The sequence below is a fragment of the Marmota flaviventris genome, chromosome 3 (genome assembly GCF_047511675.1).
Source record: "Marmota flaviventris isolate mMarFla1 chromosome 3, mMarFla1.hap1, whole genome shotgun sequence".
In the NCBI taxonomy this organism is placed as follows: domain Eukaryota; kingdom Metazoa; phylum Chordata; class Mammalia; order Rodentia; family Sciuridae; genus Marmota; species Marmota flaviventris.
In genome coordinates this window covers 98,393,614-98,465,702 of record NC_092500.1, presented here as the reverse complement: position 1 = coordinate 98,465,702, position 72,089 = coordinate 98,393,614, and the positions used below count along the sequence as shown (strand labels likewise).

The 72,089-nt window shown below is 39.0% G+C and overlaps 1 protein-coding gene and 1 pseudogene across 1 annotated transcript; one reads left to right on the top strand and one right to left on the bottom strand.

Annotated features, from left to right (window-relative positions):
* Positions 1–24,184: 24,184 nt before the first annotated feature.
* On the bottom strand, positions 24,185–35,615 carry Prb3 (proline rich protein BstNI subfamily 3). Its single transcript, XM_071609295.1, has 5 exons — positions 35,552–35,615; positions 34,615–34,650; positions 32,513–33,763; positions 25,465–25,487; positions 24,185–24,376 (listed from the first exon to the last, which is right to left on the bottom strand). The coding sequence occupies exons 1-5, from the start codon at positions 35,613–35,615 to the stop codon at positions 24,185–24,187; spliced, it is 1,566 nt and encodes a 521-aa protein (XP_071465396.1).
* A 17,275-nt stretch (positions 35,616–52,890) lies between these two features.
* On the top strand, positions 52,891–54,470 carry LOC114082676 (vasculin-like protein 1 pseudogene; annotated as a pseudogene).
* The last annotated feature ends 17,619 nt before the right edge of the window (positions 54,471–72,089 follow it).

The following is a 72,089-nucleotide window of genomic DNA, read 5'->3' as shown; positions in this document are numbered from 1 at the left end:
TGAAATACTGATTGTAAGTCAGAGATAAATGAGAAATTGGGCCCTGATATTTATCTCCCTCTCTATAGACAAGAGTCCAGTGTAGTCTTTGGATCTCTGTCTCTGACATAGCTCTGATGTTGGGATTTCTCCTTCCAATGTCCTGCATCTGCTGTATAGCCAAGAAGCCTGCAGCCTGTCTGCTTGGAATACAATAATGTCTGCACAGCAGGCTTCCCTGTGTCAGTCTCCCCCCTTCCTTGCATCTCCTACAACAGGGAACAATCTTTCTTCAAATGCAAAACTTACATCTCCATGCTTCTGCTTGAAAATTGAGAGGGATGTTCCAATTTTACCTAAAAGTCTAAAGCCCTGGCATGAAACAGAGCCATATGTGGTATTACACTTTTCATAAAAACTCTGTAGTCCTGTCCTCATAATCTTCCCTCCCTCCCCTTCCCTCTCTGTAGTGTGGCTTTCTAAACCACAGAAGTTCCTACAATCCCCATTTGCTTTTACCTTCATTTGAGCTCTGAGCTGGGCTCAGGGCCAGCAAGGCCACTGTGAGCAGGACCACCAGCATCTTGGAGGAGGTTGTGCAGTTGCTCCCAAATCTGTGCTGGGGGAAGCCAGGCAACTCACTTTATAAGGAGGAGCAGAACAGTGGTGCCTTTGAGCTCCATGCTGGGTGACCTCATAGCTGACACACAAGGATGTCTTGCATCCTTGCTTTCTCTTTGGGACCTCAGCCCAGCAGGATGGAGTGGACAGGCAGTTGTCAGTATGTCCTTTCTAGGAGGCACAGCATGTGAGTTGAGCAACAGTGTTGAAGCCAAACTGTCCTCACAATCAGCACCAATATTAGAACAGAAGTTCCATAATTACGTGAATTTGTCTGTTTAATGAGACTATGAATCTGTCCTTCTTCTGTGATTGTGTTTGTGGGAAGTTGTACTGCACACATGTTTTTTTTTTGTGTCAACAATGACCTTATTTGCAATGTGATTTGGTTGGTGCATGTGTTTTTAAAACCCAAACTCAGTCAATGAAGATGTATGAGTCCCTATGTGTATTGAATAATGTGAAGGTGTGATGAGTTACTGCTATTTCTCCTCACATCTCTGATCAGTCAGGAGCCACACATGAATACGTGGTAACGAAACTTTGACCCTTAACCTGCTAGAACCCGAAAAATTGCCCAGAAATCATAGGACTAGCTTTTATAAGGGAAGTCTTGATGTTGTACTAACACACATGGGCATTAAAAGTTCTGTTTTCACTAATATGTTTGGGTGGACTTAAAGCAAAGTTGTCAGATGATACCCTGTGAAATTTCCATAGCTGTGAAACACAGATATACATTTCCAAGATGAGCAGTGCTATTCCACAATCTCACACTTGTTCAAAGCATTGCCATATTCCATAGTGTTCTTTATCACTTCCAGTGAAAATGGGTTGGGCATAATTATGCACTTCATTAATGCAGGCTCATAGCACCTTTGAAGTCTCAATTTCATTGCATTCACATTCTGTGTTACAGTCAGATTGTATCTGGTTGTCTGGGATTAGTATTCACAATGAGGAACATTCTTTACAATAATCTGAGTGGTCATCATCCCTACTCTCACAAAAATAGGTGATTTATTGTGTTCTGAACTCAACCTCCCTGCATTTATTTATCATTTTATGTTTCCTCCCTCCTTCATTTTGGGAGAACTCCTTTATTTAATCTTATACATCAACTTTTATTCCATTCTTCACTAGCTGTGTTTCATTTTTTATTCCAGAATTCTGGAGCAGGGTACTGTGTTTCTGACAGGTCTCTGCATGACTTGCTGTACCATCTGCTATTCATTGTGCTCTCTAGTAGTTACCTGCTCACCCTTATCAGGGACAATCTAAAAGCTTCTGTACTACCAGCTGCATCACATCTTTTCAGACCTTCTCCAGGTGTGTGCAAGTGTTCAGTTATGCAGTACTGGTGATAAGTTGAGGGGCATGTTTGGAGGTATGGCAGGGAGAGGTATGGGATTGGAAATGGTAAAGGGGTCTCTTATCAACCGGGTGCAACTGGATCCTTTGTTGTGTATGTGAGTGTCCTTTTTGCCCTTTTTTTCCAGAGCATACTAAAGGAAGGCTTCCTAAATAATGGGGTTGGCTGCAGATATGAGTAACCCTTCAAGGTGACCAGGCTGGTGGATATACATATATATTTGGATATATTCCATATGGGGTGATGGGGTGCATATTACAAGTTGGCAATCCTTTGCAGACCATGTTAAAAAAAGAGACATTGTCCCTCGGCTAATGGGTTTACTGGGCGACACAGCAGAGCTGCTTTGGCCTGGCACATTCTTCTATTTACTGCCATGACAGCCTAATTTCTGCAGACACAATATGAGAAGAGAACCAGGTGTTGAGTGGTCCTCACCAGATGACATACTGGTGATCTTCAGATGGGAAAGGAGCTAGAGAGAGAGGGAGCAAAGGGGAGAGCCAGTCTGAGGTTCCTCCCACTCCATGTGAACAACTATGGATGTTGCAGTCTGCTGGCAGTCATCCTTGTCCTTGGCTTAGTGGGTCCTGTCAGAGAGTAGGTGATTCTTCCAAATATCACTCATTCTGGGTCTCTTCCTGCCCTTTTCCTATATCAGCAATGCATGAAAGCGGCTAGTGTATCCTGAAAGAAAAATATCACTTTTGAACGCACCAGACACAACCACACTGAGGCAATAGAGCACTGATAGAGCATCTGTCAGTTAAGAAGGGTGTGGTTGAAGCCTTGAGCAAGGCCACAGCAGGAAGTTTTGGGAGCCCTAGGTGAGTAGACACCCTCCAGCAAGGGTCTGGTCTGAAATGTGTACTCTGTCTTGATGTAGAATAATCCCAGTTAATCTGGATGCACAGAAGAGGATCATAGGTTGGAAAACACACTGGGAAGCTTAGCAAGATGCTGTCTGAAAACACAAAAAATGAGCTGGAGTTGAATTCACTAGTACAATGGATCTGTTTTCAATGCCCAGTACACAAAAGACAAAATCAAAAATATGAACAAATGAAATATGCCAACACAGAAATCTAGATTTCTACATCTGAATCACACATCTTTCTTTGTGTTGTCTGCCCAAAATAAACATGTGCTGGGTCTAATTAATAACATTAAATTATTTTCACTCAAGTGTGGAGACTCATGTCAGCATTTAAGTTATTTTCTCTTTATTAAAGAAAAAGAAAGGAGTAAAATTAATTAGGATGCACAGGGCATTGGTTCCCACATTTCTAATCTCAGGATTTGGGAATATAAATTAGGAGGAGTGTGAGCTCAAAGTCAGCCTCACCAGTATAGCAATATCCTACATTAAATAATAAATAGATAATTAAATCATAAATCAAAATTATATAAAATAACAAATGAATAATTTTATGAAATACTTAGAATTTCAATATTACATAATCTCTTGTGAAATAAGATTTGTCTTTTCAAATTGTTGAGTCTTATAAATTCATATGATTGGTATTAATATTGGTATTGGTATTGGCCCAAGAAATTGTATAAAATTCTCATGTGCCTGATACATCGTGGTGCAGTATTATCAGCTACAGCTCTATTCTATAAGCCTCAATGTTCTAGAGACTACAAAAAAAAAAAAAAAAAACTAAAAGTTATGTATGAAGGTCTCCAGGTTTCATGTCTTTACAAATCTACCCTACTGCCTATGTACCAGATTCACACAGGTTTGGATGAAGAAAAATGGGAATCTAGAGGGGGACAGATTTAAGCAATGATAAATCTGAGGAGAGAAAAGTTGGGTTCTAGGGAAATGGTGTCTGAATTTACATCCCCACAATGGGAAAATGGGAACAATGATTTTGGAAATGTGTAGACCCTCTCAGCCTGTGCAAATTCCTCACTGATATTCTATATCCCTTCTTTCTTGAAAATTTACAAGCACCTTAGTACATGTATTCTCCAAGACTTTTAAAGCTTGCACTTGTCTTATGAAAAGTAAGTGATGCAGGAAACGCTGCAATAATTACACCTGACTTGTGGATGAAGAGGAAAGGAAGCTTTCTGGAAGTATCCATGAGAGGGGTCCAGGATGTTCTTACACTGTGTCTATGACCCTCACAATCCCCAGAAAGAGACAGTAATCAGAAAATGCATGCTGATTATTTTATTGGTCTATAATTATTACCGAAGGACATTGTCTTTCTATTCTCTCTCTGAAACAAACAAAAGGGGAAGGTTATAGGGAAGATGTGACATGCAGGGGATATTCTTATCCCTGCCTGGCATCAACTGAAGCCCTGCAGGGGAGAGCCCACCTCCTCTGCTTCATTTTCTTACCCTTCCCTTTTTGATTTCTTTTTCCTTCACTCTGGTTAGGCAACTAGCCTGGAACCTGCTCTACATTGTTGCTTATAACCTGAGGAATAAAAGATTATTCTTAGAAGGGGAAGTATGGAGATTGAAACACAACAAGTTTTATGTGTGGATGTATGATTTTTAACAACACATTCTAATATCATGTATAATTATGATGCATCAATAAAAATAATAATTTTATTTCTACATTACTAATTCGGGGGATACTCTTGAAAATAGTCATGATTATATTTACAAAGAGGATGACTGCAACATTGAACCATAATACTAGTATTCAATAAGCATATTACCAGGGCTTAATTAGAGAAATTAGGGTTAGAAACTTCATGGAATACTTCATGTCATTTCAAATTAATAGATAAGGAGGCAGAGGGAATGGATACGGAGGAATTTTAGAAAGCAAGCGATGAAAATTCAAAAATAAGAAGGATTTTCATTTAGAAAGAAGAATAATGAACAACAGGATGGAATGAAGGAAGGGCTATTGTAACTGATGTGATTCTGCAATCTGTATACGGGGTAAAAATGGGAGTTCACAACCCACTTGAATCAAAGTGTGAAATATGATATGTCAAGAACTGTGTAATGTTTTCAACAACCAACAATAAAAATTTAAAAAAAAATAATGCCCTTGTCCACAATACTCCTGAGAAGGGATTATTTCTAAACAAAACCTAACGGATTCTAAGTTTATTGTATATTTTACACTTTTTTGTTCTTCCCTGTATATTTTCCAATTCTTATCACTACCCCATGTACATCAAACTTCCATGTTAATTGTCGTTTTTTTAACCAAAGAAATACTGTCTAATAAATTCATGCATTCTATAGTGTTAGTGAGCAATGATAATACTCTTTTCCAAAGGCTTTTATTTCATGGGACAGTAGGCAAGGAAGAATAACACATAACAAAAAGAAAAAATCAGGAGCAGTCATATTTGAGGAACTGAGGCAGTGTAAAAGAAAATTTTTATGCATTCCAAGTGCTTCTCAATTCTGAACTCAAAATGCACATCAGAAACAGGATACATAAAACTAACTACATACATTGCTCCAATTGAATTAAATGTCTTCAATTAAATGTAAAAACATTTTAATAATGGGTTACAAAACAAACTATAATCATTAAATGTTTAAAACATTGAATTATCTTTCAATTATTATTTCTGTTTCATATATAGAGCTATAGAAATTACTGAGTTCCTCATAAAATAAACATAGATCATACTCTTAAATATTCTGTGAATCTGTTTATTTAAAGACTAATTTTAAAGTAAACTTAAATCAGAAGTTATTATTATCTCACATATGACCTGTTTTTATAATGATAAGAAATTTTGTAGGAGAATGTCATTCTTGAATCTTTACAAAATAAGGCATAGATCTACAAAAAAAGAGAAGGATTTTCATTTAGAAAGAAGAATAAAGAACAATGGGATGGAATGAAGGAAGGACTATGGTAGAATTTGAAAAGCTCTGAATGTATTGTAACATATGGCACTTGATGTGAGCAACATAGAGCAAAATGGAGGCATGTGATTATATGTGTCTCAATGTTTCCAAGAGAACACATAAAAAATTAATAATCCAGACTAATGTTGGGAGATGTGAGGACGTAGGATAAGGCTTTCCTGATTTAGTTACATACCTCGCTATTCTGTTGAATTTTCCAGAACAACATGGATCGATTTGCAAAACTGCATAGAAAAATCAAACTTATATTTGGTAGCACAGACTTGAATTCATGTAGCAGGTATTCTGGACTGAGAGGCCCAATGAGAGATAAAACTGACTAGTCCTGGTGATATGTACAGTAAATGTGAAATTATTTGAGTCTGAGCTAGGAGACAAGGACCAAAAGAAAACACTGCTGGTCTTCACAAAGCAGTTACTTTCAGTTAATATTGGGAGAAAAGATGTTTGGTGCAGTGTGACTCCAATCAGAATTACCTTGGAGAACTTAAAGGGTCATCCTACACTATGCAAGAATATTTATACATATCTAGAAATGGGTTCCATGACCATGTCCTTTGCTGTAAGACTTGAAAAAAACCATCAGTGTACCATGGCTCTGAAATATTAGCAGGCATTAAAACAAAAGAGGGCTGATGAAGTACCAGCACTCCTTTTCCTCTATTATATCTAGTAATATAATTGGTTAGGTTACATTTGTTACATGTTACAACATATCTGTTATCTATTCATTTAACTTTTACTTTTCCAATGATTAAAACATATGGAGATTGGACACAGGCTTGTAAGCCATAGCAAGATCCCTCCTTACAGCTCTTGCCAACAAATTTTGTTAAAGGCTTGTCTGTAAAATGTAAGAATTGTGAGGTACCAATTAAGTGCCAGACATCTTTTTGAATACCACACCCCGCATGGTAAGTCAAAATATTACTAACTAATCCTGTACGTGTCATAGCAGAATTTTTTCATAATTGTCTTTTATCAATTTTTGGAGATGAGTCTAAAATATAGCCACTACCTGTAGATAACTTATGTTGTACTTGAAAAGTATTTATACAATCTATCCATGTATGAAAGGTGCCAATCTCAATTGTAGAACTATATGGACTGTGAGGTATTTGTGGAGGTTTTGCAGACATGACTGATTTGTTATGGGAAAGTCCCATTTTAATCACTGATCTTGTATAAGGTTTTAAGTCTCCATAAATAGTATGATTAGTCAGTCTAGGTCTCCCACCCACTATCTTTTCCTCATATGATACTCTCAGACAGCCAGCATGTTTATCGTGGGACCAACACAAAGGTAATTGGGCCCTGTAGCCAGAATTATTAAATCAGGTCACATGATTGGGAGTAATATGAGTATCTGTAAATCCTCCCATCATGAATGAGTCATTATTAAACAATGGAATAGATTCTCCAGTCCACACAGCTGGATATACCAGGGGTGGATCCGGGACATACATCCAGTAAGTGTCTGCTCCACTCCCTTTTACCTGACAGCCCAGCAGGGCAATCACTGTAGCTACCATCATCAATGGAGGCTTATTCCTTCCTAGGATTCGAATTATTTGCGAAGCGTGTGTTGTCAGCTCCTTCACCCCTTCCCATGAGATCAGGTTTTCAGCTGGGTCATGTTGGTTCCTCTGTAATCTTCTTTGATATCTCTTCCTTTTGAGTGGAGGCTTCTCCAGGTTGATAATCAGTCGCTTGAATCTCAGTTCTATCTCTTCCATGTGTGATTGCATGTTCAGGCAACCAGATAGGATGAAAAGCACCTTCTGGAAAAATACAAGCATGACCTCTGCCCCACATAATCACTGGATCTGGGCCTTTCCATTGACCAGTCTTTAAGAGTTTCCACAAAACTCTGCCTAAAGTGCCTGTTGTTGTGGAAGACATATGTCTCTCAGCTGCAGTCTGAACTTCTGTGTCACAATTTAAAAAATTTAAAACACACAAGGCATGGTTGAGGCTATTTTCGGGAGTCATAAACCTATTCCCCCCTTTGAATTTTTATAATTGCATCTTAATAGATAAATCAGCTTGTTCCACAATGGCTTGACCTTGGGAGTTATAAGGAATTCCTGTTTTATGGTCAATTTGAAACTCTTGGCAACATTGTTGAAAAGAAGAGCTTACATAAGCTGGTGCATTATCTGTTTTAATCTGTATAGAGCATCCTAACAGAGCAAAACTGCTGGGCAATGAGAAGTCACATGTTGAGTATTTTCTTTTGTATGTGCTGTGGCTAAAATAAATCTCCTTGTAATATCTGAATTTGTATCAACTATCACATGTACATAACATTGTTTACCAAATTGAGGAATATGAGTTACATCCATTTGCCATATTTGATTGGTTTAAATCCACAGGGATTTACCCCTGAAGGCAGAGATGGAGTGTGAATAACACACTTAGGGCAGTGACTTACAATTTGACGAGTTTGTTGTCTGATAATATTGAATTTTTTCACATAAGCTAGGAGCATTCTTATGATGCAAGGAATGTGAAGCTTGTGCACAGTCATTTGGAGACAAACAGCTACTAATTTATCATTCTTGTCATTACCTGAAGTTAAAGGTCCTGGAAGATTAGTGTGAGCTCATATGTGCCCTATGAAACATGGGTATTTTTTGCATTTGCACCGCCTTTTGTAGATTATGAAATAGTTTAAATAGCTCTTGTGATGAGGTATACCCAATAACTGAAGTTTCAATATTTTTGGTAACTCCAACTGCATATAAGCTGTCAGAATAAATATTAATAGGCTCATTAATAGCTCTCATTTAAGGCACAAATGAGAGCTTGTAGCTCTGCTCTTTGGGCAGAAGTATATGCGGTTTGTATTACCTCTGTGTGAACATGGCTATAAAAACCTGCTTTACCTGAGCTTGAAACATCAGTGAACACTGATAGAGCTCCATCTATGGGCTGGGCACGTACAATCTTTGGAAAAATAAGCGGTGTTATTGATGCAAATTGAAAAATTTTATCACGAGGGTAATGACTTTCTATCTGACCAGGAAAATCAGCAAAAGCTATTTGCCATAAACTAGAAGCTTGAACAATCCAATTATTTTGATGAACAGAAAAGGGAATAATTATAATATCAGGTTAAGATCCAATTAATTGTAAAACTCTTGTTCTACCTTTAATTACTAATTGCGCAATAGAGTCATGAAAAGGAATGAATGTCTTTTGGGGAGAGTGGGCTAAATGAATCCAATCAATAACTCCCAATCTTTGCCATATGGCTCCCGTTGGGCTATGCACAGTTGGAAATATTAATAAATCTACTAGTTCTTTAGGATTAATTCTAGTAAGCTGTGCATTTTAATTGCATTTTCAACCTTTTTTTAAAGCTGTGCTAGCCTCTATTGTCAGCTGACATGGAGAGGTTGGAGAAGGATCTCCTTGTAATATCTGAAATAAAGGACTTAAATCAGAAGTACTCAGTTTTAAGGATGGCCTCAGCCAATTAATATCTCCTAATAATTTTTGAAAGTCATTAAGGGTATGTAATTCCTCAACTTTTATCTGTAGATTTTGAGGATAGATTGTAAGTCCTTGAATTATCTGACCTAAATATTGAAAGGGAGGCATCTTTTGTATCTTTTGAGGAGCAATGCACAAACCAATTGCTGTAAGTGAAGCCTCTAACTGAGTAAAAATTTCTGAAAGTATTTCTGCATTAGCATGAGCCAATAGTATAGCATCCATACAATGAATAATTTATGTATCAAGAAAGTTATCTCTTATAGGAGCTATCACTTGAACCACAAATTTTTGACATAAAGTAGGACTATTATGAATCCCTTGAGGCAAGACCTTCCAGCAATATCTTTTAACAGGTTCTTTAAAATTAATGGCTGGGACAGTGAAAGCAAATTTTTCACAATCACCACAATGCAACCTTACTGAGTAAAAACAATCTTTTAGATCTATTACCATTAAGGTATAGTTTAGAGCAATTGCTGTGGGGAAGGGAGTCTGGGCCGCAATGATCCCATAGGCTGAATTGCATGTGTTATTGCCCTTAAATCCTGTAGTAACCTCCAATTACCTGACTTTTTCTTAATAACAAAATGGGGGGGGGGGGGGTGTTCCAAGGACTAAGCATTGATTCTATATGACCAGCCTGAAATTGTACCTCAACTAACTTATGAATTATCTTAAGTATTTCCCCTGATATGGGCCACTGAGAAATCCATATAGGCTCTTCTGTGAGCCAGATGATCTTTTCTGCTGTCTTTTGTATCAGTGAGACACTCAGGGCCCGTAGTAAAAATTTTGGTTTGGAGTATTTACTAATCTCTGTCAAGGAGACTGGTTTATAAGCAGATACTCTCCTGGATAAGTTCCCTCATTATCTCCAGGAAGAAGGCCTTGATTAATCTACTCAAATGATCACATAAAATTTGGAGTTACCAATAATAATCCTATTTTGCTTAATATCTCTCTTCCCCATAGTTTTACTGGTAAGGACTCTAACACATAAGGTTTAAAAACTCCACTGTTCCTATCAGGATCCTCACAACGGAGATAATTTGCACTTTGAGGAGACTGTGAGATTTGTCCAATTCCCTCTAGGTTAGTTGGTGCTATATGTAAGGGCGAATTTTAGGCCAGAAACGACTAGACAGAACAGATATGTCAGCTCCTGTGTCCGCCACGCCTTTAAATTTTTTATGATTAATTTTAAGTTCCAGTAGGCGGCACTGCTGCCTCACTAATTGAGACTAGTACTCAGTGCCTGGTGGTTTGGAAACTCAATTTACTTGTGGGTGTGCATCCGAATTACAGGGTAATAAATTAATTGAGCAAATGTATTTTTTGGAGTAAGACAAAGGGCATAATTTGACTTTACAGTAACATTTAATTCTCCTTCAAAATAAGAATCTATTACTCCAGGTATTACCTCGATGGCCCCTTTTAAATTGTTACATCCCAAAATTTACCCTATACTTTCTCTGGGGAGTGGCCTGAAAATCCCAGTAGGGATTTGTTGTGGCCCTATTTCAGGATTTCATTCAATTGTCATTGAGGGTCATAAAGAAACTGTCTGTGAGATTCACTTTGGTAAAAATGTTGGCTCCTCATGGTCGGCGGTGTGACATTAAATTGCAAGACCTTCCTTCTAGTTCCCCTGTTTTTTCAGCCCCCCCCCCCCCCAAAAAAAATGGGGATGGGCCAACCGCAAGTTTTTTGTCTTCTTACCAGGAGGAAGTGACAGCTAGAAGGCACGCTGATCAGTGCCATCTTGGTCCACCTCGTGGTCTTCCACCATGTAATAACTACTACCAACAGCAGAGGGAGCCCTGGGCTTTAAATTATTAGCATTACAGTTTTGCAAGTAATGACTGCTCCTTCCACAATGAAAGCACCTCCAGCGGGGTCTGCATATCAATTCTTGGGGATGCAGAGTTTGTTTTAAAGCTGCAGGGAGTGTAATTATTTGTAAATGGGCTCAGGCAATTTTTCCATTTGAATAGACTTAATGGATCTCTGAGTACCTTTCAAGAGATCTTCCAGGGGCCAAAGACTATGGCCCATGTAATCAAAAAGACAGATCTCTAATGCAGTCTAAACTTTGTGTATATTCTCAAAGTTTCCAGGTAATTCATTAGAAATGCAAATTTCATGTAATTTCCTTCTTAATTTGTCCCAAGTATGTAAATTTGGTGAATTTTGGTCACAAAACCAAGGGCAAAATTCACCTACAACCTTTAAGAATTATAGCAACTGAGTCTTTTTAACTTGCTTTCCCTTCTGATTAATTATTGTCCCTATTATAGTCAAATACATATCTTTATCAGTAGAAGTTAAATTCCCCTTATTAAGATTTTTAATGTCCCCTTGCTCCAAAAGCTGCCTAGTACTTCCACTACCCTAAAAAGGTCACAATTTCCGTATTTCTTAAGCCTGCTCCAAACACAACCTAGTCAATTTACTTATGCCTCAGTCCTGGGTGCCACTACTGCACGTGACCAGCACTGGCTTCATGAAAGAAGGTTCAATTCATAAGTAATGGATAGAGAGTTTAAAATTAAAGAGGCAAGACTCTCATTACCTTTAATACCAGCTCTGGGATGGCTTCTCCTAGCTCCCGCTTCCAGCCACTTAATGCGGTGGCGAGGTTTGCAGAAGAGAGAGAACATGCCAGGGAGTGGACTTTTATTGGGGAACAAACACTTCTGGGGAAAATCCCATCAAATGAAGGTTATGGGGGGCAGCATCCCAAGGTCAGGGGTGACAATTGGGTCTTTGGGGAAGTGGCCAAGTACACCTCTGCTGGGACAAGCCCTCAGACCTGGAAAAGGGTGGGGAAGGCTCTAACACAGCTGTGTCTAAGTGCCTCTCACCCAGCCAGGAGGTAACTCAAATCACATGGGAGGATGGCCTCCCACAGATAGGTAAGCAGAAACTTCATAGGTGATCTCTAGGAAATAAGAAAGTGTGAAATGAAAAGTAAGTCACCAATCTAGTGCTCCCTGGATCCTACTGTGAAAGATGACTTCCATTCCAACTTGGAAACCCTCTTGTGAACTCTCATCCACACTTTGTGATGCTAGTGAAAGGGAGGAAGATGTGAGAGAAAGGCCTGGGGGTGCCTATGACTAATTGCCATCTTTGAGTGAAAATATGAAAACCATTTTGGGCTTCACTAGCATCAGTGAAAACTATCAACAATATTCTTTAAATATTTTGCAAATTTCAATGTCAAAGTTAGTATTTTTTAACCCCTTTGTTTTTTAAACCCTTTGGTCCCATTTACTGCCTTTCCACGTTGGGAAACCAGCAATGAATCTTTGCATCCAGGGGTGCAAATAGTTCTCACAGAACATTGAAACACTGAATGTATATAGTTTAGAGGCAAATGGGAAAGTAATTGGGCCCTGATATTTTTAAGTCACTCAGTAGAGAGAGTCCAGTTTAGTCTGTAGATCTCCATCTCTGACCTAGGCTGATGCATGGATTTCTCCTTCTTTGTCCTGCATCTGCTTCCAGTACAATAATGCCTCCCCAGCAGGCTTCTCTGTGCCAGTCCCCCCACTTTCCTGTGCATCTGTGACAAGATGGAGAGATCTTTCCTCTAATGTGAATTTTCCTTGCCATGTTTCTAGTTGAATTTTTCCTTTAAAGGTGCGAGCACTTCCAATTGTATCAGAAATCTGAAATCCTACCAGGAAATGGGGACATAACTAGAATTACACTTTTCTTAAACATTCTGCAGACCTGTCCTTCTTATAATCTTTCCTCCCTCACCCTCCCTCTCTGCACTGAGATTTCCTAAGCCCAATTGTCACAATCCTCCTCCTTTCTTATATCTACACTTGAGCTCTGAGCTGGGCTCAGGGCAGAAAGGCCACTGTGAGCAGGACCACCAGCATCTTAGAGGAGGCTCTGAAGTTGTTCCCAAGTCTGTGCTGGGGGAAGTGGGGCAGCTCCCTTTATAAGGAGGAGTAGAACAGTGGAGCCCTTGAACTCCATGCTGGGTGACCTCATTGCTTTCTCTTTGGGGCAGACCAGGAGGATGGGGTAGGCAGCAGGTTGTTAGTGTCTCCTTTCTGAAACATACAACATGTGATTTGGGCAACAGTGTTGAAGAAAATTGGTTGCACATTCAGTAGAGATATTAGAACTGAAGGTCTGTCATTATTTGAATTTCACTCTGTATTATGATAGTGTGATTCATCTGCACTGTGTTCTGTTTTGCTAGGACTTTCATTCTATCCAAGTGTCCCTATTTATGTCAACACTAAGTGTATAGCCAAAAATGAATATGATCACTATGTCTGAATATGTTTACAACTCTAACCCCATGTAACATGATGGATATGTCCACAAAAGAAAGGGGAGTACAGGGAAACAATATTGATCATATTATATTATTACATTGATGCATGTATTAGCTAACTAAAAATCTCACTATCATAAATAATTATAATACACTGATACATTGATGAGAAAATAATGCTTTATATTCATGTTCTTTTCAACATTAAATGCCTGTTTTCATCATGTCGCTACATAAGTTATGCATTTGCCCTACAAACCTTTCTCACTTTAGTATGGTTTTACAGTGAGGTGTGATTTTATGTATTGAAGTGGTCTAAACTATTTTTTTTTTTTGCATTTGACAACTTTCTAAAACCAAAGTAAATGAACTCTTTTTATCCTTTTGTATGAGGAGATTCCAGAGAGTCTTGGAATATCCCCCAAATAACTTACTTTCTGTTCTAATTAAGGTGAGATATTAACTTAATTAAGATTTCATTTTTTTCATTTGATTCCATCCCATTTATTGATTCTTGGTTTTACTTGTTGTGCTATAAGAGTCTTATTAAGGAAGTTGGGGCCTAATCCCACATGAAGAAGATTAGGGCCTACTTTTTCTTCTATTAGGTGCAGAGTCTCTGGTTTAATTCCTACATCCTTGATCCATTTTGAGCTAAGTTTTGTGCATGGTGACAGACAGGGATTTAATTTCATTTTGTTGCATACGGATTTCCAGTTTTCTCAGCACCATTTGTTGAAAATGCTATCTTTTCTCTAGTGCATGTTTTTAGCACCTTTGTCTGACATAAGATAATTGTAATTTTGTGGGTTAGTCTCTATGTCTTCGATTTCATACTATTGCTCTACCAGTCTGTTTGGGTGTCAATACCATGCTGTTTTTGTTACTCTTGCTCTGTAGTATAGTTTAAGGTCTGGTATAGCGATGCCACCTGCTTCACTCTTCCTGCTAATGATTGATTTAGCTATTCTGGATCTCTTACTTTTCCAGATGAATTTCATGATTTCCTTTTCTATTTCTAAGAGGAATGCCATTGGGATTTTGATCAGAATGGCATTAAATCTATATAGCGCTTTTGGTAGGATAGTCATTTTTTTTAATATTAATTCTGCCTGACCCAGAGAAAGGTAGATCTCTTCATCTTCTAAGGTCTTCTTTGATTTCTTTCATTATGGTTCTGTAGTTTTCATTGTATATATCTTTCACCTCTTTCATTAAGTTGATTCCCAAGTATCTTTTTTTTTAAGTTATTATGAGTGGGTAGTTTTCCTCATTTCCTTTTTAGAGGCTTTGTCTCTGATATACAGAAATGCCTTTGATTTATGGATGTTGATTTTGAATCCTTCTATTTTGCTGAATTCATTTACTAGTTCTAGAAATTTTCTGTTGGAACATTTAGGATCTTCTAGGTACAGAATTATATTTTCAGCAAATAGTGCTAATTTGTGTTTTTCTTTACCTATCTGTATTATTTAATTTCTTTCATCTGTCCAATTGCTCTGTCCAGTGTTTCAGCAACTATGTTAAACAGAAGTGGTGAAAGAGGGCATCCCTGTCTTGTTGCAGTATTTAGAGGGAATGCTTTCAACTTTTCTCCATTTGCAATGATATTGCCCTTGAATTCAACACACATACCTTTTACAATGTTGAGACATGTTCCTGTTATCCCTAGTTTTTCTAGTGTTTTGAACTTGAAGGGGTGCTGTCTTTTGTTGAAAGCTTTTTCTGCATCTATTGAGATGATGACACGGTTCTTATCTTTAAGTCTATTGATGTGATGATATACATTCATTAATTTCTGTATGTTGAACCAACCTTGCATTTTGGGCATGAATCCCTACTTGATCATGGTGTAAGACAGTTTTTTCATGGTGTGCATGTATGGACAAAGAAGAAAGAATGAGACTGAACATAGAAGAAGAAAAACAAATGTCATGGATATCTCTGAAGCTTCTTCTGCAAATGCACTTACCTCATTGAAAAGGTGGAGCCATCTTCCCTTTCCTGAAAAGGAAAATGATTCTGTATTCACAATCAATGGTAAATTCCCAGTGTCCTTCCAGAAAAAGTAAGTCATTTAATATTTATTTGAAAAATGAGGTTTATTTGATAATACAGAATGGAGCAACCGGGGAACAAAAATGTTATTCAGATGCAAATAGTACCATGGAAATACAGGAAGAGAGTGTTCTAAGTAAGACAGGATTATAAGTTCTGTCTATTATTGCTGAGAAGCAAGTACAAAAAATTATAGAGCATGGTGCAGTGGCACACACTTGTAATCTCAGCATCTCTTGGGAGGATGAGACAGGTGGATCATGAGTTCAAAGCCAGCCTCAGGAACAGGGAGTAGTTAAACAACTCAGCGAGACCCTACCTCTAAATAAAATAATAATAATAATAAAAGGGTCTCGGTATGTGGCTCAGGTTTTGAGTGCCCCTGAGTTCAATCTTCAGTACACCCAGCAAAATAAGACAATTGAAAAATTCCATTGATTGCAGCCAGGTGGAAATCTTTCTTTACTTGGATGAAATCTGTTTTAGTGGACTGATGGGGACAGTGTCTTTGTTTAGGGGTTTGGGGATGCCTGTTGTTTTGATTCATTAGTATGTTGGCTAAACAAGTTATAATGTGGTTCTGCTGAATGAGGAAATGTGAAGTGCTCACATTCTTGCAAATTAGAAGAGATAAAGCCAGGATGCAGCAAACTGAGATAATCTAACCAGCATCTGATCAGGGACGCCAAACTGAATAGGTACTTGTGCACCAAAATACCTTCATGAGAATTAAGAATGCCAGATGAGAAAACATAGTGTCTAGATTTCGTATACTAAAGGAAAAAAAAAGTATTGAGAAACTCTGGAGGAGAAAAGATGGTCATGTAACTCCTTCTTGAACTCCAGGCAGGCAAGTTCTACTGCTTGTGGGGCAAAGAGGGAATTCAGTCCAGGATTTAGGCTTTGAACCCAGTATTAGGCATAGTTTGATGAATCCCACTTCCAGGAGATGCTCACAATCCCTCTCTAATGCCCATTCTTAAAACCTGACTTGCTATACCTGCATTGAACAAGTGGCCAAGGGGCTGCTGCCAGCATTCCTTACTTACCTTGGAAGGAGAGGGGATGTAAGAGTCCACTACTGGAAAACAGGGCAAGAAATATAGGACAGGCTTCTGTCTTGAAGTTGAGTGTCCATCATGGAGAAACTCACCACTGGGCAGACATCAAAACTGCTTTTCTTAGAGCAAATCCTGTGTGAGACATTCTTGAGATCTGTTTGCCATTAGGAAAAAACACTCTTACCAGGTGAGCCGTGTTGAGTTTAGGCCTGCATTATTTCCCACCTTGGAGTGGGGCTGACTCATACTCAAAGCCTGGATAGTGCATATACCCACAGTATTCACACTCAGTTGAGAGTTAATCATGACATGGAAGCCAAGGTACTGCCTGCACTAACACTACTGACAATTTTAGTGTCATTGTGTGAAGTAAGACTTTTGATTCCGGAGGGGAAGACAAACTGCTGGGCACAATACTTGGAACTCAGGACAAGTCTGGTTCAATCTATTAATGGGCACAGTCTAAAAGCACACACAGCCAGACTAGTGCACATGGTTGAGCCTCTCAAATAAACCTGTACAAGGGAGAGACAAATGAGCCCAGTCTAACAGAGTTCCATTGTATCCCAGGTGACCTATGGCTGGTTGCAGTAGTTGTGGCTCAGGAATCACAGACTTATTGGTGATTAAGAAAGGGCTGTCTTTTTCATTCCCAGTGTTTCACTAGTCTCAGTGAGCCTTAAGTTCTGAATGTAACAGCATTAAGGTGTGCATGGCCATAGTTCTGGCAGAGTCCTGTGACCTGTCACCCCTAGATGATCCTTTACAGAGTAGAACAGAAATAAGCAGTGACAGATCACAGGCAGGTGACTGATAATGAAAACTCTTTGCATTCTCCAGCTCCAGAGAGAAGCTTGAAGGGACAAAGTACCATTCTGAGGTGCTCAACCTGTTTGTTTGGAACATACCAGATAAGAATTTGGAGGTAACTTGGACTTGGATTGCCCTCTGCTGCTGAAATAGTGACAACACACCAAAACCAACCCACAGTACACCACTACTTGGGCCATCCTTGAGTGCTAAAAGAGCAGAAGTGACTAGAGACTCAGAGAAAAGAAGAAGCCTTCTTGGATTTATGGCAAGGTAATCGCAAACTCTTTCACGTTGTGAAGACTGGTATAAGTCCCTATCCTTGAATAGGCATAGTATCTTTCATACCAAAAAGCTTCCAAAGCTTTCAGAGAATTAGGGCCTTATTTATAGGTTAAAGTAAATTGACAGACTCTGACCAGAAAATATCCCAGATGGGCAAAGGTGTACATGAAGAAACTAACATATCTGATTTATGGAAAATGAAGAAGCTTCAAGAGAACCTAGAGAAATTATTCAATATTATAGCAGAAAAACTTAATAGAGAGATTGAAGCAATTAAAAAATCCAACTGGAATTCTTGAAGTGAAAAATACAGTAAATGGAATTAAAAACATAATAAGAAGAATCAATACCAGAACTGGTTACACAAAAAGGGAAATTAATTATTTTGTATAGTGGATTTGAAATGGCAAAGTTAGTGGAGAGAGAAGGAAAAATAATAAAGTAGAAGGAAGAAATGTGGTGGAAACTGGATCAGAATTAATAGTAAATATTCTAACTATTGGGGTTTAAGAGGGACTTGAAATACCCAAGTTGTGAAACATATATCAAAAGAGATCATGGCAGAAAACTTCCAAAGATAGAGGAAGATATAAATTCAAGGTACAATGAGGTCAATCAGTAAGACTTGACTCAAACCCACACCAATTAATATTAATAATAATTAATTAATATTAATACCTGTGACCAAGGTCACAATTAAAGAGAGAATTCTCAAACCAGTAAGAAAAATGGGAGAGGCAGCAATTAAGTGTGTCCCAGTTGGCCAGACAACCAACTTCTCCAGAAAACCTTTTCGACAAGAAAAGAAAGACATGAATATTTCATGGTAATGAATGAAAAAAAAAAAACCCTGTGAACCAAGAATCCTGTACCTAGCATAGCTTGTCTTTAGAAATTAAGAAGAAATAAAGACCTTCTAAGAGAATTAAAAGCTGACCTGATGTATCACCAGTAGACTGATCGTATAAGAGCTGTGACATGGAGTTCCTCAAACTGAGATTGAAACCTCAATGACTAAGAAGAGAACATAAGAAGCAATAAGACTCACTGGTTAGAGTAGCTAAAAATAAAAATAGAAAATGCCTTGATATTGAAAACACAGTGAGTAAGCCATTTATGTCTTTACTATGAGATTGAAATAAAAAAGTTAAGAATAATAATTACAACAGTATGTTAACAAAAAATGGGCAGATATTAAATGGGACATCAAAAGTTCAAAATGTGCAAGCCCATGGTTTTATATTAGTATGTATTACATTTCTTTTTTCCCATCTTATATTATAGTAATATCATTTCAAAATACCTTTTTGAAGTCAATACCAACTGTGGTTCGATTCAAGCAAAAGTTTGTAAATGACAAATTCAAGGCTATAAATGAAAAATCCAAAGATACTATTAGATAAGTCACTTAAGTCAAAGAGAAAATTATAAGAGAAAAAGAAAGAAACACAATGAAATGACAAATAAGCTAAAAATTTTACTTTTCTAGTCCTACATGCTGAAAATTACCTCAAATATAAATGGTTAAAGTATTCAATTAAAAGACATGTTTGATCAAATGAGTTAATAAAATTATTCAAGTATGTGTTGCCTGTGAGAATCTCTATGAACACACATAGACTGAGATTAAGAAATTAAACAAACATTTGACAGTTTTAAGTCAAACTTATGTTTAAACTCTTGTAATAGTAGGATTGTAATTTTCAGGAGATCAAGATAATGACCACAAGAAATAAACATACAAGTTAAGAACAGAGAAACCCTGAGTCACCGATTCTCATTGAACATTCAGAAGTCAACACTAGTAGGTCTTAGATAAAGCATCCATCTTCTTACTGTCTTATAAGGAATGATTTTTCAAACCATGAAGTCTTTGCAGACACTCAAACCATATCCAACCTTAGCAAAGGTCATAACAGATGATTTCAAGTATGAATTCCACACTTTTGTCAAGTAGCCCATATATATTTGAGCATTTTTAATTCTGATTAGGTTTAAACATCCCTCTAGTTTCCACTTCATAATTCTTAGAGAAAATGGACTAGGTAAGTAAATAGGTTTCAGGTGGAAGAAGTTCAAACAGACAGCAATAATGGCCACTTTTCAATCCAGGGGCTCTGATTCTCTAAACCTGTAGAAACTGGAATTTCTAGAGAATTGATGAACTTAAAAAATTGAGAGTACCATGGCCATTGAGAGGAGTTTTCAACCTTAAACATATCATAGCCATTCCATGTTTTCTATGGAATCTCTAAGCTGCGTTTGGCTCAATTCACAATAGCCAAATTGTGAAACAGAACTTGATGCCCTTCAAAGAATGAATAAAGAAAATGTGGCATATATACACATAGAATATTGCTCAACCTTAAAGAAGAATGAAATTATGGCATTTGCAGGTAAATGGATGGAGATGGACAATATCATGCTAAGAAAAATAAGCAGGTCCAGCAAATAAAGGCCAAAATGTTTTCTCTGATGAGTTGATGCTAATTCACAATAATGGGGATGGGCTAGAGAAAAATAGAGGTACTTTGGATTAGGTAGATGAGAGTGAATAGGGGGGAAGTGGCATGGGGGTAGGAAGGATTGTAGCACGAATTAGGCATTATAACCCTATGTACATATCTGATTACTTGACCATTGTGATTTTATAAAATGTACATCTAGAAGAATGAGGAGTTATACTCCATTTATGCACAACATATCAAAATGCACTCTACTATCATGTGAAACTACTTAGAACAAATTTTTACAAAGGAATAAAATCATGGCCAGCCATTATGGCACATGCCCTTAACTAAAGTGACTTGGGAGGCCGAAGCAGGTGGATTGCAAATTCAAGGCTAGCATAACTAAATGAGCAAGGTCCTAAGCAATACAGAACTCTATCAAAGTAAACACTAAAAAGGATTGTGATTGTAGGTCAGTAGAAGAGCACTGCTAGTTTCCATCGCCATTATGAAAAGAAAAAAGATATACATATATATTGTTTTTCTCTTCAATATATTGTAAACCATAATGGAACTCAAAAGTCTTAAAAAATTAGATGTGTTCCTTGTTATTCTCTAATACTAAATGAAAAGTATCGTATCAACTTGAATCTATATATGTACAAAGAACTGTAGTCGTAACATAGTAGTAAGGGAGGAGTCAGTTTGGTGGGCCTTGCAATGAATTATTCCCAGTTGGGAAGGCAGCCTGGAGGCTTGTAGTAGGCCAGAAATAAGCGTGTAATTAATGATTGTCATCACTCTGGTGGTCAATAGCCCCCTTTTTTCCAAATGGCTGCGTGGGAGAACAGGACATGGAAGACACATTTGGAATCTGTATATAGGGAGAGAAATTTTCCCTCTGCTAGCTCGCATGTCAGGGTGGCCGCTATGAGTTCAGCTTATTGGTTGGTGGTATGGGGTGGTTTTGCCTCTATGATGGATGAGAGGGAAACAAAAGCATACCCCACCACTTTAACCCCTTCGTGTATAAAGGAGCTACCATCTGAGAACCAGATGAGGTCCAAAGAGGGCACGGGTCCCTCAGAAATAGTGGCAGGGCAGGGTAAAATCATCTCTAATACCTCCAGGTATTTGTGGACGAGATCTTGTGAGGGAGAAGATGGGAGGAGGGAAGCAGGGTTTAATAAAGAGCAGGACTAAAAGGAGATGGAGGGATTTTCAAGGAATGAGACAAGGAGGGATAGAACCCTGGAAGGAGGAACTGACTGTAGCCTCTTGTAAGTGAGGAAATCCTTTAGATGGTGAGGAGATGAGATAGTTAGCAGGGAGCCAAAGATAAGCTTTTATCCTTCTTTCTGGAGGTCATGGGCCACTGCTAGGGATCTCACACATGGAGGACAGCCCCTAACTGTGGGGTCGAGATGTTTGGATAGGTAGGCCACTGTTGGAAATGGGGGCCACATTTGTGACCCAGAACCCCAGATTTTGTCCCTGTGTTTCATGTACATAGAGGGTGATGGGCCGGGAGAGTTCAGGAAGATAAAGGGTGGGTGCCTGGAGGAGGGCCTTTTTAAAGATTGTAAAGGGCTTCCTACCTCTGAGGGAAGGGGTTCAACTTGGGGGCCTTTGGCCAGATTATATAGCAGCCTGGTAAGGAGGGAAAAAGTAGGAATCCAGGTCTGAAGTACCCAGCCAAACCCAAGAAGGAGAGTATGTCATATTTGGTCTTTGGTGTAGATATAGACACAATAAGCTGTTTTTTCTCTACTATAATGGCCTTTTTCCCTTGAGAGATAGAGAACCCTAGATATGTGAACTCTTTACATGCTATTTGGGCCTTTTGTGGAGAGGCCCGATGTCCCTTTATGGCTAAGAAATTAAGTAGGAGAACTGTGTCATCTATTGAGTGCACTTTGGATGGGCTACAGAGAAGATCATCAACATATTGCAAGAGGGTGGATTTGGGGCACTGGGGGTGACAAGATTGGAGGTTGGAAGTCAAGGTTTGTCCAAAGGGGTGTGGACTATTTCAAAATCCCTGAGGAAGGACAGTCCAGGTTGGTTGTCCTGAATGTCTGGTGGTGGGATCTGTCCAGGTAAAGGCAAAAAGATCTTGTAATTCAAGGGCAAGGGGAATGCAGAAGAAAGCATCCTTTAACTCTATGACTGAGAAGCTGGTGGCAGTGCTGGGGATCTGAGACAGCAGGGTGTATGGGTTGAGAACCAAAGGATGTATGGGCCTAATGGAGGTGTTATGAGTCTTAAGTCCTGAACTAAGCGATAGGACCCATTGGGGTTTCTACTGCTAGTATGGGAGTATTGTAAGGGGAATGAGCTGGACAGAGTACACCTTCCTAGGAAGGTCCTGAAGAATAGGTTGTAGGACCAGAAGAGCTTTTGTGGACAGGGGGTATTGAGCCTGATTGGGGAAGGTGTTAGAATCTTTGAGATGAATGCTAACTGGTGAGCAGGAAACCATGGAGGGGGTGTGGGTATCCTATACAATTGAGTCAACCAGGTTCATAGGGAAGGGGTCCTTTTACATGTCTGTCTCACAAGTGGAGCAGAATGGCCAGTTTTCTGCCAAAAGGGCTAGAAAAGATGAACAGGCCCATTCTGGGGCCTGACTGATGCCAGGAGCCTGGATGTTGATTGTTGTATTAAATGTAGAGAGAATATCTCAGCCGCGCAAAGAAACTGGATATTGGGGCATAACTAGGAATATCTGAGAGAATGGGAAGTTGTCTATGGAACAGAGTAATAGGGGAGTCTTTTTTGGATAGATGGTCTTTCCTCCTACCCCGACAATAGGAGAGGTGGACGGCACTGTTTGCCCAAAGAATTCTGTCAGGACTGAGAAGGTAGCCCCGGTGTCAAGGAGAAAGTCAACCTTGTGCCCATCCACCTGAATCCACACCCTGGGTTCTTGTTTATTAATTGTTATGGCTGGGGACTAGGACCCAAGGCTCCATCAATCTTCCATTGCTATGCCCAGAAGGTCAGAGGATTCCCTGGTATAGGCTTCCTACAGAATCTAGGACATTCAGAACCCCAATGACTTGTTGTTGACATTTAGGGCATGGGTTACGCAGAGTGTGTGGTGCGGGGCATGCCTTGGCCCAATGTCCCTCCTTGCCACACTTGAAGCAGGCGCCTGCGGGGGGGGGGAGTTGTGATGATGGGCGGTGACCTGAGGAAGCCCCAGCAACACCTGGGTGAGCATTTGATATTTACTGTGTTTGTCCCTGTGCTTGTGGTGCTCGATTTCCTCATCCCGGTTGTGAACAACCTTAAAGGCTACCATCAATATCTCAGTCTGGAGGGTGGCTTTTAAGCCTTTTTCATTTGGCCTGGATGTCGATGTAGCTCTGCTAGAGGAAATATGTCATAAGGACAGGATGGCCATCTGGGGTTTCGGGATCTAGGTTAGTATCCTGCTGAAGGGCTTTCGTAAGCTGATCCAGAAATTTTGATGGGGTCTCCTCTCGCTTTTGAAGAATCTCTTTTAATTTTTGGAAATTGACAGCCTTAAGTGCCACTTTCTTCAGCCCAGCAATAATACATGCAGAGAATTGGTCCCTACTATGTATGCCAGCTTATGTATTAAAAACCCAGTCAGGAATTTGATCTGGGGCAGCAAGTGGCACTGGAGGGTGATGGGGATTAACTGGGTGGGTTTCATCCGCATGGACTCTGGCAAGTTCCCAGACTCTGGTACATTCCTCAAGAAGGAGAGTATTAGCCAATAACACACACACACACACACACACACACACACACACGCACATATATCATGGTGAGTGAGGCTATAAGCCTGGAGGACCCATTGAAACTCTCTAATGTAAGTGGTGGGATCTGTAGTGAATGAGCCCAACCTTCACTCTAGTTGCATGAGGTCATACATAGAGTACGGGACATGTACCCAGATAATGCCCTCAGGTCCAGCAACCTCTCTTAATGGGGCCATGGTTTGTGGGACTAGGGAGCGGGACCTAATTTGGGGAGAACTAAAGGTGTCAGGGGGAGCAGGGGGAACCGCAGGGGGAGGTCGGTAGGGAGGGGGGATCATCTGCCAGATGGAAAGAAGGGTCAGTAGTGTCATTAATGTAAGAGCATAGGTCGGGGTAAGTACGAAGAAGAGAAAAAGCCTCAACATAGGGGATGTCCTTCCACTTTTTTGAGTGCTCGCAGAAGTTAAACAGATCTCTGAGAATTGCGGGATCTAGGGATCCTCCTGGTGGCCATTGACTTCAATTGTCCAATTTATAATAAGGTCAATCTTGTGTGCAGACGTTCATGAGAGTCTTGGGATTTATATCGGGAGAGAGGGATAGCCGATCCACATTATCCAGGGGCATTTTAAGGGGGAGTTTGCAGGGATGGAAGAAGAGGCACCCTATAATGGTCCCTAAATAGGACGTGGGAAGGTGAGAAGGGTCTGGACTGCAACAGAATTGGATGAGCCTCCTCACAGGCATTCCTGCAAGGGGAGCTCAACCAATATGACTCAGGAGAGTTGGGGCTGGGAGGATGGTCAATTTGTCACCTGAGAATCCAGCTGGCAGTCCCAGAATGGCTGGAATTCATGGACCACCTGGCACCAGGTTTTTCGGGTTATTTAGGACAGGAGAGGGACAAGGGTGGTTAAAGAGAGAGAGAGAGAGAGAGAGAGAGAGAGAGAGAGAGGAGTGCCTGTTCTTCCACCCCTCAGGACCTCCCACTCATGAGCCGGGTTCCAGACAGTCCATCCTGATCATGAAGGTCGTGGTGGGGTGCGTTCTCTCCTACAGAATGGGCAATAGAGGTTTGCCGGATGATCACGGTTAAAGCCCCAGCATTGCCCGTCTGAAGTTGGATACCCAATAGGGGAACTCACCTACTGAGGGGCTGGTGTTGTGAGCAGCGCTTGAAAGAGTGGACGAAGACAGCAAGCCTTGAGAGAGGGGGCACTCGAGCAGCGAGGAAATTCCCTTTCCCGGGTTTTGGCACCAATGAAAGAACAATCAAGGCTTGCCATCAGAGAAAATGCCCGTTTATTGAGGCAGCTCTGCATATTTATAGGAGCTGGGGGTGGTCTGAGGTTGAAACAGTTTAACAATTTAATGATTTGGGCAGCTGGCATGGTGGGTAAGGATCATGTGAGTCAGCAGGACTTACCAGTGGACGGTGATGGGGAAGTTCTGATTGGTGGGTAAGGATCATGTGAGTCAACAGGACTCACCTTTGGATGGCCCTTCTTGGGGGATGTAGAGATTAGTCTTTGGAGCCAGGGTGACTCCCTACAGATCTCAAATATCTCAAAAAATTGAATGTGTTTCTTGATATTCTCTAATACTAAATGAAAAGTATCAGATCAACTTGAATCTATATATGTAAAAGAACTGTTTATAGGTGTAATATTTTTCCACTATATGGTACTAACCAAGGAATTGATAACTCTGTTCAAAAACTGAAGAAAAATAATGCTTATGTAAATTGAAGAATGTCTCTCAAAACTTTTAAAATGACCAGAAACATTATTCAAGTTTCTGTGACTTAAGTAAATCATTAGCAAATAGGACAAGTGTCACTTTTTGATTTAATAAAAAGATCTATTTGGTCTAACATTTCAGCTTTCAGGATTATATGAGTGAAACATTTTGTCTTCCTTGGGTTTTACATCTCTAATGAATGTGAAGGTGACACCACTCTGTGTTCAATAACAAATGTGTGAATGGAAATGCAGAATCTGTTACTTCATATACGTCAAACAGCAATGAGAAGATACTGTTATGGTTTGACTATGAGGAATCCCCCAAAAGTTTCTGTGTCAATGCAGAAAATGAAATGATTATGAGAGCCATAATGTAAGCAGTGGATTAATTCACTTAATGAATTAATAATTTGAATGTATTACTGGGCCGTAGCTGTAGGTGAGTGAGGTGTGGATCGAGTAAGTGTGTTATTCGGGTATGCTTTTGGGATTATATATTTTGTCCCAGGATCCTCACACTTTTTCCCAGCTGTCATGTGCTGAATAGTTTTTATCCAGTTTGCCCTACTGCCATGACTTTCTGCTGACCTTATTCCCAGAGAAGAGGCATAAGCCAACCATGAAATGAAACTCTGAAGCCAAGAGTCAAAAACCATTTTTTTTTAACTGCTAACATAGCAGTTGGAAGCAAGAAGTGGTATCATTGCTGTGATTAACTAGACCATGTTGTATAGAGTTTTGAAAATTAGTTGGTGAGAGAGTTTTGAAAAGTTTGGAGATGCAGGCTAAAGAAGGCTTAAAATGTTGTAAGCACAGCTGCATGAGTGATTCTGATGAGAGTTTCAATAATCAGAATGCAGATAGGAATGAGAAGAGTAAGCAATGTGTTCATGAGCTTTAAAGGGGAATGGGCACAATGTTGGAAATTGGAACAGAGGAAGGACAGCTTACACCTGGGTAAAAAAGTTGACATGAGACATTCTGCAAGGTAAATTTAAATTTTATGGACTAATGAATCTGCAAGAGAAAATATCAAGACAGCACAGCATTCATGTACTGGCATAGGTGTCTCTGGAAGCTTTCAGCCATGTTTACACTGAGAATTGTGTCAAAAAAAAGAAGAAATATTTAAAACACTTGCAGTTTAGCAAAAGAAGAAATACTGGTAATGTGTGCTTGCTGAGGAGATTACCACCACTAATGAGAAATTGAGTGTATGAGAGGATAAGAAAGATGACTTGAAGGTATCTCAGGAATCAGCATGACTACATCCATTGCAGGCTCTGGGGTGTAAAAGTAAAACCCCAGAGAACATGGGAAGACCCTGTTCTCACAGGGGTGCCTAGGAAGTTGTTTCCCCAGGATTTGTTTCACCATGCTCCATCATCCAGGCACTAAGAAGCTAGTATAGGCCTGGTCCAAGGGGCTTCCGTTTTGCTGCAGCAGGCACCAGACTGGTATCCTCCATGTGGAGCTTATTTTTCAGGAATACAGTGTGCTGGAGTTAATGGGAAATTAAAACTTCCACCAAGATTTCCAAGGAAGGCCTGAGAGATCAAGCAACGTGTGACAGGGTTAGAAGTCCTGCATGTAACCCCTGAGAGGGTGATGTATGAAGCTGTAAAGATGAAATTATGGGTGGAATGGGAAATGCCAGAATTAAGATACACCAGTGCTATGATATGTCTGCTGAGGAAAGACATTGTCTATGAACAGAGCCAGCTTAAGAGAGGGTCCATGTGGTCTGAAACTGGCAAGGCCATAGGTGTGGGGTTGCCCAGGCCCCTATGAGATCACACCTCATACCATAGGGCCCAAAAGATGAATGTGGGATTCTTGGCCTAATGTTTACCTGCTGGGTTTTAATCTTGTTTTTGTCCCAACCCTTCAGTGTGTTGCCCTATTCTTCCTCTTTGTAATGGAAAGGTTTCCTCTGTGTCTTTATTTTATTGGATGCCTATAACTTGCTTTCAATTTGGGGGTTTGGACTCAAAGTCAAGAGTTTCCCTTTAGTCTCAGAGCAGAATTTGGACTTGGGTTTTGGGGAAGTACTAAAATTGTTAAGGCTATGGGGACCCTGGAAATGGACTATTCCCATTTTGCACTGTGAGATGAAGATGAGCTCTCCGGGACCAGGGTTGGAATGTTATGTTTTGGATATAAGGTGTTGCCCAAAGGCCCCTGTGTTCAAGTGAAAGGTGAAAAGATTCAATGATAAAACCTATAACTTAATTATTGGATTAATCTAATGAATCAATAATTTGAATGGATAATCTAATGAAGCAATAATTTAAATGGATTACCAAGTGGTAACTGCAGGCAGGTGGGTCATGGGTAGAGGAGGTGGGCCACTGAGATCATGAGTTGCGGATTCTATATTTTGTTCCTATCTCCTTGTTCTCTCTCTCTCTCTCTCTCTCTCTCTCTCTCTCTCTCTCTCTCTCTCTCTCTCTCTCTCTCCCAGTACCTCTACCATTTCCCTCTGTCTTGATATTCTCCCTTGCCTTGGCCGAGAGAAATGGAATTGGCTAGGCATAAACTGAAACTCTTAAAGAGTGGTCCAAAATCAACTTTCCAAGTTTTTGTTGTCAGGTATTTCTGTCACAGAGATGAAAAGAATGACATAAGCATTCACCCCAAAATACACATTTTACATGAATGCTGTTTTAGGGTACTTGTGAAATGGCAAAGGAAGAAGCATCCTCTTTGCCTGCCTGATATCTGCTCAAAAACAGAATAGCAATTTTTTCTTGAAAATAACCTAAGTCTTCAGTCATCACAGAAGTTGACACCAGTGCAAACTACAAACAAAATCTTTAAACTTCCTTCTTTTCCTTTAAGGAATTTGTGAAATCTCCATGTGGAAGACATCCCCTCCTGTCAGCAAATACTAACCTGCTTGTGATTTAGGACTGTAAGTTTACCATCAGGAAAAAGTGCACAAACCATCGCTTTCTTCTCAAGGATGATAATGAAAACAGCAAAATCCAGGTATTTAACTTTTATAGTTTCACTCTGATGACAGGCAAATACTCCAGCCAGAATTAACATGAGTTGATGGCTAGCTTTGTCAATCATGATAAAATTTTCATGAGTATTCTAAATAGAATTGTTAGTAACAGATGAATATGTGCAAGAAAGTTAAAAGTGTATTAAGGGGTTTCGGCACTGATTATATTTATAAAATGTCTGTTAAAATATTTTCCAATTCTCAGACCTTGAACTCCTAAGTATTGATAAGTTCAGTTATGTAATGCATATTTAGTAAATATCTAAGTTAGATTACCTAAGATAATTTTAATTGCTAATCGTAAACAGTAATGTATATACTCTTGTCTTACACCAAAAAAAAGAAACACTACTCAATGTGCTAAGAATTCCATTCTGTGGAACAAAAATAGTTAAAAAAAAAGCACTAAATGAAACTTAATAAAATCAAAGAAACTAAATGAAGAATTCAAAATAAATAAGGAAAGCAGCTCTATATATGAGAAGGGTAAAACATGTTTCCAACAAGCAAAGAGATAAGCTCTGAAAGATTTGTTTTTGTGATAAAAACAGAGCTATTCTTGTTGTTAATTAGAATTAATTGTTTCACAACAGGGAAAAAACCTAAATAGATATTAGAAAATCATAGTTATTTCTGGAATGGGAATTTTGAAAAACAAATTATGTGTGCAATTAACCTGGCAAAGATTTGATTGCATTTATTCACAAATTATGACTTAAACTGGTTTACACTTCCAATATGGTAAGGGTTTTGGAAGAAAAAGGGAAGCAGTTTTGATGTCTGTTGAAATAATAAATTTCTCTGAGTATTCATCTTAAAATGTAGAGGATTTTCTGTTCCTTTCATGCAAATGGTCCAGGAAGCAAAGATTTTGTTACATCAGGATACTTTTCATATGCTTCCTGTTGTGTTTTATTCAGACCTTGACTTCTTAAGAAATGTGAGTCTTCTCAATATTACAACACCTCAGTTTCCACCTTACAACTACCTCACCCAATGTGTCTGCATAATATTTTGACACCTTGGGTTTGTTTGAAATTGAGCCATGATTGTATTTATTCAAATGTTGTTAAACCTTTGGACAGGTTTGAATTCTTCCAAAAATAATATTCTCATTCAAGCCATTTTGTACTTTATAGGATTTTACAAAATTCTAGCGAGTTTCAAAATATCTCAAGTTATTTTCACTTTAACAAATAGGGGGGAATAAAATTAATTAGGAATGAATTGTCATGGGATCCAACATTTTCAATCTCAGTTACTTGGGAATAAAAAGTAGGAGGAGCGTGAGTTCACAGTCAGCCTCACGAACAAAGCAAGACCCTATATTAATTACCAAATAGATAATTAAATAATAAATAAAAAATTATATAAAACAACTAATAAATAATTATATAAAATACCTAGAATATTTCAATGTGTTATAATTTCTTTAAAGATACGATGTTTTAACTTTGCTGAGTAATATAAATCTGTATGATTGATGTATGTACAAGAAACTGTATGAAATTCTCAAATGCCTGATACATCATAGTGCGCTCAGATCAGCCCAGGCACTACTCTATAAGCCTGATGACGATCCAGAGACTGAGGAAAACCAGAAGTCATGTCTGAAAGTCTCCAAGTTTCATGTCTCAGAAAATGCACCTTACTGTCTATTGACCAAATTTCCACAGGTTCCAAAGATAGGTGGGAATCTAGAGAGGGACAGAATTAGGCAATGATGAACTCAGGAGAGAAATGATGGGTTCTAGGGGAAAGGTGCCTGAACCTCTATTCTCATTCTTGGAAAAAGGGGTCAAAGATTTTCAAAATGTGTAGAACCTCTCAGCCTTTGCTAATTCCTGACTGGTATTCTATATTCTTTCTTTCCTGAACATTTACAAGCATTTAGTACATATACTCTCAAATAGTTTTAAAGCTTGCACTTGGGATGTAAGGGATGCTGGAAACATGGCAGTGATTACACCTGACTTGTGGATGAAGAAGGAGGGAAGCTTTCTGGAGGCATCCATGAGGGAGGTGCAGGATATTCTTACACTCTGTCCGTGATCTTCAGATTCCACACTCTCCCACCCCAGAAAGAGAGACAGCAATCAGAAAATGCATGCTGATTATTTTATTAGTCTATAGAGGACATGACTATGACCGTATTGTTCCAATGGCAGAATTTTCCGAAGGACATGGTCTTCTTATTCACTCTCTGAAACAAAAAAAGGGGGGGGGGAGTTTGTAGGGAAGATGTGACATGCAGGAGGTTTCTAAAATATGGCTGGCATCACCGAAGCCCTGCAGGGGAGAGCCCACGTGCTCTTCTCCTGCTTCTCCTTCCACCCTGGTTAGACAGCTTGCACTGAGCATGCTCTACATTCACACTTACAATATGAGGAAATAAAGATAACTACTGGAAGGAGAGGTATGAGGATTGAAACTCAACAAGTTACATTTTTCACTGTGTGAATATGTGGTTTTAACACATCCCAATATCATGTGTCATTATAATGTATCCATAAAATAGTTAACATACCCCATATCATGGGTAATTATAATGGATCAATAAAAATATAAGAAGAATATTTTGGGGTTACTAATTTTGTGGATGGTATTGAAAATAGTCATGATCAGATGTACAAAGGGGATATCTGCAAAGTCCAACTATAGTAGGGGTATTACACATGGCTTGATTAGAGAAGGTTTGAATCAGTAACTCCATGAATTACTAAAAATTGCAAAATAATAAAGAAGGAGGCAAAAAGATGGAGAAGGAGGAGGTATTTTGAGAAGAAGAAATGGATAAATTCAAAAATTAAGATAGAAATTTATTTAGAAAGAAGAAAAAATAACAAAAGGAAGAAAAAAGGAGGAGCGAAGGATGATGGTGAAATGATATGTATATCTCGTGAACTGCTCTGAAATTGTTATAAAATATGGTACTTGAAAGGAGAAACAATGAGATCTGAGTAGAATTTATGATACTCATTTGTAGAGTAAAATAGAGAGATGTGCTTATATGTGTATGAATGTTTCCAAGAGGATATACAAAAAAATTAATGATCCAGATTTATGGTGGAGGTTAGGAGGAGGTAGGATAAGTGCATTCATGATTTAGTTGAACATCTTTTTATTCAGTTGGACTTTCCAGTCAGGTGTAGATTAATTTGTCAAAACAAATAAAAATTGAGTGTCCAATTAGGAGCACAGAGGTGAATTCACATGGCAGGGATTCTAGACTGAGAGGCCCAGTGGTTGATAGAACTGTCTTTTCATGGTCACAAGGAAACAGGAAATGGGCAATCATCTGAGTCTGAGCAAGGAGACACAGAACAAAGGGAGTTCAATGCCCTGCCCCCCAAAAGCAGCCATGCTTAGTAAACACTGACAGAAAGAACATTTGGTACAGGATGACAGATGATCAGAGTTACCTTCAAGAACTTAAATGGTTTTCCTACACTGCCCAAGAATGCCTGATTACACCCATTTAGAAATGGGTTCCATGACTGTGTACTTTCAACAGGTTTCCAGATGATTTGTTAGCACCTTCAATTCTGAGAAGCACAATTAGCACCTTTGTTAGAGAGTAAGCTTAAATCACAGTGGACCCAGAATTCTAGGGTGTACTGGGTAGACTGAGCTGGGGAGGATTTTCTACTCTATCCACTTGGGAGAGTGAAGGTGATGCCCAGGGATTGGCAGGATGATATGAGGCAGAAGCTCCCAATTACCTTCTGATTGGGGGGGTTCCTGCTGCTGTCCAGGGTGAGGAGGGTGACTTTGCTGCTCCTGCTGCTGCTGGCCTCCTTGATGGGGTGGTCCCTGTTGCTGTCCGGGACGAGGAGGGCGACCTTGCTGCTGCTGCTGCTGGCCTCCTTGCTGTGGGGGTCCCTGCTGCTGTCCAGGACGAGGAGGGCGACCTTGCTGCTGCTGCTGCTGCTGCTGCTGGCCTCCTTGCTGTGGGGGTCCCTGTTGCTGTCCAGGACGAGGAGGGCGACCTTGCTGCTGCTGCTGCTGCTGCTGCTGGCCTCCTTGCTGTGGGGGTCCCTGTTGCTGTCCAGGACGAGGAGGGCGACCTTGCTGCTGCTGGTGGTGGTGGCCTCCTTGCTGTGGGGGTCCCTGTTGCTGTCCGGGACGAGGAGGGCGACCTTGCTGCTGCTGCTGCTGCTGCTGGCCTCCTTGCTGTGGGGGTCCCTGTTGCTGTCCAGGACGAGGAGGGCGACCTTGCTGCTGCTGGTGGTGGTGGCCTCTTTGCTGTGGGGGTCCCTGCTGCTGTCCAGGATGAGGAGGGCGACCTTGCTGCTGCTGCTGCTGGCCTCCTTGCTGTGGGGGTCCCTGTTGCTGTCCAGGACGAGGAGGGCGACCTTGCTGCTGATGGTGGTGGTGGCCTCTTTGCTGTGGGGGTCCCTGCTGCTGTCCAGGACGAGGAGGGTGACCTTGCTGCTGCTGCTGCTGGCCTCCTTGCTGTGGGGGTCCCTGCTGCTGTCCAGGACGAGGAGGGCGACCTTGCTGCTGCTGGTGGTGGTGGCCTCTTTGCTGTGGGGGTCCCTGCTGCTGTCCAGGACGAGGAGGGTGACCTTGATGCTGCTGCTGCTGGCCTCCTTGCTGTGGGGGTCCCTGCTGCTGTCCAGGACGAGGAGGGCGACCTTGCTGCTGCTGCTGCTGCTGGCCTCCTTGCTGTGGGGGTCCCTGTTGCTGTCCGGGACGAGGAGGGCGACCTTGCTGTTGCTGCTGCTGCTGCTGCTGTGGCTGCTGCTGCTGCTGCTGGCCTCCTTGCTGTGGGGGTCCCTGCTGCTGTCCAGGACGAGGGGGACGACCTGGCTGCTGCTGGTTGCCTCCTTCTGGTGGTCCCTGCTCTGAGTCATCACCTTCATCTTCATCTTCATTGTCATCTCCACCATCAGCAGGAGGTCTGGTTGGGCGTCCTCCAGGAGGTGGTCTGTGAGGGACTTGTTCGGAGCTCTGGCTGGGGTCCTCAACCTCTGTGTGAGTACAGCACAAGAGTAGATGTGATGGCTGGTGGAAGAACCTCAGCGGGCACCTCTCTGGACTTGGTACACAGACTCTTCATTCTAGAACTTGCCTATCAACTCTAAACTCCATTTCCATTTCCTCCTCACGGGGAGATCTCTTAACTGATATACTCATCATGTGGACTGTTTCTTACCCAGATTTGAAAGTTTTTCTCCTCTGAATTTGCATTAAGGGAAATCTTTGATACCTTCCAGTTGCCAAGCAAAGCAAAGGGATTGTATATCTGAATGCTACCAGCTATCACTGCATGCAGTGATAACTTGTTGTCTATGAATTCATGTCAGACATGTAAGCCACATGTTGAATCAAGACATGTAGTCGTTTAGTGACCTACACTAACCTTCATAACATGTAATAGAGTGAAGGAAACCCAAGGTGATGGGCTACAGGGAATTGGCTTAGACCGTGCAGCATGTATTGATCTGCTAGAAGTACTGATGAACAGTATCACAAGGTACACAGACACACAATTCTGTGCATTTCGTTCCAGAGCTCTATCATCCAGGGGATTTAGGAAGCACTGAATGACCACTGAGGATGCAGATTAGCTCATTTGCATTTTTCTGTCACCTGTCAGAAATTCTTTCTCTCTGGGCAACAGCTTAACTCTGCCTTTTGTTATCAAGCTAGTAGTTCTGGTCATTTTCCCCAGAATAAATCTTTGGAAAGGCTTTTTTATATTATTGAGGGAAATGACCTCCATTAGTTGCTGAAAATGAAAATGATGGTAAGGAGAGGTTGTAGAAATGAACTTTCCTGAGGAATAGGAGAAGATCAACTGAGGATGAACTGGCCTTACCTGTCGATAGAGTGGAAGGGCCTTCATAGCTGACCTCTAGGAAATAAGAACAGATGAAGTGAAAAGTTAGTCACCAATCTCAGGGGTCACCCACGTTCTACTGGGAAAGGTGACTTCCAACCACAACCTGGATCCCCTCTAAGTGAACTCAGCCAAGCTCTCTGATGCTGAGGAAAACAGAGGAAGATGTGAGAGAAAGCCTGGTGGTGCCCCTGTTTAGCCTTGCCACATTCATGAAAATATGGAAACCATTTAGGTCTTAACTAGCATCTGTAGAACATTATGGTTAATATATGATAAGAGTTCTGGGTATGTCAATATCACAAGTGGGTATTTTGTTTTTTTCCAGCTCTTTTAGACCCTCAGTGCTTCTTCACTTCATTTTTCGAGTATGGAAATCTTCCATGAACTTTTAGGCCCACCTCATGCACACAGCTCATTGAAATACTGATTGTAAGTCAGAGATAAATGAGAAATTGGGCCCTGATATTTATCTCTCTCTCTATAGACAGAGTCCAGTGTAGTCTCTGGATCTCTGTCTCTGACATAGCTCTGATGTTGGGATTTCTCCTTCCTGTGTCCTGCATCTGCTGTAGAGCCTGGCATCCTGCAGCCTGTCTGCTTGGAACACAATAATGTCTGCACAGCAGGCTTCCCTGTGTCAGTCTCCCCCCTTCCTTGCATCTCCTACAACAGGGAACAATCTTTCTTCAAATGCAAAACTTACATCTCCATGCTTCTGCTTGAAAATTGAGAGGGATGTTCCAACTTTATCTAAAAGTCTAAAGCCCTGGCATGAAACAGAGCCATATGACGTATTACACTTTTCATAAAAACTCTGTAGTCCTGTCCTCATAATCTTCCCTCCCTCCCCTTCCCTCTCTGTAGTGTGGCTTTCTAAACCACAGAAGTTCCTACAATCCCCATTTGCTTTTACCTTCATTTGAGCTCTGAGCTGGGCTCAGGGCCAGCAAGGCCACTGTGAGCAGGACCACCAGCATCTTGGAGGAGGTTGTGCAGTTGCTCCCAAATCTGTGCTGGGGGAAGCCAGGCAACTCCCTTTATATGGAGGAGCAGAACAGTGGTGCCTTTGAACTCCATGCTGGGTGACCTCACAGCTGACCCACAAGGATGTCTTGCATCCTTGCTTTCTCTTTGGGACCTCAGCCCAGCAGGATGGGGTGGACAGGAGGTTGTCAGTATGTCCTTTCTAGGAGGCACAGCATGTGAGTTGAGCAACAGTGTTGAAGCCAAACTGTCCTCACAATCAGCACCAATATTAGAACAGAAGTTCCATAATTATGTGAATTTGTCTGTTTAATGAGACTATGAATCTGTCCTTCTACTGTGAATGTGTTTGTGGGAAGTTGTACTGCACACATGTTTTTTTGTGTCAACAATGACCTTATTTGCAATGTGATTTGGTTGGTGTGTGTGTTTTTAAAACCCAAACTCAGTCAATGAAGATGTATGAGTCCCTATGTGTATTGAATATTATGAAGGTGTGATGAGTTACTGCTATTTCTCCTCAGATCTCTGATCAGTCAGGAGCCACACATGAATACATGGTAACAAAACATTGACCCTTAGCTTGCTAGAACCCGAAAAATTGCCCAGAAATCATAGGACTGGCTTTTATAAGGGAAGTCTTGATGTTGTACTAACACACATGGGCATTAAAAGTTCTGTTTTCACTAATATGTTTGGGTGGACTTAAAGCAAATTTGTCAGATGATACCCTGTGAAATTTCCATAGCAGTGAAACACGGATATACATTTCCAAGATCAGCAGTGCCTTTCCACAATCTCACACTTGTTCAAAGCACTGCCATATTCCACAGTGTTCTTTATCACTTCCAGTGAAAATGGGTTGGGCATAATTATGCACTTCATTAATGCAGGCTCATAGCACCTTTGAAGTCTCAATTTCATTGCATTCACATTCTGTGTTACAGTCAGATTCTATCTGGTTGTCTGAGATTGGTATTCACAGTGAGGAACATTCTTTGCAATAATCTGATTGGTCATCATCCCTACTCTCACAAAAATAGGTGATTTATTGTGTTCTGAACTCATCCTCCCTGCATTTATTTATCATTTTATGTTTCCTCCCTCCTTCATTTTGGGAGAATTCCTTTATTTAATATTACACATCAACTTTTATTCCATTCTTCACTAGTTGTGTTTCATTTTTTATTCCAGAATTCTGAAGCAGGGTACTGTGTTTCTGACAGGTCTCTGCATGACTTGCTGTACCATCTGCTATTCATTGTGCTTTTTAGTAGTTACCTGCTCACCCTTATCAGGGACAATCTAAACCCTTCTGTACTACCAGCTGAATCGCATCTTTTCAGACCTTCTCCAGGTATGTGCAAGTGTTCAGTTATGCAGGACTGGTGATAAGTTGAGGGTCTTGTTTGGAGGTATGGCAGGGAGAGGTATGGGATTGGAAATGGTAAAGGGGTCTCTTATCAAGCGGGTGCAACTGGATCCTTTGTTGTGTATGTGAGTGTCCTTTTTGCCCTTTTCTCCAGAGCATACTAAAGGAAGGCTTCCTATATAATGGCTGCAGATATGAGTAACCCTTCAACGTGACCAGCCTGGTGGTGGATATGTGTGTGTATGTATGTGTATGTATGTATATATGGATATATTCCATATGGGGTATATATTACCAGTTGGCCATCCTTTGCAGACAATATTAAAAAAAAAGAGACATTGTTTGGGTAGAGAGAGGTGATGGGAGTGTAGGTGAGGTGAGGGGGTATAGGAAGGGTAGCAGAATACAACAGACACTAGTATGGCTGTATGTATAAACATGGCTGTATAACCAATATGATACTGCAATCTGTACATGTGGAAAAATTAGAATTCATACCCCATTTGAATCAAATATATGATATGTCAAGATCATTGTAATATTTTGAGCAACTAATAAAAAAATTTTAAAAAAAAGAGACATTGTCCCTCAGCTAATGGGTTTATTGGGAGACAAAGCAGAGCTGCTTTGGCCTGGAGCATTCCTCTATTTACTGCCATGACAGTCTGATTTCTGCAGACACAATATGAAAATGGAACCAGGTGATGAGTAGTCCTCACCAGATGACATATTGTTGACTTTCAATTGGGAAAGGAACTCCAGAGAGAAGGGGCAGAGTTGCTCATTTGTGTGGGCCACTGTGGAAGCTGCATCCTGTGGCAGTCATCCTTGTCCTTGGCCTGTGCAGTCTTGGCACAGAACAGGAGATTTTCCAAATATCACTTTCCTATATCAGCAATCATGAAAGAGACTAATGTATCCTGAAAAAAGATTACTTGTGAGCTCACCAGACACTGCCACATTGAGGCAATAGCAGCACAGATAGAGGATGTGTCATTTAAGAAGGGTGTGGTAGAAGCATTGAGCAAGGCCACAGCAGGCAGCGTCTGGAGCCCTAGCTGAGTGGACACCCTCAAGCAAGGGTCTTGTCTGATATATGTTCTCTGTCCTGGAGTAAAATAATCCCAGTTAATCTGGATGTTTCAGAACGGATCACAGGTTGGAAGACACACTGGGAAGCTTAGCAACACACTGTCTCAAAACACAATAAAAAGAGCTGGAGAAGCAATTCAGCAATACAGTGAACCTATTTTCAATGTCCAGTACATGAAAGATAAAAATAAAAATAAAAACAAATAAAATATACCAGCGCAGAATTCTACATTTCTCCATCTGAATTCCCCATCTTTCTTTGTTCTCAAGAAATTTTTTTTCACTCAAGTTTGGAGACTCAGTTCGAGATTTATGGTGGTAGCAGGTTCTGTTTTTGATTTTTTGGTTTTTTATTCAGAGTAGAGCCCAGGTGTTTTAGTCAGCTTTTTCACGCTGTGAACAAAAGACCTGACAAGAACAATTTTAATGAGGAAACTTAATTTTGGGGATCACAGTTTCAGAGGTCTGAAACCATAGATGGTGGACTTCATTACTCAGGGCATGGTAGAGGAAGTACATCAGGGTAGGTGAAGGCAGATGAATGTGGCTGAGGACATAACAATCTCAGAATGAGAGAGAGAGAGAGAGAGAGACTGACTCCTGTCATCCAGCCCAACAACTGACCTCCTCTGGCCACAACCTAACTGCCTACAGTTCCTTTTTAATTCATTACTATCATAGGATTAATACACAGGTTGGGTTAACCCTCTCATAACACAATTCTTTCACCTCTAAACTTTCTTGCTTTGTCTTACATATGTGCTTTTGGAAAACAGCTAATATCTAAACCATAACATAGGGGTGCTTTACCACTGACCCATGTCTATTATTATTTTGAGACTGACATTTGCTAAGTTGCTAAGGGTCTCATCAGGTTGCTTAGGCTAGCATCAAACTTGCAATCCTCCTGCTTCAGCTGCCTAAGTCACAGGGATGACATCTATGCTCCACCATGCCTCATAGCAGATTAGGATTCTTTGGAGGCCTCTCCTAGGCTCCCAGAGGGTCATCTCTTGCTGTTTCCTGAGAGGGGCTTTCTAAGTGCTCAAGAATCCCTGCTGTTGCTGTGTATCTGAAGGTCTTTTCGTGAGAAAAAAAAATTCTCAAGCATATTTGATTGTGGGCCATCCTAACAGCTTCATTATAGCTTCATCCCTGTTTTAAAAGTCAATCTCCGAGTCTCAGTCTGTGGTCTTGTGAGAGACTTCAACATGGACCTGGGGTGGGGAAAATCATCCCTGAAGGACTCCCAATCTGTTCCCAGTTAATAAGGGTTGTTTATCCCATTGTCGAAACCATGAGTTACTACGAGCTTTTCACTCCCTCAAGCAGTGTCTAGTAACATATCTATTTTCATCAGCTTTATAAATTTATCCCAGATATGACAACTTGCATAATCTCCATATCAAATCCCTACTGGAGAGAAAAATCATTGTTTCTCTCCTGGCTTATCAATATTGTGTCAACAGAGCCAATATCTATGTAACAGGTAACATCAATTAAGTACATGCTACATGCCATTTCTCTTCAGAAACATCTTATGTGTATTATTATTATTATTATTATTACTATTGCAGGAGATGAGAGGGTCACAGGCCACAGTGGATGTAAAGGCCTTCAGTGTCTAGGAGGAAGCCAGACCCAGGACCTGCCTTCCTGTGGCTGTGCCCCACTGTTTCCTGCAGTATGTCTGCTTAGAAGCTGAGAGAGAATGAAGTACCAACCTGAGGAAATGGTCAACGTGAAATACTTCCTGAGACTTAACAGGTGAGATAAGAAAAGTTTTGTTCCTAAAAATTGGGTTGGTCTTAAGGTACATGCTCATTTACAAGGGCTTCTGGTATCCTGTCCCTCTTCTTCATAGAGTATTTTCTTCTTTTTCTATCTAATACAAAACCCTGGTGGTGAACATCACACATTTATTTTTTATGCATCTGAAATGGAATTTTCTAGGGAGAAATATTAACTTAAGTTAATTTTCTGGAGGCCCTTTTATATATATTACTCTAAGATTTTTCTAATGATGATGACTAGCTTTTAGAAAATCAAGAGGGAGATTGGACAAAGAGTTGTGTACCAAAGCATTACTATATATCCCTTACCCCACTTCCAGTTTTCTGCCTGAGTGGCCTCCCTTATCCTACCCATGGTGGGGCAGTCATGTCCTCAGATTCTGTGGGGTGGACAGGGAGGCACCTTTCCTCATCCCCACAGGGAGTCCCTATAGGCTCAGACCACCATTGTTTTACCAGTGTCAAGCTGTGTTCTGAACTTTCAGTTACTTTTCCTCTAAGTTTGTAAAGAAACATGGTCAGTACTTCTTCCACATGAGATATGAAGCAAGGCATTTCCCCTCATAGTTTTATAAAGATATACAAAATGCAGGTAATTAGATTCCTTAAGAGAGAGTTTTTCCCAAGTGATTGATGAATGACTCCCTTTTATTCAATGTGTAAATGAATATTTTCCTTTGGAACTCCAAATGCCTCTCTGCTAAACAACTTTTACATGTACAAGTGCCATATTTTGTCATTTCAAGATTTCACTTATAAACAGTTAATATCTTGGAAATTGAAATGTCTAGCAGATTACATATTTGAAAGAATGGCCACAGGGGTACATCTCATTCATGATTATGTCTTACCAAGGACCTGATGTCTGCTCTTCAAGGGTTGAGATCTAATTCCTTTTCTTGAAAACTGTGGTAATTTGCAATCACCTTGACCAACAGAGCAGTTTGGAAGAGATGATTTGTGACTATTGATTCTAGGGCACAGAAGAGCCATGTGATTCATACTTGCTTTGTTGGAAACCTGGTCACATGCTGTGAGCAAACTTGGGCTGAGAGGTAAAGACCAATATTTTAAAAAATAATTGGGTTTGTTATTTTCACCCAACACTTTTGAATGCCAGGTTTTCTTCCTTGCTTAAAATTCCATCTTTATCATACAATGTATTGCCTGTCTTGCCTGGCTATATAACTAAAGATTTGTTAATTATTCTGTTGTTCCTAACATGTTTAATATTCATGACATGTTCTATTCCTTTTAACAGCTTTTGATGATTACCTGCAGTAAGTCAACATGAAAAGGAAAGAAAAAAAACTTGATATCATGGGTTGAATTTACCAATGCCTTACACTTGTAAGTTCTACCACACAATCAAATGAATACAGAGATGCAGATGCAAAGAGGAAGAGGAATGGGGAAGAGAGAGGGATGAAGAGAGACAAAGGGGTGGGGGGGAGATTGACTTTATTTTAAAAAAAAGTTTCAAAATGCTTATTTGTTCAAGTTACCTTGCTACACAGACTTCTGCTATGTGCTCTCTTGAATTTAATTCAAACTCTGATCACTCTTATTATTTTTTAACTGGGTGCATTAATATAATATGACCATTCTTCAGAATCAGATGGGAACTTTTCCAAGGTAGATGAATTTAGTTAATGTATTTTAGAAACTAAGAGACAGAATTCAGTAAACAAGACATGTTTGCTACTATAATTGTCTTCCAATTTCATTATCCTATGAGGAAATTGAGTCTAGCTATTGATCACCCAGTGAGTTACCAAAACAAACTTCTCTACAGAACAGAAAAGTTTCTTGTTCCCTTTTGTAAATAGACTAAATAAAAATCAACTTTCTGCTAAAATAAATAATAAATTTGGATTGATCATTATTTCTTTTCCTAATTCTGTTTTCTTTTTTATTTTTAATTAGTTTTTTGTTTATATATGATAGCAGAATGCATTACAATTCTTATTACACATATCGAGCACAATTTTCATATCTCTGGTTGTATACAATCTGTATTCCATCTAAATTCGGTTTATCCTCATGTTTTCCTGATGTATTCACAGAGCATTTTACAAATGTGTAGAAGAAATGCAAGTTAATTAATAATCCATTTTATCTTAGCATCCCATGTATGGAAAACCAATAAACTTAAAATAAGCAATTAATATTACACTTATGGTAACTCTGAAATAATTCTTGTGTTTGAGGGGTCAATTCTTTGTAGAAAAGGAATAGGTAATTAGAGCATTTTCACATGCATATGAAAGATATACATAGACATAGAAACTCTAGATTATGATTTCCACCCTATTTTAAGACACCTGTGGCAATTTTCTTCAGTAGTTGCATAATTGAAACTTTGTAAGTTAATGTGTTAAAATTATGATCCAAAGAAATATCATGAGATGCCTTTGGACAAATTCAAATATGCTACAAAAAAAATATAGCATATGCTTCTTATGTCATATTGTGTGTAGGTGCCTTTCAAGTCTCTGTAGACTGAACAGAAGAAAAGGAAGTTTTAAAACCCCATAAATCAGGGCTGGGGATGTGGCTCAAGCGGTAGCACGCTTGCCTGGCATGCATGCGGCCCGGGTTCGATCCTCAGCACCACATACAAACAAAATGTTGTGTCCGCCGAAAACTAAAAAATAAATATTAAAATTCCCTCTCTCTCTCTCTCCCTCTCTTAAAAAAAATAAATAAATAAATCAGCAATGAGCAGTCAGGCTATCTGTACCACTATCTCACAACCTTGTGTCAATATTCATTTTCCCTCCTGCGAATTACTCAAGAGTTCACTAGATTTTAATATTTTGTGCCCTATGCAACATTTCAACAGTTTGAGAAAGGCTGAGAATTCTACTAAATGGAACCACACCTACAAAGTAATTTTCTGAATAATCTGATATATGTACAGATAAGAACATACTTATATTAGCTCTGCTCTCAGGTTGTCAGGGTATTGCATCACAATTGAAAGAATCTCAAAATTGTTAATTAGGCTGAAGGGACTATGAATATGTGTTTGGTTGTATGTCTTCAAACTCTTGCTCTTCCAAGAATTATATTCACTTAAAAATAAACTTGCCATGAAAAATGAAAAATGTTCTCTGCATCAGTATTTGTAGTGTTCTAGCTACCCAGTCTGCAGTTAAGATTGGTTAAGATAATATTCCCTGCTTTATAACACTTGAGGCCTCATAAATATTCTCACATTGGAGTACAAGAGCAACAGCCTCACTGCCTGCACCTGTGTGGTCATTCCTGGAAACCCAGACAAAAATGTTTCCATCACTGATAATCAGGAGTAGAGTGTACACTGGAAGTTACCAACAAATGAGAATCTTTGATTTTATTTTTCAGAAGAGAAATTTCCCTAGAGTTCACCTTAATAATTATAGAATTTCTTCCAGGAGATCTAATATGTTGGAAGAGTTGTAAATAGTCCTCATCTTGGCCACAGGGAAGAACCAAGGAAACAAATGAATGCCCATTTGTCAAGGACAGTGACTGAGGAAGAACACTGGAATTCAGCAAGGGAATAATAGCAGGAACCCTGTGAGGCACAGAGACTAGAGGTTGCAACATGGAAAGAAGATCATGTTTCCCCAGTTGAGGGAAACTTTGGATGCCAAGAGAGATACCCAGCAAAATCCAGTGGTCCTCATTGTCACATGGACTAGTTATCCTAACTGCAGGAGATTTCAACACCCTCCATAGGATTTGAAGCAAGCTTGCTGAGCTCCTTGGGTCCCTGTGACAGATTTGCTTCACGGCAGGAACTCACACTGTGTCTTCCCCACAGAATCACCACAGCAAAAGTTGTGATGGCCTGGCAGCACCTTGACATAAGGACTCATCCTAGAGTGCAGCCTGACAGGGGCCAGTAGTCGTCACTGCATTTTCCCAACCCTGGGGCACCATACTTGTTCAACCACATTCACAAACATGGTTGCAAATTTATAAGCCCAACTATACAGGCTGTGTAACTGCAATGTTAACAACCACATCCATGCAGCACTGCACCTTGTATTTCAGAAAACATTTGGCCCAAAGCCCAAGGAGGTCTTCCTCCAAAGCAAAAAGCAAACAAACAAACAACAACAAACGTGACATGCCTGTCCTAAGTGCCTGTTCTCCCCACTTGCTCTCACAATCTTAGCTGTCACTGCAGCTTATCAAATCCACTATGAAGGGGCCCCTCCTGGGCCATGTGGGCCGGGCAGCCATTTTGGGAAGAGCTTTGTTTTGGTTGTGGGCTAGTCACCTTTGCCAGGCCAAGAACCTGGACACGTGTCCTTAGAGGCCACGTCTTGTCCTTGGCTGTAGCCCTGCCGCTGCTTGATTCATGTGGCCTTGTTAATGATTGAGCAATGATGGAAATGGATCTAAAATAAAAAATGACTTCTCTACCAAAGCAGTAGAAGATTCTTCATATCACCTTTCATTAGCTGAATTCATTTTTGAAGAAGATGCAAAACAAGTGAAATACAGAAAACTGAAGAGAAGAAAACCTCATTTTGGAACTTTCTCCTTGACTGTTCCTAACCCCCTCTTTCTACTTGTTGTAATTTTGTTCTGAATTTATAAATATTGAAGACCAAAGAAATAGAATATACATATAGGAGCTTTATACCAAGAAATTTGCCTTGAAAGCTGCTGTTCTGTGTAGGGAAAAGTGTATCAAGTTCCTTCTGGAAAGATGGCCGCTGCGTACGGGGGTTGCTGAAGTGCTGAGCGTGGTGCTCAAAGCAGCGGCTTTAATAGAGATTTCTGTTAGAGCTCATTTCACCGTTAATCTGTAGCGGACCACTTTGCCAAGGAGCAGGAAGAACAAAGAAATCGAAAAAGAGACGCTTGGCTGCCCAGAGCCGCGGGCTCTTTGCTCCCATCTGCTTCCTCTTTTGCTTCGCTCCGGGCGGAGAAGCTGAATGTGTAATCAGCAGTGGATTGTAAGTACCCGAGGCAAAGAAAGCTCAGTGCGCCCCGCCTTTTTTTTTTTTCTTTTTTTTTTTTTGAATACTTTTTATACAGGGAGAGTTTGTGGATTGGGTTTGTTGGCAGGGCTGTGGTTTCTGTGCCAAAAATCCACTCCGCGGGAGCCGCCATTTGCTTTCTGCTTGCTGTCTTGATGGCTCTGTATACACTGTCCGGCAGCCGCACCTAGAGGTTGGAGCTGGGCTGCGTGCCGAGCCCTGTCCTCCGAAGGCTGGACTGCAGCCTCGAGCGTCTCGGTGGCCTGATCGCCGCTGCACCTTCGGGCAGAGCCTGCTCTGGGGTCGTTCTGCACCCCCCTGCCAGGGGACCCGTGCTCCGGAGGAGGGGGATGGAGAGCCGCGGCGGCAGCCGCTTGGGCCCCTGGGGCCGGGCACAGGGCTGAAGAGCTGCGGAAGCCAGGGCGGCTCTGCTAGGGTCGCAGACAAGCGTGGCCCAGAGACAGCGACAGCGGCAGGGTTTCATTTCTAGAAATCTGGACTGGAAACAGAAGCAGCAGTTTGTATAATCCCAAGAACTTGCTTATACCAGGAAGCTGTAAGGGCAACATGAATAGCATTGAGGAGATGTAACATGGTGGCAGGCGCAGAGAGATCAAGTCTCTGACATCTTCAACTGCGCGGGCATAGGGAGCCGTAAACTGTCTAAATGCTGTTTGCTCAGGATCACTAGGCAATGCTGAGCTGACGTGGATCTGGGGTGTACAGGCTGGGCCCCTCAGAACACACACACAGAGCCCGAATCGGAAGCAATTAAGCTCCGGTTCGCCTGCTTCGTGTGACTCAGCACTAACGATCCCGCTGAAATAATTGGCCGGCCCTTAGGAACTTACAGAGGTAAAAGCCAACCGAGCCTTCATAGGCAGTGGCCACAGGACTGAAACGGGGATTGGGAGAGACAGGACCCACCCGTTGCATTGGTCACCCGGCAAAGGGAACAAACGGTCACCATTTGCATGGGATATCACCATGGCAGAGAAACGGCGTCACGGGCGGAGGAGATAACTGCATTGAAACCAGCGCGACAGGTGTGTAATCCCCTAGTCATCTCTCTCCACACAGCAGGGAAAACTTAAGGGCCACTCCCAGCTCTCCTGTGAACGCAATAACCAGACCGAGGGAATCAGGAGTGGCGCGGGACTCGCGGCGCGGAACTCCCGGCTACCGCTCCCACCAGTGCTGACAACTGAGGTCTCTTGCACCAGCTACCGGGGGCGTGGCTACAGGAGGGCAAGCAAATTCGCTGGGGGATCTCAGCCCCAAGCTCTACAAACTTAGGGTCTGAGGGAGGCAAACAGGGAGAGTGAGCGCAGGTGTTCATGAAAACAGGGCTCCCAGGAGCAGCAGACCTGGCGTGTAGCCAGTATTGTGGTGAGCACCACAGGTGAGCACGGCCTGGCTTGAGGAAACACAAGACAAGGCCCTAGACACTCAGGATTGGAGACCCGCCCAGTCTAGGAGAAAGAGCGGCTGCACAGTGAATGGTTCCCACCTATTGAGAGGAGAAGCTTGGCCCAGTGGGCACAGCTCCACCTACTGGAAGAGAAGTTAATAGAACTCTAGGACTGCATTTATTATTATTATTATCATTTTTTTTTCTTTTTCTTTTTTGTTTTTTTTCTTTTTTTCTCTTCTTTTTCTTTCATTTTCAATTTTTATTTGTTGTTGTTCTTTAACTTTTTTTCAATGTTTCTATTTTTTTTTAATTTTTTTTATTTTATTATTATTATTTTTTTAATTTTAATTTTCATTTTTTATTATCACTATTATTTTTCTTAAAAATTTTTTTTCATCTTTCCTTTCTTTCTTTATTATCTAATCTTTGTTATTCTTGTTTCTTTTGTCTTTTCATTTCTTTTCAATTTTCTTATTCCCCCTTCCTTGAATTCTACCTGCCTACTCTCATTCTCTTTAGTGACTTCTTCCCTTCCCTTCTAATATCTTTCCTCTCAAGCATCAAATAAATCTATAAGAGTAAACAGTAACTCAGCAGTCAAACAGAACAAGAAGAAACATGAGCAGCATAAAAAAGCAAGGAAGAAAAGTAGTACAAACAATGAAGGACAGCCTAAATATTCAGGAGGACCTAGAGTCAGCAGAAAAATGGTCATATAAAGAACTCAAGGAATACCTTAGACAGATGGAATGGAACTTTAAAGAAGATACGAGACAGCAAATTCAAACAGTGAAAGAACACTTTGAAAATGAATTACATAGACAGATAAAAGAAGAAGTTAAGCATCTTTATCAGGAGATTGAGATTATAAAAAAATACCAAACAATAATTCTAGAAATGAAGGAAACGATAAACCAAATTAAAAACTCAATTGAGAGTATCACTAACAGAGTGGAGCAAGTAGAAGCCAGAACATCAGATAATGAAGACAAAATATATCATCTTGAAAAGAGCCTAGCCAACTCAGAAAGGCTGGTTAAAAACCACGAGAAAAACATCCAAGAGATATGGGATAACATAAAGAAACCAAACCTACGAGTCATCGGGATAGAAGAAGGTACAGAGATTCAAACCAAGGGAATGAGTAACCTGCTGAAAGAAATAATTACAGAAAACTTTCCAGAAATAAAAAAGGAAACGGATATACAAATTGTAGATGCATACAGGACACCGAGCACACAAAATCACAGTAGACCAACGTCAAGACACATTGTTATGAAGATATCCAATATACAGAACAAAGAGAAAATACTAAAAGCTACAAGAGAAAGGAGGCAGATTACATTCAGGGGTAAACCAATAAGGTTAACAACGGATTTTTCATCACAGACGCTGAAAGCGAGAAGATCCTGGAACAACGTATTTCAAACACTGAAAGACAATGGATGCCAACCAAGAATTCTGTATCCAGCAAAATTAAGCTTCAGGACAATAACGAAATAAAAATCTTTCATGATAAACAAAAGCTAAAAGAATTTGCAGCCAGAAAACCAGCATTGCAAAGCATCTTGAGCAAAACACTACACGAGGAAGAAATGAAAAACAATAACCAAAACCATCAGTGGGAAGTGCCTCTATAAAGACAGAGGGCGGGGGGAAAGCTAACCATGGAGAAACAAACTAAATTAAAAAAAAAAAGAAGAAGATAAATAATCAAACATGGCTGGAAGTACAAACCATATATCAATAGTAACTGTAAACATTAATGGCTTAAACTCTCCAATAAAGCGACATAGGCTGGTAACATGGATTAAAAAAACAAATCCAACAATATGCTGCCTCCAGGAGACACATCTGATTGGAAAAGACATACACAGGCTGAAGGTGAAAGGTTGGGAAAAAATATACCACGCACACGGTCCTCGTAAGCAAGCAGGGGTGGCCATCCTCATATCGAATAAAATTGACTTCAAGACTAAATTAATCAAAAGGGATAAGGAAGGACATTATATACTGTTAAAAGGAACCATTCATCAACAAGACATAACAATTATCAATATTTATGCACAAAATAATGGTGCTGCGACGTTCATAAAACAAATTCTCCTCAAGTTCAAGAATCAAATAGACCACAACACAATAATTATGGGTGACTTCAACACACCTCTCTCACAATTGGACAGATCCTCCAAACAAAAGCTGAATAAAGAAGCTATAGAACTCAATATCACAATCAACAACCTAGACTTAACTGACATATATAGAATATATCAAACATCATCAAGTGGATATACTTTTTACTCAGCAGCACATGGATCCTCCTCAAAAATAGACCATATATTATGCCATAGGGCAACCCTCAGTAAATATACAGGGGTGGAGATAATACCATGCATTTTATCTGATCATAATGGAATGAAACTGGAAATCAATGATAAAAGAAGGAAGGAAAAATCCTACATCACATGGAAAATGAACAATATGTTACTGAATGATCAATGGGTTACAGAAGACATAAAGGAAGAAATCAGAAAATTCTTAGAGATAAATGAAAATACAGACACAACATATCGGAATCTATGGGACACAATGAAAGCAGTTTTAAGAGGGAAATTCATCGCTTGGAGGTCATTCCTCAAAAAAAGGAAAAACCAACAAATAAATGAGCTCACACTTCACCTCAAAGCCCTAGAAAAGGAAGAGCAAAACAACAGCAAATGTAGCAGAAGGCAAGAAATAATCAAAATCAGAGCGGAAATCAACGAAATTGAAACAAAAGAAACTATTGAAAAAATTAACAAAACTAAAAGTTGGTTCTTTGAAAAAATAAATAAGATCGACAGACCTTTAGCCATGCTAACGAAGAGAAGAAGAGAGAGAACTCAAATCACTAACATACGGGATGGAAAAGGCAATATCACAACAGACACTATAGAAATACAGAAGACAATTAGAAATTATTTTGAAAACCTATATTCCAATAAAATAGAAGATAGTGAAGACATCGATAAATTCCTTAAGTCATACGATTTACCCAGACTGAGTCAGGAGGATACTCACAATTAAACAGACCAATAACAATAGATGAAATAGAAGAAGCAATCAACAGACTTCCAACCAAGAAAAGCCCGGGACCGGATGGGTATACAGCGGAGTTTTACAAAACCTTTAAGGAAGAATTAATGCCAATACTTTTCAAGTTATTTCAGGAAATAGAAAAAGAAGGAGCTCTGCCAATTTCATTCTATGAGGCCAACATCACCCTGATTCCGAAACCAGACAAAGACACCTCAAAGAAAGAAAACTACAGACCAATATCTCTGATGAACCTAGATGCAAAAATTCTCAATAAAATTCTGGCGAATCGGATACAAAGGCACATCAAAAAAATTGTGCAACATGATCAAGTAGGATTCATCCCTGGGATGCAAGGATGGTTCAATATACGGAAATCAATAAATGTTATTCACCACATCAATAGACTTAAAAATAAGAACCATATGATCATCTCAATAGACACAGAAAAAGCATTCGACAAAGTACAGCATCCCTTTATGTTCAAAACATTAGAAAAAATAGGGATAACAGGAACTTACCTCGACATTGTAAAAGCTATCTATGCTAAGCCTCAGGCTAGCATCATTCTCAATGGAGAAAAATTGAAGGCATTCCCCCTAAAATCTGGAACAAGACAGGGATGCCCTCTATCACCACTTCTATTCAATATAGTTCTCGAAACACTGGCCAGAGCAATTAGACAGACGAAAGAAATTAAAGGCATAAAAATAGGAAAGGAAGAACTTAAATTATCACTATTTGCAGATGACATGATTCTATACCTAGAAGACCCAAAAGGGTCTACAAAAAAACTACTAGAACTAATAAATGAATTCAGCAAAGTGGCAGGATATAAAATCAACACGCATAAATCAAAGGCATTTCTGTATATCAGCAAGAAAACTTCTGAAACGGAAATGAGGAAAAACACTCCATTCACAATATCCTCAAAAAAAATAAAATACTTGGGAATCAACCTAACAAAAGAGGTGAAAGATTTATATAATGAAAACTACAAAACCCTAAAAAGAGAAGTAGAAGAAGATCTTAGAAGATGGAAAAATATACCCTGTTCATGGATAGGCAGAACTAACATCATCAAAATGGCGATATTACCAAAAGTTCTCTATAGGTTTAATGCAATGCCAATCAAAATCCCAATGGCATTTCTTGTAGAAATAGAGAAAGCAATCATGAAATTCATATGGAAGAATAAAAGACCCAGAATAGCAAAAGCAATTCTAAGTAGGAAGTGCGAATCAGGCGGTATAGCGATACCAGACTTAAAACTATATTACAGAGCAATAGTAACAAAAACAGCATGGTACTGGTACCAAAACAGGAGGGTGGACCAATGGTACAGAATAGAGGACACAGAGACTAATCCACAAAGCTACAACTATCTTATATTTGATAAAGGAGCTAAAAGCATGCAATGGAGGGAGGATAGCATCTTCAACAAATGGTGCTGGGAAAACTGGAAATCCATATGCAACAAAATGAAACTGAATCCCCTCCTCTCGCCATGCACAAAAGTTAACTCAAAGTGGATCAAGGAGCTAGATATCAAATCAGAGACTCTGCGTCTGATAGAAGAAAAAGTTGGCTCCGATCTACATATTGTAGGGTCGGGCTCCAAATTCCTTAATAGGACACCCATAGCACAAAAGTTGATAACAAAAATCAACAAATGGGACTTACTTAAATTGAAAAGTTTTCTCTCAGCAAGAGAAACAATAAAAGAGGTAAATAGGGAGCCTACATCATGGGAACAAATTTTTACTCCTCACACTTCAGATAGAGCCCTAATATCCAGAGTATACAAAGAACTCAAAAAATTAAACAATAAGAAAACAAATAACCCAATCAACAAATGGGCCAAAGACCTGAACAGACACTTCTCAGAGGAGGACATACAAGCAATCAACAAGTACATGAAAAAATGCTCACCATCTCTAGCAGTCAGAGAAATGCAAATCAAAACCACCCTAAGATACCATCTCACTCCAGTAAGATTGGCAGCCACTATGAAGTCAAACAACAACAAGTGCTGGAGAGGATGTGGGGAAAAGGGTACTCTTGTACATTGCTGGTGGGACTGCAAACTGGTGCAGCCAATCTGGAAATCAGTATGGAGATTCCTGGGAAAGCTGGGAATGGAACCACCATTTGACCCAGCTATTGCCCTTCTTGGACTTTTCCCCGAAGACCTTAAAAGAGCGTACTACAGGGATACTGCTACATCGATGTTCATAGCAGCACAATTCACAATTGCTAGACTGTGGAACCAACCCAGATGCCCTTCAATAGATGAATGGATAAAAAAAATGTGGCATTTATACACCATGGAGTATTACGCAGCACTAAAAAATGACAAAATCATAGAATTTGCAGGGAAATGGATGGCACTAGAGCAGATTATGCTTAGTGAAGCTAGGCAATCCCTAAAAAACAAATACCAAATGTCTTCTTTGATATAATGAGAGCAACTAAGAACAGAGCAGGGAGGAAGAGCAGGAAGAAAAGATTAACATTAAACAGATACATGAGGTGGGATGGAAAGGGAGAGAAAAGGGAAATTGCATGGTAATGGAGGGAGACCCTCATTGTTATACAAAATTACATATAAGAGGTTGTGAGGGGAATGGTAAAATAAACAAGGAGAGATATGAATTACAGTGGATGGGGTAGAGAGAGAAGATGGGAGGGGAGGGAGGGGGGATGGTAGAGGATAGGAAAGGTAGCAGAATACAACAGTTACTATAATAGGGTATTATGTAAAAATGTGGATGTGTAACCGATGTGATTCTGCAATTTGTATTTGGGGTAAAATTGGGAGTTCATAACCAACTTGAATCTAATGTATGAAATATGATATGTCAAGAGCTTTATAATGTTTTTAACAACCAATAAAAAAAATTTAAAAAAAAAGTTCCTTCTGATTTTTTTAACAAGATTTCATATATGTTTAGAGTTTAAAGTTTAAGACAAATATAAATACATATCTGCACACTATTATTAGCAGTTGTGTAAGAATAATGACATTTATGTTTTAAGGGCTTTGTCATGTGGTTTTTTGCCACTGGAGTTGACTACTCAGAAGATCTTTTATAGTGCTTTAATACTATATTTTTTTGTCTATCACCTTGATGACATTACTTGCCCACACATGAGGCCACCTGTCTGTGTAGCTATGACCTTGTTATGAACAGTTCGCACTCACTGTGCAAATGTCCATGTATTACCTATTTAAGCAACATCATAGTGCCATTACTCAAGGAAGCTGACTGAGGTGAACATAGACCTAGCTCTTTCCCCTTACCCTCTTTTTTAAATGTAACAAGTACTTTTTATGTTCCCCTTCCGTCTTCCCCTTTCCCCTTTCCCCTTCCCCCTTTGGAAGCGAGTTAGGAACTAGGTAGTTTAGGATGATCAATTAAAGGGACTCAGAAAGTGAGCTACCCAGAGCCAGGCTTCTTTGTGCTTCATCACAAGGCGTGCTGCTGGCCAGACTGCTTAAGCATCTTTTTAACAAGACCTCGTGAGACAGCCAGCTGATAGCCTCAAGGAGTTCGGAAAACAGGACCACAGAGGTTGGAAAACAGGACCACAGAGGTTACACTGTGGGATCCTGTCCATGAGGTTGGATGCCTCACCTTGCTGAAAAGAGACACTGGACCTAAATGGAGCAGCACGACTTTGTTCCTGCTTGGCTAAATTTCTCAACACCACAGTCAGCTAAGTCACCTACATCCACCTTTGAAAAACACAGAGAGCACCTGCCCTGAGGAGAAGGTAGATTTGGAGTGAGCTGTCACCGACACAATTCCTCTGATGGCTTTTTTAACAATGGGCCCCTACGAACTACAAGAGATTCCTGGCACCAGCCCTCCCCCTTCTGCCATGATTCTGTGGACTCTGGTATCTCTAAGGGAGCATATGCTGGAATCACAGGGAAGCTATCTGGTTGGCATAGTTCTTCCCGAGGTCATGATGGCATGAACCAATGTAGTGAAGGTGGCACAGGGAACCATCGACACTGGATGGCAGTTTTCATTCCTAGAAAGGCTGTGCCTTTCAAGAAAAGCCACCTACAGAGATTAGGGAAGAAAAGAAAGAAGACAAAGTGGAAAAGTTGCAGTTTGAAGAGGAAGACTTTCCTTCTTTGAATCCAGAAGGTGGCAAAAAGAATCAGCCATGCAGACCTATTGGGACCCCTTCTGGAGTGTGGGAAAACCTACCTAGTGCCAAGCAACCTTCCAAGATGCTAGTTATCAAAAAAGTTTCCAAAGAGGATCCTGCTGCTGCCTTCTCTGCTGCATTCACCTCACCAGGATCTCACCATGCAAATGGGAACAAATCATCAACTATGGTTCCAAGTGTCTGTAAGAATTTGGTTCCTAAGCCTGCACCACCTCCTTCCAAGCCCAATGCATGGAAATTTAGCAGAATGGAACACAAATCAGGACCCCTTTCCTCTAGCCAGGAGTCATCATTTATCAATCCAATTTCTGTTACCAAACCAGTGGTACTGGCTGGTGGCGCAGTTCTCAGCTCTCCCAAAGAGAGTCCCTCCAGCATTAACCCTCCAATTAAGATCAGCTCCTCTCATCTGACCAAGTTGACCCACCGAACCACTGACAGGAAGAGTGAATTCCTGAAGACTCTGAAGGATGAGCGAAATGGAGACTTTGCAGAGAACAGAGACTGTGACAAGCTGGAGGATTTGGAGGACAACAGCACACCTGAACCAAAGGAAAATGGGGAGGAAGGCTGTCTTCAGAATGGTCTTTCTCTCTCTGTAGTAGAAGAAGGGGGGGGGGGTCCTTTCACACTCTCTGGAAGCAGAGCATAGGTTATTGAAATCAATGGGATGGCAAGAATATCCTGAAAATGATGAGAATTGCCTTCCTCTCACAGAGGATGAGCTAAAAGAGTTCCACATGAAGACAGAGCAGCTGAGAAGAAATGGCTTCGGAAAGAATGGCTTCTTGCAGAGCCGCTGTTCCAGCCTATTCTCCCCTTGGAGAAGCACTTGTAAAGCAGAGTTTGAGGACTCAGACACAGAAACAAGTAGCAGTGAAACATCAGATGACAATGCCTGGAAGAAGGCATATAAATGTTCACAGTTAATCTGACTCAGTAAACTCAGCTTGTGTGTTCAGGGAATATACAAAAGAAATTGTTCTTTTCCTTTTTTATGTTGTTGAATATTTCATGCACAAGGGAAATAATCATATCCCAAAGAAAGAGCAGTTGGCTTGTTTAGCTTTTATTTTTGTTCTTCCCTGTTATCTGCTTAATAGAAGTTTGTGTGGTGGGAAAGATATTTTAAATACACACACACGTACATATGGGGCGATACACAGGTGAGAGCTGGCAGTGCAGAGATGCAGAGAGGAGGAGACACTGGTCTGCAGCAACAGTTTCTACTACCAGCCCTTAGGGCACTCACCTCTGTGCTCAAGCAATCATTGTCAATGACAAAGTGACTATTGAAGTTATAATTGTATTAAATTAATGATAATAATTTGGATATTTTATTTTATTTTTGGCTGCTCTGGTAACTTTAGCCCTTAACAAAGCATATGTGGTTTTTTGTTTGTTTGTTTTTGTTTTCTTTTTTCCTTTTTGTGTACAGCTGTAAAATATTTGGATATAGGAAATGTGTTATTCTTGCAGCCTTGATATTCAGGGTGGATTGTAAAATATAAATTTTCTGAGATCTCAAAGATTAAGATTATTTTGATAATATTATTTACAGATTTAAAAGATGTGGTTATCACAAGTCTGTTGAGGGTAAAAACTACTGCATAAAATAATTAACTTGGAATAAATATTTTGTATCAGTTTTTAAAAAATCCACTATGAAGGACTTGAGGACATTCTACTTTCTGACTCTTGAATCTGTTTTTATGGCTGGTGCCTCCAGAGTCCACCAACATCATTGGCACTTACCTCTGGGTAGTCTATGCATAAATTCCTCAGATAATGTCCTAGCATCACAGCTACTGACACCGGGGGCCTTATTGCTCTTAGAGCTCATCTGAGTGGAGTCTCAGGACACACTCTCCAGGGAAAGCATCCTCATTATCTGAATGAGATTAGTCAATGAATACATATAAATCATGAGACAGAATCAGGCAGTTTTTTAAAGTCCCTCTCCAAAGTCTTCTTTAGCCAACCTGTCTGAAGTCAAAGAGCATTCAAAAGGCAAGGAAATAATAATAATAATACCCAGTAGTCAAATATAAGGAAGTCTGCTTCAGAATAATATTGGCTTTCTCAACAGAAATATTAGGAATCAGAAAAGAATGGGATATTTTTAAATCCTGAAAAAAAATTGCCAACCAAATATATAATAGCCAGCAAAACTATCCTTAGAAATCTAAGGTTCAATAAATTCTTACACAGACTAAAGAAAGCTGAGGGGATTGAGTATCAATGGACTGATCCTGTAAGAAGTACCTAAGACAACCTACATCTCCATCCAAAGAATTGTAACTACCATCATGAAAACAGGCAAAGGAATTAATCTCACAGATAAAGCAATTTCACTCATAAAAGAGAGAAAAGAATCAGCCAATCCCCATAAAACAAATACCAAATGTTTTCTCTGATATAAGGAGGTTGACTCATAGTGGGATTGGGAGGGAGAGCTTGAGAGGAATAGATAAATTCTAGATAGGAAAGAGAGGCTAGGCATGTAGCTAAGAGGTAAAGTGCCCCTGGGATCAATCATCATCATCCTCAACACCCCCTAGTGGAGCAAACTGTTCAGTGGAATGCTAAAGACAGGTCAAATGGAAAAAAAATATCAAGTATAAACATTGCCTCAAGGAATTTCACACTGTTTAATACAGATAAAGACTAATGTTCAAAAAAATGAAAAGTAGTCCCATGTTAATGGGAAACAAAAGGAAACAGGGCTAACTCTAGTTATATCAGTGAAATAGATATCAACTCAAAATCTACAGAGATAGACAAAGGTGAACTTTATATAAGGATATGAAATGAATTCAACACGAAAATGTAGCAATTGATGAGCATCCAGACACATTAAACAAATGTGTTTCAGTCAAAAGTGATAAACAGACATAACAACAATAAAGATCGGAATCTCTAACACCTTACTTTCAACAATGGATAAATAGATCATTTAGAAAGAATAAAAATAAAAGAGAGCAGTCAATCTATACTACAGATAACATAAATTTTGGAGACACCTAGGGAACATTTCATCTAATACCTACAAAAACTTATGTATCTCATTAGCAAATAACACATTTCCAATGGTAGCACACACATATGCCACCAAACAATTCTCAATAAATATGTAAGTTTTAAAAATCACTTCATATATTCTCTATGACTTACTATGGACACCTCTAGAAATAAACAACTCAATAAACAATGGCAAGTATACAAAAGCATGGAAATTGAATAACATTTTCAAGAATGTCCAATGGGGTGGTCCTGGGGTTGTAACTCAGCATAGAGTGCTTGCCTACCACGTGTGAGGTGCTGGGTTCAATTCTCAGGTATATATATATATATATATATATATATATATATATATATATATATATGCAGAAGGATCTCAAGTTGGAGGCCAGACTCTGCAACTTAGGAAGACTCTGTCTCAAAACAAAAGATAGGAGGCTAGGCATGTAGCTAAGAGGTAAAGTGCTCCTGGGCTCAATCATCATCATCCTCAACACCCCAATATATATATAAAGATTGGAATCTCTAACACCTTTATATATATATATATATATATATATATATATATATATAGAGAGAGAGAGAGAGAGAGAGAGAGAGAGAGAGAGAGAGAAGAATATCCAATGGCTCACTGAAGAAATCCAAAGGGGAATAAAAAAATGATTGTGTAGATAAATAAAGGGAAAGACTGTGTAGACAAATAAAAAACTGTGGGATATAGGAAAAACTGTATGAAGATGGTAGTTTATAGCAATAAATTTATTTACCAAAGCAGAAACAATGCAAATAAACTGCCTATAAATGATTCACAAGGTCCTATTCAAACAAAAAACAAATAAATCACAAATGGAAAAAGATAAAACTAGAAATCATAAAGTTGAGGCTAAAATATATATAAAAGATTCTGGAAATCAAGAGTTATTTCTTTGAAAGACAAAGAAAACATAAAAACCTTTAGTAGACTAAGATAAAAGAAACTTAAATAAAGAAAACTAGAGGTAAAAAAGGAGATATTATCACTAATATCACAGAAATACAAAGGTACATGAGAAACTGCTATAAAGAATTACAGAGTACACTACTGGAAACCTAGAAGAAATCGATGAGTTCCTGGACACATATAACCTACCATATTTAATCAAATTCATGGCTTAATTTAAATGGAATCAATCAAAATAGACCATTAATGCCTAATGAGATTAAATCAGTAATTAAAAGTCCCCCATCAAAAAAATGCTTTACTACAGAATTCTATAAAGCATGTAAAGAAGAACCAAGTCCATATTTCTCTAAATATTTCATAACTTGAGAAAAGAAGGAAACTTACCAACGCATCCTATGAGGACAGCATTATTCTGATAGCAAAATCAGGCAAGCATGCAACAAAGAAAAGTACAGAGAAATAAACAGGATGAATACAGAGGCAAAGATCCTCAACAACCCACTGGCAAAAAGCTCCATCACCATATCAAAACTTACGCACATCTTCAAGTGGTAAGTTTTACAGGGATGTGAGGATGGTTCAGCATATAAAGTCAGTAAACATAACACATCCCATCAACTGAAAAAAAGCAAAATGGTATGATCATCTCAAGAGACTCAAAAGAGCAATTGATCAGACTCATCATATCTTCCTGATAAAAATACTGAATAAACTGGTCCTAGAAGAATCTTTACACTATAAATGATATGCAAGACTAACCCATCACCAGAAAAATGCAGGATACAGCATGTCTACTTTTATGAATGTTATTCAACCTACTAAGAGAGAGAGTAGCCAGATCAATTAGGCAACAGAGAGAAATACAGGGCACTGGAACTGAAAAGGAGGAAGTCCAGATATTTCTGTCTGCAGATGACATAATTTTATAGAGAGGAAAACATAGACTCCTACAAAAAAACTCTGGCATACCTCTTTTTTGTTGTTTTTTAGATTTTATTGGTTCTTTTCAGTTATACATGACGTATATGTCCAGTAGAGTCCGTTTTGATATAATTATAAAAGCATGAAATATATCTTGTTCTAGTTCAGCTCACAGAACCTCTCCTTCCCTTTTTGCCTTCCACCCACTACTCCCTTCCTGCTACTGATCTTTTTTGATTTACTTATTTGCCATCTCTTGCATTAGAAAAAGACCTCTACTTCCACTCCTGACTTGTTCAGATTTCATTTGTTCTTTGACTCTGATTTCAAACAATAAAAAACAAACTAAAGGGATTTTCATTAGAAAACAATTCATGTTCTCTCCATCTCTCAGGAAGCTATAGCAAACCAGGTCTGAAAACTGACCTCCACAGATTTTTCCCCCTAATTTTGGATGGGGGAAGAGCAGAAAAAAATTGACTTTTAATAAAATAGGAGCATGTAAAATTTCAGAATTTCCCATGGTATTCTCTATAGCTGATATTTCTCTATTAGTATATTCTATCACTGAGGGTGAAGGAGTCAAGGATAATGGATTTCCAGTTTGGACATACAGGACAAAATGAAAACTAGTTCCATATTAGACATATTTAGTTCATGATGCCTATAGGATATTGAATACCTCTTTTAATACTCAGATTTTTTTGTTGTTGTGATCAAAAGACCCAATGAGAACAATTTAGAGAATAAAAGTTTATTTTGGATCAGAGGTTCAGAGGTTCAGTCCATGGTTGTTCAACTCCATAACTCTGGAGTTTTTGCAACCCAGGGACAAAATATAAACCCTTAAGGCACACCTCTAGTGACCTACTTATTGCAGTCACACCCAGACTGCCTAGAATTACTACCGAGTTCATTCAGATCAGTAGGTTAATCCACTGGTTAGTTTACAGCTCTCATAATCTAGTCATTTCACATTTGTGCACTCTTGCATTTTCTCACACATAACTTTAAGAAGATACCTTATATATAAGCCATAACAATGACAAGTTCAGTACACGTGCAGAAAACAATATTGACACTTAAAACATATAGCAATAAAGAACAATACTGATTTTTCTATATCAATGATAAATTTGCTGAAGAAGTAAGCAAGAAGGCAATTCCATTGGCAGTAGCTACAAACAATAAATATCAAGAAAATTTTATGTCACCAAGGAAGTGAAGATTCTGTACAATGAAAACTGTAGGGCATTGGTAAAAGATATTCAATAGGACTTCCCAAAATGATAAACATGCCATGTTTACAGACTGGAAAAATTAATGTTATTAAGATATTCATACCACCACAGCCATCCACAGATGCAATGTAATCCCATCCCCCCAAACACCAAGGACATTCTTAACAGAATATAATAATCAAAACCCCTAAACCTCAAAAAACAGAGCAAGGAAAAGTAACTATTTTCACACACACACACACACACACACACACACACACACACTAAATAGAAATGAGAAAATAGAAACAAAACAAATATGCATATAATACATATATACTTGAACCAATCAGTAAATGTTTTAAAAAAATGAAAAATCTTGGTGAAAGTTAAGGAGTCATTTCCTTTATGGTTGACAAAATAATCAATGAGAATATATATTCATCATCTGTGCCCAACTAACTTTTTGTTTTGTTTTGTTTCTCGAGGTATGGGAGTATAAGCCACAGGCTGTCATTCCTTATATTTACTAGGGGGTTAGCAAGGATGGTGGACTATGATAGACATCATTATCCAAAGTACACGTACAAAGACACGAATTGGTGTCAACATACTTTATATACAACCAGAGATATGAAAAATTGGACTATATATGTATAATAAGAATTGACTGTATTTTGCTACCTACATTTTGGGAAACTATCAGTTAAGGTTGAAATATGAACTTCAATCATCAAGCATATTCAGAGACTCAAGAAGAGAAGAAAGAAGCATTCTATTTTAACTAATATAATGATCTTCATTGTTCTTACCTTCCTATTGTAAAAGATTTTATTGTTTTATCATTTCTTTACTGAGTAGAAAATTTGCTTTAGTCCTTTTTTAATGTAACTCATTTATGAAAATTCTTATACCTGCCTTGAACCCAAACAACCAGCAGGATGTAGCTCAGTGCCTGGAAATGTAGACACAGAGCAAACAAGATGGTGAGTTGTCTACCTTTTTTTGGCTTAAAATCACAGACATGTAGTTGAAGAATCCAGGAACAATAAATGCTGATGGTCATAGATGAAGAAAGCCCAACAAATATCTATTGTTTCCAGCCACAGGACCAGGAAGCAGACAACTCGGAAGACAGAACTCTTGGGCAGCCAAACACAAACAGAAAAAGCCATGACCTTAACAGTAGAGCCTAGAGAAAGCAGGAACCTCAATCTCCACTGTGGTTGAGTGAGAGAAGAAAAAGGACTGGAACTCACATCCCTACCTAGGATGGATGAGCCTGTCACTCTGCCCCACAGTATGATATCACTGGATGACAGAAGCAGGGTCAGTGAGCAAAAAGGGAGCACACCTCTTCTTCATTGGGCCATGCCAGTGAGAAACTTTGGGTCCACAACACCAAACAAATAAAAAATACACATTGAAATGCCCACTAAGGTCCATCTTAATCAAATTCTAATAACAGAAACAAAAAGAAAATATCTTAAAAAGATTTGTATTGAAAAACTCTTTATTTTTTTATCTTCATTCTGGAAATTGAAATCAAGACCTATCATGTGATTGACAAGAGTTCTACCACCAAGCTACATCTCCACTGTGAAAGAGTTTTTCCACATGAAGGAATAGTATACAGATGAGAATAGAAAACATCAAAAACACATGAAAGCCATCAGAAGTGGCACTATACTTTTCAAGATCTGAAATAAGAGAGTGATCACTCCTGATTTCTGTATTGATTGAATTTATCTTTCAGAAATAAAATAAATATAAAGACATTGGTTCAAGGCAGGTATGAATGGTGTTTTAATTTGTAAGACCTTAATAAATATTCCTCATTTGGTTTTTTTGCACTCTAATCTGTAGTCTTTGAGCATTAAGAAGGAGAAAATAATCATAAATGTCTGTCTGGTTATGTTTAAATTCCAGTGCTGTGGAAACTGCTTACAAATTTAAAGCAATCTCTTTCTAAAATGACCGAAAGCTGTCATAAATCAAAGCAGAGAGAGAAGACTTTGGAAAGACCAAAGCTTTGTTTCCAGGTATGGAGGGCACAGGAAATGCCCTTTGCCCTACTCATTGGAGGGCTACAGCTAATTAGAAAGCAAGTTGGGTCAGAAGGCCCTGTCAAGGAGACAGTTCAAAATACAATTTTTTTCTAACCATTTAGAAAGGAAATTTACACAGGTTCAGGTGCCTCACTCTATACTGATTCACTTCAAAAAAGGAAAAGACATTGACCTAAGATTGCACAGAGGCCTCACTTTAAACTTTCGCTTTCATTGGGCCTTTGCCTTCTCTCTTCTCAACTACCTGTAGATCATTTCTGGGCCTTTGAGATGTACAATTTTGACTTTGTTTCAACTACTTGTACCTTTGGAACACTAGGTTTAAAATTAAAGAATATTTAGGACAAGAGTAATCATATCTAAGACTAGTGAAAAGTTAGCAAATGATGAGACTAAATTGAAGATATAAAATCTTTTTATTGTCTATGGTTATGTATGTTTATGTACATGTGTAATGTGTGTTGTGTTGACATGGTATCAAATTTAGTTACAAATAAATGATGCTCTTAATTTTAAAAGGGTCAAAATATGTCTTAAATCATGTAAGTTAAATCTGAAAAATAAAGAGTTCAATTTTTTTGTGAGACAAAAGTAATGATGTCTTTAAAATTGTTATATATATATATATATATATATATATATATATATATATATATATAAATTTTTTTTTGCCTAGGTTTCTAGCCAATCAGGTTTGCACTTTTCTCTGTTCAGAAATTTCTAGCATAATATTTATTTGTTTTTATGTTTTATCCTTGGCAGAAAAAAAATGGCTTAAAATGTTTTCAATGCTTAAATAATCTAAAAATACCTTTTCAAAGAGGTGAATTAAGTTTGATAGAAATGAAACAAACATTTATAAATGTATTTTTCAGAGAAAACATCTGAGGCCTTTGTATTGTCAGTTAAAATACTGAACCCTCCATCACTAAATGTAAATACAAGCACAATTGCCTAATAAAATTCTACATGAGTATGTGGGAGTGTACTCATATTCTCCAAATGCACAAGCCTTCAAAAATGCAAATGTAGAGGGCACTAACCATGCAGATATCCTTCAAAATACAATTGTTAGTTGTGATAGGCTTTTTCAGGTTAATATAAGAGTACCAAATTTAAATGGATATTCATTTTTGTCATTTAATAGTTAACAGTGTATAAAAAATTCTGTTAACAATAAGTTACCTGTGGAGAACTTTATTATTTATTATAGTGAGGTGGGAATTTAACTGCATTTTTGGAAGGATAATAAGAAGAGCATGATTCATTTAAAAGTTGTTAAATGTGCTTCATGAAACTTTTTTGCTGCGTTTTCCACAAAGAAAAGAAATTAAGGAGGGCAAAGAGTGCAGTTCAGTTTTAGTGTTGATTGCCTCATACACACAGGTCCTGGGTTTTATTCCCAGTACCAAGAGGAAAAAGAAAGAACAAAAAAACCTAGATAGGAAATTGAGGGGTCCCTTTAGACTTTTTCTTTGTCTCTTTTCTCTTTATATTATTATGTTAAGTGACATTCAAATAGACTTGGGAAAAAACGTGAGAATATTTATCTATTTTTCCTTTTATTTTACTGACTTTAAAAAAATAAATGACAGCAGAACGCATTACAATTCATATTACACATATAGAGCTCAATTTTTCATATCTCTGGTTGTATATAAAGTATGTTCAAACCAATTTGTGTCTTCATACATGTACTTTGGATAATGATGTCTATCACATACCACTCTCATTGCTAACCCCCTGTCACCTCTCATCCTCTCCCACCCCTCTGACCCATTTAGAGTTCTTTTATTCCTCCCATGCTCCCCTTCCCTACCCCACTATAAATCAGTCACCTTACATTAGAGAAAACATTCAGCATTTGTTTTTTTGGGGGGATTGGCTAACTTTACTTAGCATTATCTTCTCCAACGCCATCCATTTACCTGCAAATGCCATGATTTTATTCCCTATTGTTGCTGAGTAACATTCCATTGTGTATATATACCAATTTTTTTATCCATTCATCTACTGAAGGGCATCTAGGTTGATTCCACAGTTTAGCTATTGTGAATTATGCTGCTATAAACATTGATGTGGCTGTGTCCCTGTAGTATGCTGTTTTTAAGTCCTTTGGGTATAGACCCAGGAAAGGGATAGCTGGGTCAAATGGTGGTTTTATTCCACCAGTTTTCCAAGAAATCTCCATACTGCTTTCCATATTGGCTGCATCAATTTGCAGTCCCACCAGCAATGTATGAGTAAATACCTTTTTCCCCACATCCTCGCCAATGCTTAGTGTTGTTTGTCTTTATAATAGCTGACATTCTGACTGGAGTGAGATGAAATCTTAGAGTAGTTCTGATTTGCATTTCTCTAATTGCTAGAGATGATGAACATTTTTTCATATATTTATTGATTAATTATATATCCTCTTATGAGAAATGTCTGTTCAAGTCCTTGGCCCATTTATTAATTGTATTGTTTTTTTTTTTTTTTTTGTTGTTGTTGTTGTTTTGGGGCTTTTTTTTGGTATTTAGCTTAGTTCTTTATATACCCTAGAGATTAGTGCTCTATCTGATGTGTGAGGGGTAAAACTTTGCTCCCAAAATGTAGGCTCTCTATTCACCTCACAGATTGTTTCTTGCTGAGAAGAAACTTTTTAGTTTTAATGCATCCCATTTTTTATTCTTGGTTTTAATTCTTACACAATAGAAGTTTTATTAAGAAAGTTGGGGCCTAATCCGACATGATGAAGATTAGGGCCTACTTTTTCTTCTATTACATGCAGGGTCTCTGGTTTAATTCCCAGGTCCTTGATCCTCTTTGAGTTGAGTTTTGTGCATGGTGAGAGATAGGGTTTAATTTCATTTTGTTGCATATGGGTTTCCAGTTTTTCCAGTACCATTTGTTGAAGAGGATATCGTTTCTCCAATGTATGATTTGGCACCTTTCTCTAATATAAGATAATTTTAATTTTATGGGTTAGTCTCTGTGTCCTCTATTCTGTACCATTGTTCTACCAGTCTGTTTTTGTGTCAATACCATGATGTTTTGTTACTATGGCTCTGTAGTATAGTTTAAGGTCTGGTATAGCAATGCCACCTGCTTCACTCTTCCTGCTAAGGATTGCTTTAGCTATTCTGGGTCTCTTATTTTTCCAGATGAATTTCATGATTGCTTCCTCTAATTCTATGAAAAATGCCATTGGGATTTTGATTGGAATTGCATTAAATCTGTATAGTGCTTATGGTAATATGGTCATTTTGATAATATTAATTCTGTCTATCCTAGAGCATGGTAGATCTTTCCATCTTCTAAGGTCTTCTTTGATTTCTTTCTTTATGGTTCTGTAGTTTTCATTGTATAGATCTTTTACCTCTTTCATTAGATTGATTCCCAAGTATTTAATTTTTTTGAGGCTATTATAAATGTGGTAGTTTTCTAGTTTCTCTTTCAGACAATTTGTCACTGATATACAGAAATCCCTTTGATTTATGGGTGCTGATTTTATGTCCTGCTATTTTGCTGAATTCATTTACTAGTTCTAGAAGTTTTCTGGTGGAACTTTTAGAGTCTTCATATTGTCGGCAAATAGTGCTAATTTAAGTTCTTCTCTTCCTATATATATCCCTTTAATTTTTGTCATCTTCATCTGTGTTATTGCTCTGGGCAGTGTTTCAAGAACTATGTTGAATAGAAGTGGTGAAAGAGGGCATCCCTGTCTTGTTCCAGTTTTCAGAGGGAATACCTTCAATTTTTCTCCATTTAGAAAGATGTTGACCTGGGGCTTAGCACAGCTTTATGATGTTGAGATATATTATTGTTACCCCTAGTTTTTCTAGAGTTTTGAACTTGAAGGGGTGCTGTATTTTGCAAATGTTTTTTCTGCATCTCTTGAGATGGTTATATGGTTCTTATCTTTGAGTCTATTGATGTGATGAATTACATTTATTAATATCTATATGTTGAACCATATCTTGTATCCCTAGGATGAATCCCACTTGATCATAGTTCATGATCTTTTTGATGTACTTTTGTATTCCATTTACCAGAATTTTATTGAGAATTTTTGCATCTATGTTCATTAAAGATATGGTCTGAAGTTTTCTTTCTTTGATGTGTCTTTGCCTGGTTTTGGAATCAGGGTGATATTGGCCTCATAAAAGCAGTTTGGAAGTGCTCCCTCTTTTTCTATTTTCTGAAATAAATTGAAGAATATTGATATTAGTTTTTCTTTAAAGGTCTTCTAGAAGTTGGCTGTGCATCCATGTAGTCCTGGGCTTTTCTTGGTTGGTAGGCTTCTGATGACGTCTTCTATTTTATCACTTAATATTGGTCTGTTTAAATTGTGTATATCTTCCTGATTCAAGTTGTGCAAATCATATGACTTAGGAAATTTGTGGATGCCTTCAATATACTCTATTTTATTGGAGTATAAGTTTTCAAAATAATTTCTAAAAATTATTCTCTGTATTTCTGTAGTATCTGTTGTGATATATTTTTCATCACGTATGCTGGTAATTTGAATTTTCTCTCTTCTTTTTGTTAGCATAGCTAACAGTCTGTCAATTTTATTTATTTTTCAAAGAACCAAATTTTGTTTTGTCAATTTTTTAATTGTTTATTTTGTTTTGATTTTATTGATTTCAGCTCTATTTTTAATTATTTCTTGCCTTTTACTGCTTTTGATATTGATTTATTCTTCTTTTTCTAGGGCTTTGAGATGTAATGGGAGATCATTTATTTGTTGACTTTTTCTTCTTTTAAGGAATGAACTCCATGCAATGAACTTTCCTCTTAGAATTGCTTTTATAGTGTCTCAGAGATTTTGATATGTTGTGTCTATGCTCTCATTTACCTCTAAGAATTTTTTTAATCTCTTCCATGATGTATTCTGCAACCCATTGTTCATTTAGTAGCATATTGTTTAGTCTCCAGGTGTTGGAGTAATTTTTGTTTTTTATTTTGTTATTGATTTCTAATTTCATTCCATTATGATCTGATAAAATGCAGGGTATTTTAGCAAATACAAAAAGTATTTGTATTTGCTAAGTGTTGTTTTGTGGCATATTATATAGTCTATTTTGGAGAAGGATCCATGTGCTGCTGAGAAGAAAGTGTATTCTCTTGATGCAGGGTGAAATATTCTATATATGTCAGTTAAGTCAAAATTATTTGTAGTATTATTGAGATTTATAGTTTCTTCATTCATTGTTTGAAAGATCTATCCAGTGGTGAGAGGAGGTATGCTAAAGTCACCCAAGATTATTGTGTTGTGGTCAATTTGACTCTTGAACTTGAGAAAAATTTTTCTGATAAACATAGCTGCTACATAGTTCGGGGCATATATATTTATAATTGGTATATCTTGTTAGTGTATGCTTCCCTTGGATAGTATGTGATGTCAATCTTTATCCCTTTTGATTAACTTTGGCTAGAAGTCTACTTTATTTGTAATGAGGATGGAAAACCCTGCTACTTTCCATAGTCCATGTGAGTTGTATGATTTTCCCAACCATTCACCTTCAGTCTGTGTATGTCTTTTCCTATCAGATGAGTCTCCTGGACGCAGCATATTATTGGGTCTTTTTAAAAAATCCAATCTGCTAGCTTATGTGTTTTGATTGGTGAGTTTAAGCCATTAACATTTATGGTCATTACTGAGATATGGCTTGTATTCCCAGCCATATTTGTTTATTTTTGTTATTTAACTTGATTTTCTTCTTTGATTAGTTTTTCCTTTAGGGCACTACCTCCCTTTGTTGATTTTCATTGTTGTTTTTTATTTCCTCTTCATGGAATATTTTTCCAAGGATATTTTGTAGTGCCAATTTTCTAGCTGTAAATTCTTTTAACTTTTGTTTATCATAGAAGGTTTTTATTTCATCATCAAATCTAAATCTTAATTTTGTTGGATACAGGATTCTTGATTGTCATCTATTTTTTTCAGAGCTTGATATATGTTGTTCCAGGATCTTCTAACTTTCAAGGTCTGTGTTGAAAAATCTGCCATTATCCTATTTGGTTTATCCCCATATGTAATCTGATTGCTTTCTCTTGTGGCTTTTAAATTTCTCTCATTATTCTGTATGTTGGGCATTTTTATTATAATGTGACTTCATGTGGATATGTTGTGATTTTGTACATTCAGCATCATATAGGCTTCTTAAATTTGGATTTCCAAATCATTCTTCATGTTTGGAAAGTTTTTGATATTACTTCATTGAATAGATTGTTCATTCCTTTGGTTTGGAACTCTATGCCTTTCTCCATCACAATAACCCTTAAGTTTGGTCTCTTTATGCTATCCAATATTTCTTGAATGTTCTGCTCATGGTTTCTTACCATTATCACTGTGTGGTCTACATTCTTTTCAAGGTATATATTTTTCTATGTTTTCATTTGAGCCTTTAATTTGGTTTATTGTTTCTTTCATTTCAAGAATTTATGTTTTTTTTTCTAGAACCTCTATGTCTCTGTTGAGGTGATCTTTTGCTTCCTGTATTGTTCATGCAGCTCCTTGTCAAAGTGATTTTTCACTGTGACAAGTTGCTCTCTTGTATCTTCCTTGACTTCACAGAACATTTTAATCATGTACATCCTGAAGTCCTTATCTGTAATTTCTTCTGTTGTGGTTGCGAAGAATTCTAATGATGTGGTATCTTGATTTGTTTGGGATACTTTCTTCCCTTGTCTTTTCATGTTGCTCATGTGTCTTCCCTTCCAGCTTTGTGGGTCTTGGGTGTTATTGTTTTTACCTGTAGGTTTGTAGTGCTCTTGTAGGGTTCCAAAACCTCTCCTTTGTGGGGAAGGACAATGTTATCAGATCCTACTGTCAACAATATACCACCTATGAACAATTTGTTATTAAGACGTTTACATTTTGGTCTCAATGTACAGAAATGTTGGATTTGATTATTGTATATAATATAATATGTAGTTTTGTAAAGGGGTTTACAGTTTCTTACAGTGGACAATGAACTGAGGGTGCGGGGTAGGATGAGATGCTGAGGAGGTAGGATGTGAGGATATAGAGTTCATATATCTTAGGAAGTGTGAAAGAGAAATCTAATGGAGCAGGTTAGTAGCAAGAGAATAGACAGGAAGTAATTTAGGGTAGACAAGTACATGGGAAGACAGTAGAGTACATAAAATAAACACACAGATGTGTTTAGAAAAATAAACAATTTTAAAATAGTAAAAATTGGAGGGGGAAAGAAAAATAAAAGAAAAAGAAAAGCATATACAACACCTCTATATTATATTTTTCAGATGTCCTAGTCCTCAAAATCCTGTTTCATTCAAAGTTCTTGGTTTCACATATGTTGGGGATGTAAGGGTGGGAGGATAGAAGGAGAGAAAAAAAAAAGAGAAAAAAAATACTCGAAGAAACCAGGATTGTTGCTAGTTGCTAGTTTTAGAGATCTGTAACAACTGCTTCTCTTCTCATTCAATAGGTGTGGTAGTCTGTTGTAAGCTGGTGTCTCTGCCTTCAGGATGGTGGAGGTAACCAGGATAGGAATGCTGGTCCTGGTACAGGGTGCCTGAAATCAGGGAGTGGCACCTGCCTACAGGGACTGGCCTCAAGGGCCTCTTGTTGGGACCACTCGTATGACTTAATCACCTGGTACTATTTCCCTATCTTGCCTGGAGATTTCCCAGTTCCTGGTCTCTCTGTTAGGCTCCAAACTTTAGCCCTGTCTACCTCTCCCTTAGCAGTTCCCAATTGAGGAACCTCACAATGGGGTTCCCCTTAGGGCAGTGCCCTGGTTGCACTGCACACCTGTCCAACTGAGAGATGTTTTGTGTTGGGCAGCTACTGTTTGGGTTACCACCACTGGGGAGAGGGGGAAGTTGAAAACCTGGTGCCTGGCCAGCTGGAGTTCTGATCTGGGAGCTGCCCCCACCAAATATGGTAAGGAAGGTGAGCCAAGATGGAGGGGGTCTGCTTCCAGCACTGGAATGTCAGGTGCAGTGGGGGAGCCGGGTGATGGTGTTCTACTGAGAGTAGGTAGCAGCTGAGTGTCCTGAATGGTAGCAGAGCAAAGTCTGGGAATTCTACTGATAGGTGATGCTGCTGAGGTGCTTGCAAGCCCTGCTTTGGCTAGAACTTTGGGAATTGGATGTCAGGAGCCTGGAGTCCTGCTCAAATGCTGAGGCCCAGAACCCTGCATGGGGGCACAGCACTGGTGATTTCTGTGCAAGAGCAGCTAATAGGGATCCTCTAACCCTCTCAAGATGCCGTATTCCCACTAGGTGAGATTTGGATCACAGAGCAACAGAGAATGCTGCCTCCCTCTGGCCTGCCATCTTCCAACCTCAATTTGTTTTCTTATACTGATAAATATAACTATATTTAGAAAGGGGCAAAGGTAAAACACATAAATTTGCCAAAAGACCAGATGCATCTGGGATAAGGCTCTTTCCCTATTCCATGTTAGGATGGCCCCAAACAAGAGTAATGTGAAGCCATTTAAATTGTGTTTAAAATGGATGTTTTTTGTTTGTTTGTTTGTTTGCAATGATAATGTGATTCGGAAGTAGGAAGAGATATAATACAAAACTAAGTAAGGATATGGGTAGATTATAAAAGGTATACAAAGCCTAGGAAGTGCTTTGATAGAAAAGAGATAGAATTTGTAAAAGATGTTATGTGTATTAGAATTGACAAATTATTATGCGTTTTGCAGAGACTAAACAAGTATCACATGAACATTGGTGTTATTATAAAGATTGATTCTTGGTTCAAAACTACTGTATAAACTGAATGTGCTTTTGCCCTTGTTTATTTCACTTGTATTTTCCTTTAAAACTTCATCACTTGCCTTGTAGTTTTAGGTGGAAGGACAACTTCGAATAAAATAACCTGCCTTAACTTGAGGTAATAAGTCTTCATTGACCAGACAGGATATTACCCTGAATCCCAGTATTAATACTGACCCCAATTAAGCAGAAGAGATAACTGTAAAATTACGACATCAAAATTTCAACCCACTATTTCTACCTCAGGACTCGGGGAGTCAGTCTTCTGGTTGTTTAACAATCAACCCAAATTTGGAGATGAAAGTGAAGGAATATAAAAGGGCTTGGAAAAAATAGCTAATATTTTGGCCCTTGCCCTCTAAGGACAGTAAGGACCCTGGGAATGGAAGTCTCTCTAAGGGCCCTATAACACCAGTGAGTCACCCAAACACCTGATAGGGGAGAGAATCTAGAGGGTCCTAGAAAGCAGGGAGACAACCAGTGTGCATTCTGCAAACAGGAGGGTCACTGGAGTTTTGTCCAGTACAGGGGTCACCTACTTGGCCTTGAACACCCAACAGGGAAGTATAACCAGAGACAGATGGACTAATGTGAGGGTGGAAGAAAAGTTTAAGAATGTAATGTGTGGGCAATTAAAGGGGAAGTCAGTGGCCCCTTGAAATGTAACTGGATATGTGCACTTGCCGGCTCTTTGCAAAAGTCCAAAATTGATAGCGAATGTGTTATAGACACAATTGCCTGACTCCAAAGCCTATCCACCAGGCTCCTCTGCAGAGAAGCCTGAACTGATAGCTTAGACAAGGACCATTTACTCAGAAACAAGAAAATTAATATTTTTTTTCTGACCCAAACATTTGGAGTGTTTTTAGTAGTCCATACTCATGGAGGTATTTAGTAGGAGAGAGTATCCCTTTCAGGATTTATGTAGTGGGACATCTTCACATGTTGACATCCTTTGTTTTCAGCTTTATAATTTATAACGAAGCTTCTACTTTCAGGCTTAAGCATGTGACCCCTTTTAATTACTGGCTTCAGCTATTATTTAAAGACTAGTTTTCACTGGGCCAAGAACCTACAGAGTCAGATTGACTGACAGCTTAGGACCCTCATGACTGACTAATGGACACAGAAAGAGAGAAATTTTAAAAATTATTTTATTATTTATATATGACAGCAGAATGCATTAGAATTCTTATTACACATATAGAGCACAATTTTTCATATCTCTGGTTGTATACAAAGTATATTCACACCAATTTGTGTCTTCTTACATGTACTTTGGATAATAACGACCATATATCCTATCATCTTTTCTAACCCCACACCCCCTTCCTTCCCCTCCCACCCCTATACCCTATCTAGAGTTCATCTATTCCTCCAATGCTCTCTCTCTCTATCCCACTATGAATCAGCTTCCTTATATAAGAGAGGGCTGGGGATATAGCTCAGTCGGTAGAACGCTTGGCTTACCTCACATGCACAAGACCCTGGGTTCAATCTCCAGCATCACCAAAAAAAAAGGGGGTGTAATTAGAATAAGGACTTAAACTCTTCACTTTATCCTACAAATATCTAGTGAGTGGCTAAAAGCAGAGTTAAAGACTTGGAAACTCTGTCAACATTTGCAACTTT

Excerpts from the sequence above, each read along its gene's own strand:
- Prb3 (XM_071609295.1), bottom strand. The coding sequence starts at position 35,615 with ATGCTGGTGGTCCTGCTCACAGTGGCCTTGCTGGCCCTGAGCCCAGCT. Across the intron at positions 33,764-34,614 it reads CCCTTCCACTCTATCGACAG|AGGTTGAGGACCCCAGCCAG; the intron begins GTAAGGCCAGTT and ends GTACTCACACAG. Across the intron at positions 24,377-25,464 it reads TTCCCCATCACCGTCCACTG|ATGATCCCCCCTCCCTACCG; the intron begins GTAAGTCCTGCT and ends TCCATCTGGCAG.